Source organism: Petaurus breviceps, unplaced genomic scaffold (assembly GCF_028583685.1).
Source record: "Petaurus breviceps papuanus isolate PSGF00001 unplaced genomic scaffold, PetGlider_PUasm1.0 191, whole genome shotgun sequence".
Classification (NCBI taxonomy): Eukaryota; Metazoa; Chordata; class Mammalia; order Diprotodontia; family Petauridae; genus Petaurus; species Petaurus breviceps.
In genome coordinates, this window is record NW_027185811.1 from 2,405,252 (window position 1) to 2,469,106 (window position 63,855).

The 63,855-nt window shown below is 44.7% G+C and overlaps 3 protein-coding genes across 4 annotated transcripts in view; all 3 read right to left on the reverse strand.

The window, feature by feature from the left end:
* The window catches only part of GPD1 (glycerol-3-phosphate dehydrogenase 1), a 7,302-nt gene extending 6,922 nt beyond the window's left edge, over nt 1–380 (reverse strand). The window contains exon 1 of the mRNA XM_069092580.1: nt 266–380. Within this exon, the coding sequence (XP_068948681.1) occupies nt 266–306 (41 nt within the window). The 5' untranslated portion in view covers nt 307–380. The remainder of the gene's footprint in view (nt 1–265) is intronic.
* Nucleotides 381–3,250: 2,870 nt separating this feature from the next.
* On the reverse strand, nt 3,251–13,390 carry SMARCD1 (SWI/SNF related BAF chromatin remodeling complex subunit D1). Its single transcript, XM_069092578.1, has 13 exons — nt 13,170–13,390; nt 11,980–12,167; nt 11,645–11,687; nt 11,408–11,530; nt 10,849–10,971; nt 9,608–9,724; nt 7,854–7,955; nt 7,521–7,682; nt 7,332–7,429; nt 6,812–6,947; nt 5,947–6,069; nt 5,046–5,147; nt 3,251–4,908 (listed from the first exon to the last, which is right to left on the reverse strand). Exons 1-13 carry the CDS (start codon nt 13,344–13,346, stop codon nt 4,855–4,857), a joined length of 1,548 nt encoding a protein of 515 aa, XP_068948679.1. The 5' UTR covers nt 13,347–13,390; the 3' UTR covers nt 3,251–4,854.
* Nucleotides 13,391–15,052: 1,662 nt separating this feature from the next.
* ASIC1 (acid sensing ion channel subunit 1) lies at nt 15,053–47,826 on the reverse strand. 2 transcript variants are annotated; one of them, XM_069092582.1, is made up of 12 exons: nt 47,509–47,826; nt 46,203–46,581; nt 44,775–44,970; nt 23,146–23,296; nt 22,129–22,256; nt 21,648–21,798; nt 21,059–21,115; nt 20,000–20,153; nt 19,564–19,655; nt 18,945–19,024; nt 18,666–18,770; nt 15,053–17,325 (listed from the first exon to the last, which is right to left on the reverse strand). In XM_069092582.1, the coding sequence occupies exons 2-12, from the start codon at nt 46,562–46,564 to the stop codon at nt 17,221–17,223; spliced, it is 1,581 nt and encodes a 526-aa protein (XP_068948683.1). In that variant the 5' UTR covers nt 46,565–46,581; nt 47,509–47,826; the 3' UTR covers nt 15,053–17,220. The 2 variants fall into 2 exon arrangements, with proteins under 2 accessions (XP_068948683.1, XP_068948682.1); XM_069092581.1 differs by lacking the exons at nt 44,775–44,970; nt 46,203–46,581; nt 47,509–47,826 and adding an exon at nt 27,098–28,053.
* Between the last annotated feature and the right edge of the window lie 16,029 nt (nt 47,827–63,855).

A 63,855-nucleotide genomic window follows, 5' to 3' on the forward strand; every position in this document is an offset into this window, starting at 1 on the left:
AACTTAGTCAATCAGATACTGGTGGGAAGGAAAAGTCAAGGTGGCTTCTTTTCTTCAGGGTTATTGGTACAATTGGAAGGAAAGGGAGCAGCCCTGAAGCCCCCTCCTGCTCATGTTGTTCAGAATAAGGATTTAGGACTCTTGGGGTAGCTGTTAGGGCAAAGGCAGGGCAGGGGGTATTTCCTCCTCTCATACCCTCTACTCCGGATGGTCATATTGTTTCACTCCCTTTCTCCCCACCATAGCCCTCAACAGGGCCTCTTACCAGTTCCCTGAGCCCACGATGCAGACCTTCTTGCCAGCCATGGTTCTGCCTCCCTGCCTGGGCCAGCTCTGTACCACACTGCCCTGCTCCTCGGTCTGCTTGGAGAATTTAACTGTGACCCGCAGGGGGAAGCCAAGCTCCACCCCTAAAGCGGGGGTGGGAGTAAGGGAGAGTCCAGCAGAGACAGGGAACAGAAAGAGGGAGGTGGGGACAGGGAATCGGGACAGAGACTAATCTCAATCTCTTTCTACCCTTGGCTGGCACCTTCTGGTCTCCTGCTTCCTTAGGAGAGCTTAGTAGGTGAGGGACGAAGGCTGTAGTTTCCATCAGCGGACCTAGGAACCTTTCCAAAGCACAAGGATGCTGTCTAGCAGCGAGGGGCTAGTATCCTGCAACTTACAGACAGGGAACCCCCAAAATGAAAGGGCTCTTCCCCCATATAACCTGGCATAGAGATAGGGAGCTTGAGAATGAAAGAGGTCTGGCTCCTCAACCAACACACTAAAGACCAAATGAGTCTCCAATAAAAGTCATTCTGGGTCTCCACCTCAGGTTCCATTGACTCAGATATGTTTTCAAGGGCTGAGGATGTGTGAGGGGAAAATGTTGATCCAGGTCTCCATGTGACATAGCTCACCTTTGGAACAGACTCACTTTTGAAGGGTGGTGGAGTTTCTCTCATTTGGGGATGACAGGGTGGAAAGATTCTGAGGAAGACTGGGCAAAGAGCCAATCAATTTATAACCTCCCCCTCCCCCAAGCACAGCTCCTTCTCGAGCAGAGGAGATATCAACAAACAGGCTACCCTTCTGCAGTTTTCATGCCTGCTACAATCTCATCCCAAGCCCAGGTTGCAAGCTTTGCTGACACTACCACACTGTTCCTAGAGTGTGTATGAAAGGGTGTCAGGAGAAATGGCCAGGATACATTCTCAGGTCCAAGTCTGTGTGCTCACGGAGCTGTGTTTGGTTAAGAGAGGGCAAAGGTTCCCAAGCTGCCTTGGAGTGGGGGGTAAGAGGCCGCCTGGGCATTACTGCTGTGCACTTTGGCCTAACAGGCAGACATCACCCTAGCCTAAGGCTATCCTCCCATGCCCAAGTCCTGCTTTGGCAGTTGCTGTTAGATAAGAACTGGGCTAGAGGGGAGCCCCCATCTAACTAGGGGATAGAAGTGAGCACATGGGAGGTGAAAGTTCACAACGTATGGTAGACATGTTATTTTTAAATTCCAGAAGATGAATGGAGGAGCCTATGGAGGATAGTCCAGGTTCTATAATCCCTCCTCTGGCTAAAAACAGAACTCATTCCAGGGTGACAAAATTTCGCTGAAGCTTGGTTATTATTCCCTCTTCAGAACATAATGTTGATTCAAACTCAAGGCCAGCTTCTTTCCCACAGCTCCACCCCCATCTCCCCCCTGGCACAGAGTTGTACAGGCTGGCAAGAGCTCAAGTACCAGCTGGAAGCACTGGAGGACAGGCAAAGGCGGAGTAACTCTGTCCCTGGAATGCCTCCCTTTCCTTCACAGGGTCAGAAGACACTTGACTCAAGCACCACAGAATGTAGGTGAACCCCAACATCTGGAGCCAGCTGGTGGTCTAGCAGTAGGCAGAGCTCCGGGCCAGGAATTAGAAAGGCTGAGCTCAGACCTGGTCTCAAGACACTTTGTATGACTGTGGATGAGTCACTTAACTTCTGCTTGCCTTGGTTTTAGAACAGCTCCCACCTCACAGGGTTGTTGAGGACCAAATGAGATAGCATAAAAATACTTAGCACCCAGTGCACTATACTCATTCACTTCCCTTGATTTTATTGCCAAGATTCTCTATACATCTGATTCCTTCCTTCTTCCACCCAGCGTCATCTCAGGGAGGGTGGGGCAGGGATAAAGATAAACTGAGATTTAGAGAAAAGTCAGGACTGGCCCAGTGTCACACTCCTAGTTCTGTTAGAGCTAAGGCTCTCTAAAAAAGACCAAACTGTAAATAATTTATCTACAGCTAAGAAAATAGTATTTAGCAAGTGTAACTACTATCCAGCATACAAGACCCTACCCAGTTCCAATGTCACTGACCCCTCCCACCAAACTACCTCCCCTATTCAAAACTGATAAGGTTCTAAGGTTTGGACCAGGAACTCTATAATCTAATACCCCATTTTAACTGGATTGGCAATTTGCAGCTCTCTACTAATTCGGGGAATTGGAGAAGTAACTAAAGTTGCCTAACTTTGGGAGGTGATTATTAACAGACCCACTTGCTGTGCCTAATCCCCTTTCTCCTTCCAGTGGGGTGGGTCCTAACTCAGCAGCCTACGACCAAAGTGAATGGTGGAAGGAAAGCCTGGGATCATCTGCCAGACAAATAATTGAGCTGACTGTAGGGAATATCAATGTAGTTTAATATGCTTTGGGGACCAATCACTCCTGAGGGATCCTTCTGGCTCACTTTATAGAATAAAAAACACTAACAGCTTACTATTTCCAAACTTCATATGTGATTGTAACCTCTGGGTCTTTAAAAAGAGAACCCTTAAGACAAGGACAACTAATAGCAATGACAACCAACAATGAATGACCTGGCCAGCAGTGACAACAGCCTTGCCCCAAGCACAGCTCATTCCAGGATCCTGGGGAATCAAAGCCTTCAGGTGAAGCTAAGGAAGTTCAAGGTAGAAAGGCAAACTGTGAGGAGGGACTGGAGCAGGCACAAGCTACAGAACTTTCCTCAGGAAGATGGGGTGTGCAGGAGGGCCCCTAGGATCCAACCATAAATAACAGTAACTACACTCCTCCCAAAATGTCCTTCCACACCTGAAAACTAATCCTGGTAAGTGCTGAGTGCCTCAGCGTTATTTTAGCCTTCCTATAATACCCAGATTCCCTTTCCCTGTAGAGTGAGCCATAAAAAACGGAGGCTGTGGACATGGTAACTAGTAGTAGAGAGCATTAGATTGATGAAGTTCTCTATCAAGAAGGGGAAACCCATACTTCAGAAGATGCTTTTATTAAAACTGGGTGACATCTATAAGGGGACAGTACAAAAAAAATTTTGGTCCATGAAAAAACATAATATTCAGTTAATAAAAAGTTATCTGCAACAGGGACACTGCCTAAGTAGTGGGAGGAAGGCCGGTGTCTGAGCTTCCTTCACACGGTCCTGGCCAGGAGGGGGGCCAGGGCTCAGCTGCCCTCCCCCAACAGAGGTTTGTGAGGTGTTGTTGTAGTAGTGTAAGGGAAGCCTTTCAGGGGGACAATGGAAAGATTCCGCTGCCACGTGATGTGGAGCAGGCACGGAGGAGGGTGTGCTCGCAGGAGCCTGAGGAAGGGTGGGGAGGCAGGAGTCTGTCAGTTCTGTGGGGTTTTGGAGCTTATGCCAAACCCAACACCCCTTCTGCACCTGGCTCTCTCCCACCCTGCTGTGTTAAGTCTGCGAGCCTGAGATATGCTAACTTAAGGGAAAAATTCAACCTGGAAAAGGTATATGGGGCTTTCCTGGAAGGATGCAAAACCATCTCAGTTCCACTGGGCCAGACCCCTGGCCCTGCTGCCTACCTGAGGGGCTGAAGGATTTCATTTGGGATTGGGGTAGAGAGTCACAAACCCAACAAAGAGCCGCTCTCCAGCCCTCGGCTCTCCTTACTCCCCAATGCCCCAGGACCCACTCTGGGGTACTTAACTAAAGGGGCAAAGGGAAACAGAGATGGCCCAGGGCTTTTATCCATTGGGTTTGAGGTGTCTCTCTTTACTGGGGAAAAGGTGGGGTGGGAGGGTTGGTGGCCACATCTCCAAGCAATAGCTGGAAGGAATGGATGCCTTTGCTGGCAGTGACAACACACAAGGGAATGGATGTGGGGAAAGGCAGGGCTCCCAGCCCAAATGCCCTGGCTTAGGAGGAATCCTAAGAAAAAGCAGCAGCTATAGGGAGTGTGCCAGGTGGGAGCAGCAGTCAGGGAACAAACTCTAATACTGATGTGAACCCCTATATGGGGGACTCAGGGAAGAGCTAAACCAGCAGGCCATCCTAGGGGAACATGGCCTAGGGCTCAACTAGGTCAAGTGGTCATAAGGTTCCCTTGGGTCCCAGAACATCCCATTACGATAAGAGTTTGTACCAAACTGGTGAAAGAAAATGGGATTCTATATGGGGACAACCAAAACCAACCACCTTACAGAATGCCCTCTGGTCCAGACCCGGGAAAAGGGACTATGGCCCTCAACCCTGGGTCTCATGAGGGCAAGATGAGTTTAGTTGTTTCCCTTGAAGATCACTTGGCCTTAGGCCCAGTCCATTCAGAGCATTGATTACCACTATAAATTCTCTCACTAATACTAACTAGAGGTCCTATGTAGACCAGGAAAAGGGAGAGGCACATGGGAGTTCTGTGAGGCAAAGGGGAGTTGGAGAGACTGGGGAGGAGAATATTTGTCTCTTGAGACAGAAATGTGGGACCCTCTTCGTTGTGGTGTCATCCTTCAACCAGCAGCTTCCCCTGAGGGACCCCCAAGCGAGACTAGGGCAGGTGCTATGGAGAGGCACCAGAGCCTAAACGAAGAACTGGCGTGGCCCGGCTGAGGATGGAAGAGGGGCCTTATGTATTTCGGATGCCCAAGGCCTGCTCCAGTTCCTGCCGTCTCTGTTGCACCTGGGGGGGAAAGGAGAGGGAGGCTGGTGGCAAGCAGGCCTATAGGCTGGGACCTGACATCCCGGACTTGCACTTGGGAATAACAGGTCCAGGCCCCTTGCTCTGCCAGTTCTCTTTTGGTCTTCTCAGGTACCTACCTTGGAATAGAAGTATCTGCACACAGCCTCCTGAGCCCATGGCTGGAAGTAGAACTCAGCTCGGCGCTCCTCCTCTGGGTTACCCACTACATCAGTCATGGTCTAGAGACGCGGAGAAGAGTCGACTCATTCTTAGTCTAAGCCATTAGCCCACACCTAAATTACTGTAACAGCCTCACAGGTGTACTCTTTGACTTCAGGCTAGATTAAGTATTCTGAAGTGCTATTCGTAATGTCATTCTTTTACTCAAACATCTTTAATGGCTCTTTATTTCCAATTCTACCATCTAAAAATCTCTTCCTAATTTCAAGAGACTCCTCTATAACCTGCCCAACCTTATTTTACTTATTACCTGTTTGTAGACAGGTTAATCTCTGAACTATTCCACAATCTAACAGTGGTCATACTTGGTTCATAGTCCTTCCTCCTTAAAATGCTTGTCCACCCTCCCAATCCAAATCCTACTGATCCTGTAAGACCCAGTCCAAGTTCCATCTTTTCCACGAAGCATTCCCTGACTAACCCAGTCTTTGCTGATGTCATTCTCTTCTGAATTCTTAGAATAATTCACATTTATATAAAGCTTTCAGGTTTCCCAAGTGCTTCACTCACAATTTCTAACACACTCTTTTGTTACTGTTGCTTTGTGTGTGCTGGTCTTGCCTTTCCAATGAGGGCAAGTACCACAATGAAGACTTCTGTATCATCCACAGCACCCAGTACAGGTGTTGGTTTCATAATAGGCACCTCAATAACATCTGTTGATTGTTTGGACCTCCACATTTCCCTACCTAAAATTAAAGAGCATGGAATCTTTAGAAATCTGGCTCCCACAGTTACCTCTCCTGTTCCTATACCAGCAGAAATGAGGCAAATTTGTGACCCGTCTGAATGTGTTACCTTCAGATCCCGGCACTGGGACTGAAGCCAGTCATTGATGAAGCCTTGGGGGTCTCTTGCAAAACTCAGCATGAACTCTCTCTGGGTTTTCAGCTGGTTGATGGTCTCTATTGTCTCATGGATCTAAGGATAAGGATATGCTTAAAACAGTCTGGATTTAAGAAAACCATGGTATTTTTTCTTATGAATACCACCTTTTACTTGTATACTGCTTGACAGCTTACGAAACACTTTCATACATGGTATCTCCTTTGATATCACCACAGGCAAATGGGGCAGAAGGTATGAATCTCATTTTACAGGCTAAAGAAACTGAGGGTCAGAGATGTGAAGTGACTTCACGTTCACGTATGCAAGGCCAAACATTTAAGAAGTAGCAAAATAAGGCCTACAACCCAGATCCTTTTTTTTTTTGGAGAACAATCGGGGTTAAGTGAGTTGCCCAAGGTCACATGGCTAACTTTTATGTTAAGTGACTGAGGCTGAATTTGAACTCAGGTCCTCCTGACTCCAGGGCCGGTGCTCTATTCACTGCACCACCTAGCCGCCCCCAACCCAGATCTTCCAACCTTAGCTCAGAGTACTTTTTCCTATACTATGATTGCTCTCCTAAGGTTAAAGGCAGGTGCCCCTTCATGACTCCTTTGTGCTACTCCAAACTCTGGCAAAGTCTGCTTCAGAACATTATCCAGATACCGCTATGTACATAGTGAACCTTTAATCCACCACTCTGTTTCAAAAAAATCTTGAGGGCAGAGAAATCTGTAGAGTGAGGTCCTTGAGGTCTATGAAGAGGCAAAACTGGTCTAGCAACTTTGACTAGGAAAACCCTTGGCACCCAAACTCTCTGGGCAGAGGCTCTTACCTTGTTGTCTAAAGCAGCAATTTCCTGCTGGCTTGCAGTAGATAGCAGGAAGGAGTTCATCTGGGTCTTGAGGGTATCATCCACTTCCACATCAATGTCATAACAGGCAGTCTTCTTCTGGTCATTGGGGTCAACGCTGGGGAAGAAATCATAGGAGTGAGCTTAGAACTGTCTAGCTTCTAGTGATCCAATTCACATTGTCTGAAGAATCTTGGGTCATATGCTAGGTAATGGTACCCCAATGGGAAAGAAATAGAACAAAACACTGAAGCAATGAAACCTGGAAAATGGTCCCAGGCTCAGCTATAGAAAGAAGTTACTTTAAGGCTATGAGGCTCTAGAGATGCCTTCCTCATTCAACCTCTTCCCAAGAGTGAAAGGGAGAAATGGTGAAAGCGCCAAACTTCAGCTCCTGCCTCTTCCTTACAGGAAAAAGAAAGCTCGAATCCTCCCACCCTCCCCAGTCCCTTGCTCTTCAGCAAAGAAAGGTCTTCTTGTCTTGTTGCTACCATGCCCCCACCTGATGACGTGATTAATGATGATGGGCTCTGGTGGCATAAGCAAGGCATGGAGCCGCTGGGGGATCTCTGAGAACTTCATCCGTTGCGACTCGAATATCTACAGGAAGAAGCAATTTAAGGCTGAGGACACATAGGGCTCCCTGCCAGAACACAGTGAACTCTAACTGAAGAGCGGAACCCTCACTCACCTGCTGGAGGTATTTATCACAGATAACAAACTCCCGTTCATGGGGGTCCTGAAGCTTATGCGTCTTGATGTACTGCCACAGTGCTTGGATGATCACTGGACGTGTCTGGGTGTGGATACCCAGAAGCCGGGCCAGGCGGGGGTCCAATTTAAACTGAGGAGGCTACAGAGACACAAGGGGAAGGGGAAAGTGTGGGCACAGTAAGACAAGCCTGTCTGTATCTTCCAAGGACTTCAGAGAGATTGGTAGGGAAGAGATGACTCATAGCTTAGCCAGAACTGAGAAGAAGTAATGCGATGGGGCTATGAAAGCAAAAGTCTTCCCCCATAATACCTGGTAGTCGAGCATCAGCAAAACAGTGCAGCGGACATTTACATCTCCTGGCCGCTTCACCTGGAAGCCGTCTGTCTCCTGGGTGGTAGCAGTCCTGTGCCACTGGAGAGAGAACTATATCAGGGGCTGCTCTCCCAAAGGAAGAACAGCAGTGGTGGGAGAAACATCTTTTTACTGAAACCTGATTAAATATTTTTGGGGGGTGGTGGTGGTTTACACTACAGTCATGGCCCAGAAAACTTTTGTTAATAACGATATTCAAATCAATGTTTTTGTGCTGTTGAAAGGGAATGGTAATGGAGAGCAAGCAAAAAAAAAATACTTTTGACTGAATTTTTTTTGTAATATATTTTACTTTTAACTTGCCTGACTTATTAAAATTAGCTTAAATTCAAACAACATAAAACCTAAATAAACCAAAGTTTCATTCCTAAATAGAAAAAACAGTATCTATGAGCTGCAGATATCAAGATTTCTGCTGAGTCCATGCCTTCCTTCTTAGACAGTGAGCTTAGTGAGGGTAAGGACCACGCATGCTCTAGTTCCCAAGCTCCTGGTGCTCGGCTATGTCTCTTGCAACTTCAATTGGTCTTCACTCACTACTACAGAGCCTAAGACCCCTAATGCTGCCAGCTCTTTCTGCTCCTCATTACAGCCAAAGAAAAGGCAGCCAATCTAGGATTTGAAAGTAGAAGAGAATGGGAAGCTAACTGTGCACTGGCAAAGAACGAAGTGAAAGAGTGGAGAAAGAACTGGCATCAGTAAAGACCTGGATTTAAGTCTCCTCTTTGGCACATACCAGACATGTGATGCTGAATGAGTCATTTCACCTCTCAATGCTCCAAGCAACTTTCTAAGACTCAAAGTTTCAGAGTCTGCACTGATCTGCATTGGCAGAGTTTCCTCACCAATTCTCTACACAGCAAGGAAGTCGCAGGTCCAGTTTAAAAAAAAAGTGGTGGTAGAAGACTCCATCTGGAGCTATGGACGTGATGAGCCACCCATTCTGGTACTGACTTGGTGGATAGAACCATGGGAATAACCATGTTTCTAACTTGATCTATATAGCAACTAACAGGCATCACTTACAACTAGGCACATCATAAATGACCTTTTATAATAATTACTTATTGCCTGGAGAGTTAGAAAAACCCTCTGCGATAATACCCAGAAAGGGCCAGGGACTAATGTGCAAGGCCCAGAACTGAGAAAGATGTAACAAATAGAAAAAACTTCTACTGTGCCAGCTGACACCATGAGCTATGTCAACTCCCCCCAGGAAGCAGCATAAATGGGTTTTAAAGTGACACATGATCTCACAGGTGGCAAGCAGGATGGGGAGTTGACCCTGGACATGGGCATAATCAAGAGTCCCCAGAGAGGATTTCGGGGAGGGAGGGGGGGGTGGAGGAAGAGGAAAAGGAAGGTGGGGGAAGGGATGTAAGAAGGAGAAAGCAGAACTTTTATATACCTAAGAGGTCCTAATAGCAAAGAGGCAAAATATCAAAGGTGTCTTCTAGCCTCAGGATGAACAATCTCTCCTAGCTCGAACTAAATTAGATGGTGCCCCCTGGAGGCCAATGTATAAACTATAAAGGATAAATGTTTGGTGTGGATTTTAAGGTATACCTGGAACAATCTCTTGAATTTATCTTGGACTTACATTTCTCTCCCACTACCTTAGGTATACCAGACTTGGTTCCCAGTTCCCTCAGTCCCATCCATGTCAGAACCTAGACAAATAAACTACTCACTTCCACCAGGTGGTTGTCTGGCCCGTATAAATCTTTGTCCAGCTCAATCACCAAAGACTTAAAGAAGGAGGAGAATTTACGCTTCTGCTTGGTAGCATCATATTTAGACAGAGCTGACTGAAGAAGAGAAGAGAAAAGCCATATTAGGGAAGAAAAATTAGAAAATGCCCAAAACAAGGCCCATGGCCAAAGAACCCACAATGATACTGGGACGAATTCAAGCCAAATGGAATCAGAAATGATTTCCAAATGTTTTTATTGGGGGATGGCAGGTTGATGTCTTGGGCAACAAACCAGTCATAGTGACATTGAAACCTTAGAAAAACAATTTTTAACATATATGTGGTCATTTATTCACCCACCCCACTCCCAAGGGAAAAATACTTCTGGGAATGAGGCAAGGAATTCTAATATCCACATTTAGGAACGGAATAAATTCGAGAATAAAGCCTGACTGGAGGGAAAAGTGAATTATGAGCAATAGCAGCAAGAACAAAAACGGTTTTACCGGGACAGAATGACAACACAAGCAGATGGAATGTACTTATGTATATGGAAAGGAAGCTCTGATACAGAGCTCCAGTTCTCTGTGCAAAATTCACTCAAAATAGCTAGGCTATAAGCAGTCACCATGGCTGAAAACAGGCTAAGAGGTAAACGATGGAAGGTAATGAGGAAAAAGTAAGCTTCCCTAAGGGGCAAGTGGGGGTGGAGGTCTAGGGGCTTACAACCCCCCAGCTGGCACTCAGCATGAAATAATGAATAGCATGTCAGATAAATCTGCCTGTTCTAAATCATGATGTGTTCTCAGCAACAGCAAAGAGAAGGGAGATCACACAGTGGGAATTAAGGATCTTAAGGATTCAGACAGGAAGTCATGGCCTGAAATGCCATATGGGGGAAAAACCTGCAAACTCACTTGATAAATAAGCCCAAACCAAGGTAATCAGCAGAAACCTGGGAAACCATTAATGGCCAGAACGAGCCGAGGGGGGAAGTGAACAGCAAATCAGATCACAGGACAATAGTGTTCTCAACACGATATGGCAGTGAAGGCCAAAGCTGTGGGAGCTGCACACAAAGAGCCATTGTCTTCCAACGCAAGGAGCCGAACGTCCCTCTCCCTGCTGCTCTGGAAAGGAGTTGTGAGCACCATTCAGGGTCCCTCCAGACCAGAAAGATATTGCTCTTCTCTAGATGCCCCCACCCCCAGTCCCTACCAGTGTGAACTTCACACTCACATCCTCGAGGAGCCTTCCTTCCACTCGGAGCTCCCAGGAAGCCACAGTGCCTTCCCCATCTTCAGCATCTGATTTAGCTGGATTGAAAGTATTCGAAATGAAAATACGGAGTTTCCGTTTTTGCTGAAGGGGGTGGAAACAAAGATTAGTACAGAGCTTTGGAAACAATACTGTGCACTAACCATTTAGTTCTACCAAACCAAACTGCTGTCTGCCCAGTCCCTTGGGTGGGCAGAGATTCCAACTAGGAGAAGTGAATGGGCAATGAGCCCTGAGTGCATAAATAAGGATGCAAGACAAACAAGCATATTCACAGAGCCAAATGGGTTCCTGGGTTGAGGATGAAATTACAACAGTGGAAAGGACAAAGATTTCTGGTCAAACAGTGGGCCCTCCTCTCCTTTTTCTATTTTGGTACTTCTAATAAAATCTGCTATTAGGGAAAAGGGAAACTTAAATAACTGGGAGATCTATAGTGAGCTTTTAATTTCTTATTCTTAGACTGCTGATGGTTCCCGAATCCCTCTTTCTTGGCTCTTTGCCTAGGAGTTTCCTGTACCTTGATAGGTCGTTTCAAGGCCTCCTGAATATCTAGCCGTTTCCTCATGATGGTCTGATCCAGTTTCCTTTCAAAAGCCAAGAGATCCATATAGGCCTGGGATTCTGGTACCAGCTCACGAATCTAAGATAAGTAAGTAGTAAGATATTGTCAGGTATATAAAATTTGCTTTCAAACTCATGGGTACTAGGGGCCCTAGGGGAGACTGAGGACATGGGGAAGGCGTGCTGGACTCACCCTTTGAGGTAGAATTTTGTCAGCCATCTTCTTTTTCTTTGCACTGTTCAGAATAAACATTGGTATTAGGCTGGGATAGAACTGACCAGAACCTGAAAATGGGGAGGGCAGCATCCTCATATGAATGCATAAGAAAGAGAAAAAGGGGAGCCCAGGGACTGAAAAGCTTCTTTCAGACCAGAGAAAAATCCCCCCACCCCATGACAAACTCAGATAAAGTAGATTCATGAAAAAAGAATATGTTATACAGGTTTATAAACACACTCCCCAGTTTCTGCTGTTCTTCCCACCCTGGCTCCACAGAATACCTTTTACCCTTCCCAGAAGTATCTTACTTGTGATTTCGATTCTGGACTGCCTGCTGCTGGACCTGTTGAATCTGCTGAGGAGCTGGTCTCTTTCGGGACTGATCTATTCCTGACTGGGCCAGACCAGGTCGAACTGAAGGGTTCCCCCCATAGCCAGGAGGTCCCATAGAAGGTCCCTGAGGTGTCATACGGCTCCCTGGCAACATGCCTGGACGCTGCAGATAAGACATAACCAAGAAATGTTATAGCTGTCCGAGTTGTGGGAGGGGGATGTTAAAAAGAATATTGCGTAACCTTGGTGAAAGGTATGGGGAAAATGGGAGAACCCTAGAACCCTATAATGTGGGCCAACTGAAGCTTCCTTACCCAGGATCCCGGCTCCAGGGAAGGGTCCAAGAAAAGGCCAAGGGATGACACCAAGGTAAAAGTTTATCTGGCCTAACCCCAAAGTGCAATTTCAGGGCTCTCCTCCAGCCCCTCTAATGAATGAAGATTCTTCACTGGCAGCCTCCTGCTACCCAGGATTTCCTTGTTACTTCTTTTCTTCTTTCCTAGTTCACCTCTCTTTAAAAATCATCCCTTCACTACTTAGTTGTCAGACTACTTGGACTCCCTAGTCTTTCCCTGTATACCAGGCCTCCCTACTCAGCCTCTCCTCTATTACAGTTAAACAGAACCACAGGTTAAACAAACACCCAGAGCTGGACTGCACCTTAGGGGCCATCCTGTCCATCTCCCACATTTTAACAGTGAGGAAACTGAGGCGCCAAGGAGCTAATGGACTTATCCAGAGGCACACAGGAAACGAATCCCACGGACTAACTGGGAGTTCCACGGGGCCCCTTCACTTTACGGATGAGGAAGCTGAGGCCAGAAGGGCTAAGTAAACTTGCCCAAGATCACGCCGGCATAAAGTGGCTGGGCCGGGATTTGAACTCAGGCCCTCTGCCCCCTGTCCACCGACCCGAATCTTACCCCGTGTTCCATAACTCCCTAACCCCACAGAGGGAGATGGAGCATCTGGTCCTTCGCCCGCCATGAGGATCTCAAACCCCATCCTCCCTTCTCGCCCTGTAGGCTACCCTTTCCTCCTCCATCCTTCCGCCCTCACCTTCTCCCCGTTCGGGACCCCTCCCTTTCTGCCACTCACGCGCAGGCCCCGCCCCCGGTCCGCGCGCCCCTCCTCCTGCCCCCCCCTCTTCCCCGCCCCCCCTCACCGGATAGGCTGCTCCGGGCATCGGGGAGCGGTAGAGCCCTTGGCCGGGTGCCGGGCCCATTCGCACTGGGGGCCCCGGGGTCCCACCAGGGCCCAGAGCGGCCGCTGCGCCCGCCCCTGACGCAGCTCCGGCGCCGCCGCTCGGAGCCACTGACTGGAAACCAGCCCGGGCCGCCATCTTCCCCCGGAGCCGCTGCCGCCGCCGCACAAAGAACCGGAACCGGAACTCCCCCCTCTCTCGGCCACTCTCCCTTCCCCCTCACCGCCCCCCCTCCCCCGCCCTCCTTCCACCCGACCTCCAGAAGCTGCCGGGGATACGGAAGGGGAGGCTTCGAGCAACGAGACTGCGGGCTAGAAGGGGGTGGTAGAAGAAAGGGAGGCGGGCGGTCCCCTCCTGCTGGCTTCCTTGGCCTGGGAGGAGAAACCAGCGAGAAGGCGCTGTGGGGGAGAGAGGCTCTGAGGCTCGCCCCCTGCCGGCCGGAGGCGGCCAGGCGCGGAGCCTCCGGGCTGAGCGCAGGGGACCTTGGCGGGATGGATGGCGGGCCGGGCCGGCTCCGCGGGAACCCGGGTGATAACCGCTTATAGAACCCGGCCCCGTGGGCAGCGCTGGCAACTTTTAGAGACGCTTTGGTCTCCTCACGTTATCTGTGACGGCGTCAGGCGGGGCTCTCGGTGTCCCTTTTTGCAGATAAGGAAACTGAGGCTCGGCAGCTTTGCTCGCTAGTCTTGATGTAGCACTTTATGGTTTGAAAAGCGCTTTACAAAACATCTCAGTTCTGTATCCCCACAACAATCCTGGGGAGGTGGGTACTATTATTACTCCCGTTTTACAGTTGAGGAAACCGAGGCAGACAGGCGAAGGGAACTTGCCCAGGGTCCCACGGCTGTGACAGAATTTTAGTTAGGGTCTGCCTGACTCCAGGTCCGCGGGCTCTGCTTGGCCGAGGTCGCACGGACAGGTCTCCCCCAAGACCAAGGATTGTCACGTGAGGGGGCAGTGCTTTGGGAACCTCTCAGAGAAGGTCAGCGATTTGCCCAAGCGCACAGAGCTAAGAAACGGGAGTGTCGGCATTTGAACCAGATCCCCTTACTCCAAACTAATCGTTTGTTTGTGCAAAGACCCACTAGCTTCCAACCTTTAGGTCTGCCTCACCCCCAAGCCTTGCTGGTCCTGGACTGGTCTGGAAGACCTGAGCTGGGAATCGGACCTCAGACAGTAATTAGCTGTGCAAGTCACCTTCCTAATCTCCATTTCCTATAAAATGGGGAGATTGACACTTGCAACTTGCATTACAGAGCTACTATGATTCTCCAATAAGAAAATTCATAAAAGCTTTTTTTCTTAAAGTTTATAAAAGTCCATGTAGATAGGATTATTTAACCTAGACTCTGACTACCTTACCCATCCCGGTGGAGCCTTTCTTGGGCAATCTCCCTGTTCCACCTCCTCCCTCTCCCTGAAACTCAAGCTCAGCCTTGGTCCTATGTTAGGCAGTCCTGGCTCAATAGAACAAAGATCTTTGGTCGAAAATGGCCATCCAGGCCCTCTCAGGGCTCTTTCCCTCCTGGCACACTGGTGCCAAACCCAGCAGTGTTCTAAGCCCTGAACAGGTGGTATTTAACCATACCAGGTGGTATTTAACACATACTTGGGTTTGTTTTTTTTTTTTTGCTTTTTGGAGGGAGGAAGGCAGGGCAATCGGGGTTAAGTGACTTGCCCAAGGTCACACGACTAGTAAGTGTGTCAAAGTGTCTGAGGCTGGATTTGAACTCAGGGCCTCCTGACTCCAGGGCTGGTGCTCTATTCACTTCTCCACCTAGCCGCCCCTTACACATACTTGTTGAACCATTTAATGAACAATTAATAACAACACTGTGAGGGGAGATGGTTGAAACCCAGTTTATTAGACCAGAGGAGTGTCTCACCCACAATCCTGTTGCTGCCACCACTGCTGCTTAGAGTATATATTTCCTCCTGTTTTTCTACAGGGAGGTCTGCTCTCTGTCCAAATGACAACCAGAAACCAGGTGTTTATGGACTTCCAGCAACATCTTCCTCCCCAGTCCCTACCATTTCCCCAACAAAAGGGATAGAGAGGGGAGAACAAGTATCTCCTAGAATTATGTCAGAGGCCTTATCCTCATCACCAGAGGCTATGTTGCCTGGGGCATTCCCCCAGGGAGCTCTAAGCAAGAGGGCTTGAGGTGGAAGGGATATTTCTGGACCATCTGAGATAGAGAAAGGTTATTGGAAAGCTCAAATCTCTATTTTCACCCTATTCCTCAGGAAGAGGATGGGTAGATGGTGTAACAGCTTGAGCTCCCAACTTTTCCTCTAGGCCTATCTCATCAAGTCCAGTCTTACCTCTAAAATCAGCAATGGAGGTATAGGCTTGGACCCCAGGTAAGGTAAAAGAGGATGGGTAGTCAGTAATGGGGAGAATTTGACCCTATCCAACATAGCCTTAGGGATAAGGGCCTTAGACACTATCTCCTAGCCACCTATATATTTTTCAGTGGCTACCCTTAGAAGCTGTGGGTTGATTCCCACCCTTAAACTGTCTCTGACACCTTATCTCCATGCTCCAGGAACTCCATCATTTATAATTCTCCTTGGCTTGGGGCCAGGAGGGAATATCCATCCTCTGAGCTAAGTGCCAATTCTCTGTGTCCACCCCTTCCCCCAGGAGGAAAGTCCCAGTCAGAAGGGGGATAATAGGACTGATGGGAAGGAAGGAAGAGGCCTTAAGGCTACAGGAAGGGCAGAGAGTGCTCAAAGCATAGGAAGGTTGGGTGGAGGGGGGCAGGCCAGAAAGAGGCAGAGCTTGTGATTCACAGCTTCCTTTATGTCCAAGACAGTGAGAGAGTTACAATGCGTACGTCGTCTCCTTGTGCTTCTCAGGGGGATGTGTGTACACAGTACAGACACCGGAGGAGAGAGTCCAACACTTTATACAGGTGAAGGCATTCAGAGGGATTGGTAATAGGGTGGTCAGAGAGACAGAAGGAGATTTGGGAGGAAGTAGGGATGGGACATAGAGACACGGGGGATGGGGATGGGGATGGGCAGAGACAGACAGGGGCTTAAGGAAGGGAGTATATACAGAGTTATAGCAATATAGAGTCTGTATCATATAGAAATAGAAAATGCAGATGAAGTCATAGAAAGAAACGAATGGAATAGAGGACAAAGACTTGGGGAAGTTCCATAAGAAAATTTATGGATGTGGTCCCATGCAAGGGACCCCTGGAGGGAGGAACTGGGAGTTAGGAGAGAAATAGGTGCCAGTTCCCCTCTCCCTGAGTTGGGAATCAAGTGCCTACATTTTTTTCATGGGATGAGGATGAGGGATCCCATTTAAAAATTTCTCTGATTTTGGGGTAGGACCATGGCATGAAACCTGTGCCTCATCCTGTCCCAAGTCCCTCAGGACCATCCATTCCTTGACCTCTGAGGGGCACCCAATAAGTATAAGGGAGGGAGGGCCAGGGGCCTCAGTTCCCGTGCTTGTGATTTACAATTGGAGGGGGGGGACACTACTGAAAGGGTCTCTTAAGGCTAGGGAAGCCCTCCTCCCCCATTAGCCCTCCCTCCTAAGGTACATTCTCTGTCTGGGGCCCAATTCAAGACCCCTAAGGAGTCTTTCCACTCATGTCCTCCCTGCTGGAAGAGAGCTTCAGTGAATGGTGAAAGTAGGGTGAAGATGGATGTTCAGACATAGGTCAGGCTAGGAGCAGGGGGAGGCAGCACAGGGCATAGAGGGACAGCCTGGGGTCCCTTGCCCTTTCTCTTTGTAGTTTATTTCTGTTGTTATTTGTTTTGTTAAAAATAAAAATGAATGGATATGGAGGGCAAGGGAGTAGAGAAGGGCACTGGACTCAGAACCCCCTTCCAGCAGTTCTAGGAGGGAAAGACTTTGAAGGGAGTTGGGAGCTGCCCTTGAAGTGGGAGGGGCAGTGGTAAGCCCCAGGGCAGGTGAGCAGCTTGATCTCCCAGATTTTTCTTGCCCTCCTCTTCCCTCCCAGGCCTTTGGTATGACGGCTGGCAGGGCTCAGCAGGTAAAGTCTTCAAAGGTGCCTCGGGTCGGATGGTGAGGTAGGATGTTGGCGGCATATGTCATCCCAGCAGGATGGCCCCGGAGGCTCTCACAGGGGTTCTGAGGAGGGGGAAGAAAGAGCAGGGAAAGAATAACTATGAAACCTTTGACCCAGCAATACCACTTTTAGGGCTATATCCCAAATAGAACATAATGGGAAAAGGACCCACATGTACAAAAATATTTATAGCAGCTCCTTTTGTGGTGGCAAAAAATTGGAAATTGAGGGGATGCCCATCAATTGGGGAATAGCTGAACAAGTTGTAAGAAATGATGAACAGGCAGACTTCAGAAAAACCTGGAAAGACTTATATGAACTGGTACTGAGTGAGGGGAGCAGAACCAGGAGAACACTATACACAGTAAGAGCCACATCATGCAATGACTAACTTTGCTAGACTTGGCTCTTCTTAGCAATGCAAGATTCTAAGACAGCTCCAAAAGGCTCATGATGGAAAATGCTATCCATATCCAGAGAAAGAATCACAGAGTCTGAATACAGATCAGAACATACTATTTGCTCTCTCTCTCTTTTGTTTATTCTTTCTCATGGTTTATTACCTTGGTTGTAATTCTTTTTTTTACAACATGACTAATGTGAAAATATCTTTAATATGAATGTATGTGTAGAGCCTATAATCAGATTGCACTGTCTTGTGGAGGGAGAAGAAAGGGAGAGGGAGAAAATTTAAAACTCAAAAACTTGTTTAACTGAATGTTGTAAACTAAAAATAAATAAAATTTTAAAAAAGAATAACCAGGAAGGCAAGCAAAGGGGGTCAGGGTGAGAAATATACTAGACATGGGTTGATGAAGAGTCATGGCAAAGGAAGACAAGTAATTTGTTTACTTCCCTGTCCTTCACCCTCAATCAATATCCACCCAAACACTGAATCTTATTGATCCTTCTTTCAGAAAGTTTTTTTTGCCCATAGATTTCGATTCCCACTATCCCAGTCATAACTATTATTCTTAGATTCATTAATAATTCCTAGAATACTTAATTAACACTACCTTATTCCTTTATTACAGTTGTCCCTGAGATGGGCTCCCTGGTATTTGCCCCTTCTGATTAATTCTGCATACCCATATAGTACAAGGTCTTTGAGGGTAGACATTATTTTTAATGTTTTTGTATCCCCAACACCTACAATACCTTGCATATAGTAGGTGCTTAATAAATGTTTGCATATTGTTGAAGAGTCAAAGCAGGGAATAATTTTAGAGAAACATTGGGGATAGCATTATCTTTGGTATCACTTGGAAGGCAAAGCAGATAGACAACATTGGGATCCCAATGAGAGGAGTGGTGAATGAGAGAAGGAAAGAGAATAGAGGTGGGTTTTGGTGTGTATTAGTGGGGAGGGGGAACAGAGAGCATCTTATTCAGGGTCTCTTACATGTCGCTTGACATCATCCAGGCTGAGGGCTACACCCTTATCTGCACTGTTCCTTTTAGACTCCTTCTGGCACCTGCCCCGACGGCACAGCTTGTGCTTAATCACCTGGATGGAAGAGAGAAGACCTGCAGTGGGGATGGGGGTCCAGCCAGAACTACCCAACTTGGATCCCCAAACATATCCTCCTCTAACAAGTCCCCCTCCCAGGCTCTAGCATCCCCATGCCCATCTCGCTGCCATCTGTTTGCTCCCTTCTCCCATCTGTTGCTCCCTTCTCACCTCATAAGCATAGTCGAAGAGCTCCAGAACAGTCAGGATGCTTGCGCCAATGAACAATCCCATCTGACCCCCAATGTCACCTAAATAGGGAGGCCACCAGGCCCATAGAGTCCATGGCAAAGCAGTGGGATAAGGCACAGGGTTACTGGAGTTGGGCAGAGTGGACTGAATCAGGAGGCTATCAGTGGAATTGGAGAGGGGTCCATGGAGTTGGGAAAGGGTCAGTGGTGTCAGAGATACTCTGCTGGAGTTGGGACAGAGGCTGGCAATTAAGAGCATGCAAGTTCAAAGTAATATTCAAGTCAACTTTTGGTGTATCTGCCCCAGCAAAAAAGCTCCCAGGTAACACCTGTTTCAACTCACAAGAACAATAACTTGCCCTTACTCTACTCACAATAACCAACAATCTATATTCTACCCAACATGTTAGGAGAATAAAGGTTAGAACTACTTGTGAAAGTAGCATAATCAGTAGGGACAGGGCGATGTCACTGGTGTCCAGGAGAGGCCACTTAGGATGGACAAGATCATGAATTTGGTTTGAACTCCCTGTTTAAAGACTAGGGAATTAAACTAGCCTTGGGTGACAGGCCAGGTGGCAATTTCCCCAGTAGCTCACCCAGGAGTCCTGCAATCTCATAGGCTTTTTTTTGTTCAATGGTCTCATAGTTCAAGACTTCAAAAAAGATGTCCAGCACCAGGATGTTCTCCCTGTAGTGGGGAGTGGAGGAAGAGGAGGGACAGGAAGAAGGGAGAGAAGAAATAGCATGAATGATATCTTCCTATTTTCTTGCTCTCTCCAACCTGGCCTTCACTCCACATCATTTCAACTTTTCAACTTCCCAACTCTCATATAACTTCTCTGACCATTCCTGCGTGTGCTCAGCCTCCTCCTACAGCAGCAGACAGAGAGATCCGATATTTCAGATCCATTCTCCAAAGAAGCACACTTCTGCCTAGTGTTGGTTCAGACACTTTAAGCACACACTCTGGTCTGCCTTCACATCTGAAACCCACCTTTCAGGCCCAACTCCAGTCCCAGCCAAGACTCTCACCCAATGTACTGCTCCGACTTGTTGAACTTTTTGGCCAGGTACTTGGCTGAGGCTTTGCTGGGAATCTTGACCATGGACAGCTCCTTCCCATAGCGAGTCAGGTTACAGGGCATTTCACACACACAGTAATCCTGGTCCTTCTCCACCAGGAAATCTGGGATAGGGGTCCAGGGGACAGGAGAAAGTGGAGTTGAGCCAGGGCACTGGAGATCACAGACCCCATTCTAGGAACTGTGTTGTCCCCCAAACAAACAAAAAGATGCACAAGCTATCTGATGACTCTCTCCAAGCAAAACTGGAGCAAAATTTTTATCTTTGGTCCCTCATCATCCCCTACCCCTCATGTCTCCTCCCCTACTCTGTCACCCTAATTCTAAATCTGTCTATTCTTTCATCCTGGCATATCCATATGCAACATTTACCAGTCTTGAGTCTCATACCTTTAGGGCCCAAGCTGTCACTTGGCTACTTATATAAGTGCAGATTCACCTTCTAATAGGAGAGAGTAAAAAGGGGGGGGAGGGGCTCTCTCGGCTTAACACAGATGCATTTTCACAGAGGTCTTAAATTTATTTTCTAACTCTTCATGACCCTGATGTTTAGGATTTCAAGCCAGAAAGAAGGATGATAGAACTTAGTAGGGAGAAATTTGGAGGCAAGTGAGCTTAAAATTAGTTTTGCCTTCAAATAAGAGTAAATCTTGCTCCCCAGTTTTCTTTTTAAGATTTTTTTTTTCCTTTGGGACTTCCGTGGAGGTCCAAGATCTCTCCCAGGTCATTGTTTGAAAATGAAGGATTTGAGGGCCGCTAGGTGGTGCAGTGAGAGCACTGGCCCTGGAGTCAGGAGGACCTGGGTTCGGATCTGGCCTTAGACACTTGACACACACACACAAAAACTAGCTGTGTGACCTTGGGCAAGTCACTTAACCCCAATTGCCCTACCCTCCCCCCCTCCAAAAAGCAAAAAAAAAAAATGAAGGATTGGAAAGAAAGGGTGACTAGGGAGGGGAGAACAGAATTATAGTTCTTGGGGGAAGGGAAGGGAGTGGGAGGAGCTCACCCAGAGCAGGATCTGCACACTCCTTATATTGCTCAGGTGTGCAGTATGGGGCATCACCTACAAAGGAGAGAAATTGGGGGGTGGGGAAAGGGAAGAATAAGTCAGAGGTAAACAATAGAAGCCCTTCCTAAACAATATCAAGCGGTCCACAATCTTGTTCCCTTCCCCTTCTTTCCTTCACACTAGTCAGAATTGGAAGGGTGCAAGAGGATAGTCAAAAGGGAATGGAGAATAGATTTAGACATCCTGGGGAAGAGCCATATGGTACCTCTGTAAGGCTGCAATGGAGATTACTGGGAAAGGAAGTATAGACCATAAAGTTCAGTTAGTGGAGGAAAATACATATTAGTCAAATATGTTTGGTGAATGAGTGTACTATTGAATAAGAGAATTGAGAATATTGAGGAATTATGTTTTGGAGAGGAGACTGTAAGGAATTAGAGAGAATGTAAGGGCCAAAGGAAAGCGATGGGCCTTCAGGGAGGCGTTGGAGAAGCTGTGAGGTAGTTAGTGAATGGGGAAAAACCTTCAGGTCCTGCTAGGTGCAGTCAGAGGGTGTGGGAAGAGGGAACTGGGGCTAAGGACAGACCTGGCATGTGCACCATGCGGCAGTTGCAATTCTCTACTAGGTAACGCGTTTCACAGTCAATTCGACAGGCTGTGATGCTGTACGAGTCAAAGAAATCTGAGTCCATGGTAACAGCTTTACAAGTACCCCAGGGTGGAGGCAGGTAGATGAGCTGTAGGGAATGTGGGAAAACCAGGGTTAATGGAGGGTAGAGGGGAAATCACCCCAAAGACCCCCTAACTAATGTTGATAGGGATTCAGAAGTCAAGTATTTTCCCTCCCTTTGGTAATCTCCCTAAACCCTGGATGTTTCTTTACTAATTTTCCATGGCCTATATGACTAGCTTCCATTCTAAATGCTTGGCCCCAATTCATCCCCTTTGTCTCCTTTACTTGGTTCCTTCTTCCAACCAGACTTCTATTCTTTCCCCAGTTTCCAGTTTTAATTTCTTTCCAGGTCCCAGCTCCCAACCAGTAAACTGTTTTCTAATGTACGGCTTACCCGTTGCTCCTGGCAAGCCACAAAGGTCTGGAACCCAGGAGCCACACCAAAGCCTAGTTGGTCAATGAAAGGAGGCTCATCCTGACTGTGAATCTGCACCTTGATCCCAGCCTCAAAGGAAGTTTCATCTGCAACAGTAATGTCGGGAAGAGTGCTTACAAAAGGGAGAGTTCTTCTGGCATGACTGACTTCCTGATATAATTTGCCCCAACCCTTCTGTATCCTAGAAATCATTACAGCTAATACTTTGGAATTGAGAGTACTGGGGCTAGAATGCTTATAAGGGAAGAGAGGTGGAGGGAAAATGTGGCTACTTGTATGTAGTGAGGGTTAACACCCCCAAGCTTCTCCTAGAGTCAAAGATCACCCTCATCTTCTTTTACTAATTCTCTCTCTCTGTCTCTCTGTCTCTCTCTCTCTGTCTCTCTCTCTCTCTCTGTCTCTGTCTCTGTCTCTCTGTCTCTCTCTCTCTCTCTCTCTCTCTCTCTCTCTGTCTCTCTCTCTCTGTCTCTCTCTCTCTCTCTGTCTCTCTCTCTGTCTCTCTCTCTGTCTCTCTCTCTGTCTCTCTCTCTGTCTCTCTCTCTCTCTCTTTTCCTGCCTATCTGTCCCAAGGCCCCTGAGAGCAGATGGCAGGCAGCCTGAGAGAAGATAGAGTTATTTATAGAGCTGAGTGGCGGTTCCTGATAGAAAATGATGGCTGGTTACCTTGGAGAGGAACTGAGCCAGGATGGAGAGAGAAAGAGAGGAAAGAAAGAAGGGACAGATAGGCAGGCAGACAGACACTGTATGTCAAAGAGACAAAGATACAGAAAGATATACAAAGTGAAAAGGAAGTTCCCTACTCTGAATGCTATAGTCCCAATAGGGAGAGGGAACTTAGGAGATGTCCCTTGGTATGGTGACCTGGGAAGGCATAATGTACAGGGCTTAGGTTTTGGGGAGTAAGTGCTATGATGAAGGATGTCTGGGAAGATGGTACCCTGAGTAGTGATGGTAGTAGCAGTTGAGTGCCCATACCCGTCTCTCCCCAGACTGGCAGGTACTCATCCTGTTGGATGTCCAGCATTATCTCTAGCCCGTTGCCTGTCCCACCCTTCATAGTCTTGAGCAGTGGCCGCCCATCCTGGCCTGCGTTGAATGTGTAGCATTTTCCATAGCGTGTAAAGACCTGGTGGGAGGCAGAGAGAAAAAGCCTGAGCCTGAGACCCTTACCCCCTAGAACTTTCTTGTCCCCCAATACTGAGACAAATTACCCTGACCTTGGCCAGATTCCTGACCCCTAGAACTATTTTATCCTCCTGGAACTAGCCTTCCTACCTAGATCTTGAACCCTCTTGCCACACAGCACAAAATATCCCTTGCCCCACAATGTGACACTGCCATTCCCTCTGGAATAGGGCTCCCCTCAAGTCCTAATCCTTTAGCCTCAGAATGTGTCCCTCCCATAAACTCACAACACTGTGTTTCTTGGGCAATAGCTAAACTTTCTGCTCTTCTCCCATTATCAGCTCCTTAATTTATTTCATTATCAATTATAGCATAAACCAGGTTTATCACCTAGTCCTTCCCCATCTCTGTCCCTTGGGCACTAGAGGCCCAATCAGCAGGCACACTCACTAGGTCCTATATCAATATGCCATTTACAACCTATTGATAACCAAAGCTATCAATGCCTTTGGTCCAAATCCTTGACCTCTGAGGTGGAGAGAGTAACTCCCCTTGTTTTTTATGCTTCTCTCATTACAAAAAGAGGTTGGGACAGAAACAGAATCAATACGCTATGCTTGGTATAGGTTTATCTGAATACCCATTTTAATAATTGGTACTTCAGCCCTCATGGGGTACTAAGTACCACTAACCAAGGAACACTTGAAAAGCCATTTCCACAGAGGGCCCGCAAGAAATCTCTGCTAACAGACACAAAGGCACTCGACCTATAGTCTGGTGGATACAGTACTAGAGGGAGTATCATTGGATTTAGAGTCCTAAACAGCTGGTTCAAACCCCACCTCTGATGTTTACTAGCTACGTGACCATGGGCAAATCAAAATCTCCCTATGTCCCAGTTTCCTTATGTGTAAATATATAATACCCCTAGTATTTAAGTCATAAGGTTGTTCTGAGGATCAAACGAGATAATGGAAAATATTTTACAAACTTTAAGCATCTTATAAATGTCCACAATTAATAAACCAATGTTCCCACAACACTAATTAAGAATAACACTTTTCCACAAACTAGGGATGTGTGGTTGTAGCCAGGGATACTGTTACCTTTGAACAATGTAGAGTGTCAAAGGATATTTATTATAAAATTAGCATAGACCAAGGGTTCTTAATGTGTGTGTGTGTGATCCACCCTTCTGTCAGTCTAGTGAAACCTACAGATTCCTCAGAATAATGTTTTTAAATGCATAAAACAAAATACACAGGATTATAAAAGAAAGCAATTAATACTAAAAAAACCTTATCAAATTACATATATTTTTTAAAGTTCATAGACCCCAGATTAAGAACCCCATGAGATTAAGAACCCCAGAGAGAGCTCAGGAGAAAAAGAGAAACAATGAGTATTGGTAGCATCAGGGATAAGAGGAGGAAGGACACCATTTCTTTCTGATTCCTAATCCCCACCCTCAGAAGAGTCCAGGGTCTCAGAGTATAGTGAGCCATAAGACACACCTGCTGAGCCTCCCCACAACTAGGAAATATACTCTTTTCCCTCATTTTGTGGACAAAGTCCAGCTAGCATAATCGTAGGATCCGAGATTCTTAAATTCTCCCCTCTTAACCCCAAAACAAAGCCCATTGACTTCCCAGCCAGACCCAGAGAGAGCATGGTAGTAAACTGAAGTCTCTTTGAGGGGATTCAGACCACTGTCAAGACCATTAGGTATTGCTAAGGCATTGTAATTAGCATCTTAGAGAAAGCAACGGAAGACTTGAGTTCAACTCTGAGCTCTGTCATTTACTTGTGTGACCTTGAACATGACATTCCTCCTCCCTAGGCCCCAGTTTCTTCATTTATAGAATTGGGGGTGGGGCAGGGAGAGGACAAGGAAATCAAAGTCAGAAGTCAAGGTCCCATATGTACCAAAACATTCACACAAGTACTTTTTGTGGTAGCAAGGAACTAGAAACAAATGGGTTGTCCATCAACTGGGAAATGCCCGAAAAAACATGGTATATACATATGTAAAAATAATGCCCTCATGTTGTAAGAAATGACAGCTATGAAGAAGTCAGAGAAATACGGAAATTGGTATGAACTGAAGTAGTGAAAAGTGAACAGAACCAAGAGATTAATATATGTAACAACTGTAATCATGTAAAGATTGCTAAAAGAAGTTGAACTCTGAGTAATGGAAAAACCAGTGAAGTTCCCAGAGAAGAGATAATAATTCCTCCCTTACAGTTGATGGGTGGGAACTACCAAGACAGAATATTATATACAGTCTCTGTACCAGACTGTCTCTGTATTGTGTTTTTGCTTAATTGTTTTTCTTTGTGACAAGGGAGCATTCATTCCAGAAAGAGTGATGAGAAATAATCTGATATGAAGACAAAAGGCATTAATAAAACATTTTAAAAATAAAAAATAAGAATTAGATGATTTCTAAGAATGTTTCCATTTTTACTATTTTATGATTCTGGTAAAAGTGTCTTATTTACTCAATTTTTTCCATTAATTCATTTATTCAATATTTGAATATCTAATGTGTCCTACAGAGGATTTCAAGGAAGCAGAAGATTCAGTTATCTGTCACTAGTTGAGGAAATAAAGGGACTAAGTGGGGGTGGGGGATGGGGGGAAGGGCCTAAACTTCAGGCCATCACGCTATGAGATACTGCTGCCACCTGGTGGTTCTAGATGAGAAGCACCAGTTTATCCCTGGGTAATTTCTCTAGGATCTTTTGCTAATTCTTATGGGCTTGGGAGCTCAATGGTTACACTTCTACCAGGTCTCCATTCTTTCTGATGTGACATAGTCTGTCCATCCCCTTTTCCTCCTGCCAAGGTTTTGAACCCAGACTTTAGAGAAAGGGAAGAGAAAATATTTTGACAAGTCAAATAATTGGTGTCTTAGAGAGAGGACAGGTGGCATGGTGACTTCTGATCACACAAACTGTACAGACTTTGGAACTCTTAGACAAGATTGGGGCTGGGATTCCTCCTGAGAGTGAGACCCCAGTAACCCAAATGATGCCCAGTACCTAATACTAACTACCTTTCCCCAAGGATTCAGAATAGCTGCAGATGGAGGGAAGCCAGCCATGGGAAGATCATATTCCATTACTGCTCACATATACTCTTGACCTTGTGAGACACAGGAATGCACACGCATGTGCGCACGCATGCACACACACACACACACACCCCAGAGGGGAACGGAAGATAGAGGTTTGGAGAAGGGCTATGGCAGAAAGGGAAGAATATATCTCTGTATAGGCCATGAGTGTCCAGAAAACCTTTGTCTCTGGTCTTGATGCCATGGAGGAGGGAGGCAACTAATTGTCTGCTCACTCCCTCTCCCCGGCTCTACCTTGTAATAGACCCTGGCAGAAGTTCCTGACTCCTCTTCCTTCCTGTACCTCTGTCTGCCAGATTCCTGGGTACTAACTAAACTTCAGAGGATTCCAACCTCAGATCTCTTCTTCTTTCTTTCTTTTAAGTCCCCCTCTGTTTCCTTCTCAGATCCCTACTTCCAATCTCTGTTCTAAAGCCCCTGAAACAGACTTATCATTTAGAGATGGACTGAAGGTGGAGTTAAAGCTTGCAAAAGCCTTTTTATAGCAACTAACCCCTCTTTTGGGGGGAGGACATTGTGGAGGGGAGTTTTGTTAGACCCAGACCAGATGCCACCTGGAGTAGAAGACATTGGGATGATGCTGATACCCCAGAGGTAATGGGAAGGCAGGCCCCATGTTCTCTGGGTTGTTGGGGATGAAGGGGGATGACCCTGACTCACCACAGAAAAGTTGTGGGGGCCACAGGGGCCCCCTCGATAGGAGCAGTAGAGCAGCATGTCCTCCAGCCGGTGGCAGGAGCGATTGTAGAAACGGTGCAAGTTGAAGGGCTCCCCAGAAAAGGCATCAGGGCCTGGTGGAGCAAGGGGCACACCAGGGTCTTCCCCATCCTCCAGCCCGAGCAGCGGGGCCAGGTAGAGCAGGTCAGGATAGCTGAGCTGAGACAGCCGTACAGCATTGGTGTTGCAAAAGGTAACGGCTGGAAAGGCCAGCTCAGAAGTGGACACTTCATCCAACAGTGTCACATGTGGGTAGCTTCGGTAATAGGTCACCCGATCCCCCACCTGGTACAAAAAGGTGCCCAGTGCCAGGGCAAAGGCCACAGCCCATAACGCCTGGCGGGGCCCTAAGCCTCCTGACACAAAAACATGGCTGGCTCCATGGAGGGTACAGCTGTTGGCAAAGGCCACCAAGTCCATAGCTAAGCCTTCCTCTTCCTCCTTTGCATCTTTCTCTTCCTCCTCCTCCTCTTCCTCCTCTTCTGACTCAGATTCAGACCCCTCTTGCTGCTGTTGATTGGAGCCCCAGCTGTTTCTTACAGCCCTGGGGTCCTCACCCGAGGAGAAGGACAGAGAGCAGAAAATCTGGATGGGCATCTTTAGGAGATCAAGGGAGGGAGATGGAGGGATGATGTCTCTGGGACTGAAAGGATGGAAGGAGGAAAGGGGAGGAGCAAGAAGAGAAGTGGGTAAGATGCCCAGACCTGGGGGGGGGCCGGCAATGCCAGCCAGCCGTGTCCCAAAGCAGTCCAGCTGTCTGTGCCTGAGCCCTTAGTGAGGAGTGTAGAGGGAGAAGAGGGAGGGAACGTGGGGCGGAGCTGGGGAAGAGGCAGAGCTGTTCAGTCATCTACGCTGCTGAATAATTGATGGCCTATAAGAAGGGGGAGGTAGTGAGGAATGGAAAAGGAAAGCCCCCACCCCCACCCCCGACCTACCAGCTTCAGCTAAGGGATGAGGAATGGGATATAAGAAGGCCACTTACAACTCCAATCCACCCACACAGACAAGGAATACTGTGGATTCCAATTGCTTAAATTAATGACCAATGCTCCTTGTTTCTACTTCCCCCATGAAATATAGAGGGTAGGGCCTGGTCCAATAATCACCTATATCTTTGATCTAGCTACAAGAACTGACTCAGCAAATCCTCCCTCCCCTTCCCCTTTCCCCTCCCCCCCCAAATATCTATACCCCAGGTTCTCATTTAAATCACTCTCCAAACCCACAGCAATCATTTCCTAAATCCTCCGCCTGATTTTGTCTCTCCTCTGAGCCTATGGTCTCCAATTCCATTTAAATCACAGCAATTAACTAACCTCTTCCTGTAGCTAGGAAGCTAACCTAGCTCTCTTCCTATAACTCCCCTCCTATTTTTCTAATCCCTCTAGTCCCTTCTACTGGACTCTTACTCCTCTCCTCACCCATCCCACAACAAATCCAATAGGTGCCTCCTCCTTTCTCCCCGCCCCTTTCCCTCTGTGGCTTTTAGGGCAGCCCAAAGATCCATTAGCAGAAGTCTTTCAGTGACCACAGACTCATTTGTAGCTATTTCCCGGCATGGGGTGGGTGGGGGTGGCGGGTATAACCCCTTCAATCACCTAAGAAGTTTCCTGGCTGCTCTCCCACCTCTCTTTGCCTCCACCATCTTCTCCCCCCTCAACACCTCCCGCCCCCTTCCCCCACTGTCATCCTCCTACTGTCTTTCAGACACCAGTTCTAGAAATCTTATCCTAAACTGTGGGGCCAAGGTCAGGCTGGGAGATCTGAGAAGCAAGGCTGAGTTCTACTCAGGGTTCCTGTTTGCTGGCCTTCTCTCCCATCCGTTAGCCCCTTCCTCATTCTCTTGGTCTTTAGCTCTGAGAATTCATTCTCTCAGGCCCCTAGACAACATATCCAGCTCTCCCCTTCTGGGGGCCCATAGGTCCAATCAACCCTCATAGCCCTCTTGGCCCCCCAGTCCCTCAAGGGCGCTCTGGTTACTTCAGCCCAGTGGGGAGGCACTTAAGCTGCCAAACCTAGTCTCTGTGGCTGGGACAGTGATGAGGGGTGGGAGGGGAAATAGAAAGGGAAGTAGGGTTAACTCTTGTTCTGCTGTGTCGAAGTAAGTAGAGGCAGATGCTAAAAGCATCGCCGGTTCTGTCCTGCCTGAGGAGAAGTCCTGTTGTCCAGACCACAGCGCCAGTCCAGGTTCTTCCCTTCCCTCTGCTCCTTCCCCCTTCCTTTGGAACCCTGTATTTCTTCCATTTGCATTCAGAGTTTTGTAAGGATGCTGAAGGGATGATAGGGAGGTTGGGAGGGATGGGAACCAACCTCTGTGCTGGATGATAGCTGGGATCCAGGATACCTGGGTTCTATCATAGAAAATATGAACCTCTTCGCTTTAGTTTCCTTGCTGAGAAGGGAAGACATAATGGAGGAGAAAACAAGAATATCAAAGCAGAGATGCAGCAAGAAATGCAGAGATGTGGAAAGATACACAGAAAGGCAAAAAGAGAAACAGGGAAACTGGCACATGGAGACGGGACTGGAAAGATATACAAGGAGCTAGGGTCTGAAACATGGGGAATCGCAGACATCAAAAGGCACAAAGAGCTAACAGAAGTAGAAACAAAAAAGAGACAGTGAGAAATTCCTGGGGGAAGAAAGAGAGACCCCATTCAGATATTCTATAAACCATCACCACTGGGGGACTTGGGTTGTTCTTCCCAAATATAGAAATGATATTGTGCAACAATTAGTAAATGGTACAGAGATTCTCCAGTCATTCTCAGGGTGTGTTATGTTTTCTCAACTAGACTATAAGTTCTTTGGGAACAGCCGTGTAGTCTTTTGCCTTTTGTCTCCCCAACTCTCCAATTCTGGTGCTCTACATACCAAAAGTTCAATACCCATGTAGAGCTGGGGGCAAATGCTTGTGTCCTCTGTGGTCAGTAGAGGGCACTGTGCCCCACCCCAGTCACTCCTACCTACTGGGTTTACAGAGTGGAGTTTGGGGAATTTGGCACTGGGATTTTATTGTTATGAGTCAGGGCTAAATGAATATACATATACCATGGAGGTGGGGAAGCTGGATTCTTGTACACACACACGCACACACCCCTCGTAAACATCACTCACAATAAATGCTCGTGGTCTTGGGCATTCAGGCACTCGGTCTTTCTCCTTACTTTTATTCTGCCTGTCCATGGCAACCTTTTTCTCCCAGCCAGACATACAGCCTTCTTCCTACATCCCTCCAACATCTGTGTGCAGAGACTCACAGAGCATGCACATGCACACAGAACACAAGCATATAGAGTACAGAGACACTGCACCCCTCAGACAACCGTTACCACGACGCACCCTGCTTTTCGCCTTTTCTCCCTCTTTTCTCTTGCGGCCCTCTCCATTCTGTGATGGATCCCTTCCTCCCAGACCCATCTCCTTCTGCTTGTGGTGGCTCTGACCTTCTCTAGCCCAACAGCTCTGAACTTTTGGGGGCTCACCAGCCATTCCCATCTTCCCCCAGCTCCTCAGCAATACAGGCTTCTGAGGCTTGGGGTTGGATGGATGGGCAAATGATGAAGGGAGAGCTGCACACACTCACTTGAATAAATGTCCACAGACCCACGCACACACAAAGACATACTGATAGTACATGCAGAGAGAAACACTCATGAAGACACACGCTGAACTTCAATAATGCTCGTTATCACAGACTCAATGCAATCCCCTTTCCAAGCCTGGGAGTCTTGTCACCCTAGGTGACTCTCCACCCAGAGCTTATCTCTCTAGAGCTGCCTGTCTTTCAAATGTCTCTGCTGCTTTTCATCTTTCTGTTTTTGAGCCATCAAATATAGGCAAGCTCTGGGCCTAGGATAAATGTCCATTGACACATATGTACATACACTTGCCTTCTCACAGTGACATACAAAGAGGAGCTCCCACCTCCTCAATACCTCCTGACACATACACACAGTTATAAGAGTGCAGCCCATGTTTGAAATGTCTAAAGTGAAGCAATTCTTTCTATAGAAATAGCTTCTTTATAATAGAATTGGGGTTATAAAGGACCTTTAGGGTCATTTTAGTTTAATATTCTGTCCCATGAACTAATTGCCCTTACAAAATTCCCCAAAAGGGGTCTTCTAGCCCTAACTAATGATTTTTACTAAAGAACTCACAATCTTAATTCTATTTTCAGATACCTAAGTTATCAGATACCTTACATTAGGAAATTCTTCCTTACATTAAGCTGAAATCTTGCCCCATCGTGCATATACCTCCACAATTACACACACAAGCATACCAAGTTACATACACACTCTCACACATTCTCTAAGTTACATGCAAATAGATAGTTATTTTAAAATGTATATGGTTATACACATAAAAGTGTGCATACACAATATTTCTACTACTACTACTACTACAATATACACATAGAGTTTTGTGCATGGTATTGAAAAAAGAGTCCTGCTTTTGGAGACAGAAAATATAACTGAAAGATTGTTCGTGTGTATATTTGTGAATGGAGGTATGTTACAATGAATGCTCACTATACGGACATAGATTTCATCCAAATAAACCTCAGTTCAAATTCCAGTTCTGCCACTTACAAACTTGTGTAACTCCAGGCAAGTCATTTAACCTCTCTGGGCCTCAGTTTCCCCATTTGTAAAATAAGTGGGTTGGACTAGATGGCCTGTGAGGTCTCTTCCAGCCATAGATCCTACGAGCCTTCTTCATGCACATACATACACACATATTCCCAGTGACACACACAGACATACATATAAATGTTCATATACTCTTCCGTAGTTATATACACATGCACAAGTTTCCCTTGTCATATATGCAGAGGTTCATGCATACATAGTCCCTCCTCAAGACTGGGCACATGTGTATCCACACATAATCGGTCACACACATCCTGGTGATGATTACCAAGAAGCTGTACAAAACCCTGTGCGGGCCAGACTGTGCTATAGATGGTAGCAACATGACCCCTAACTTGGCAAGATTGCTTCCAAATCTGATCCCTTGGCAGTCAAAACATATTAAGGGCACATGGATAGGTACATGGTCACTCACCAGGTACCACGTTTATCTGGCTACAAGGCTCCCTTCTCATGCCAGAAAGTATACACCAATAGTTTGGAAAACAATTACGTTTAAAGGCCTTGGTGGATCTTGAGGAAATGAGTCACACTTCTTAACCCATTCCCTAGAGAGCAGCCTTAAACGATGAAAAGAGAATCTGGGGAGGAGCTTGTGGGATGGTGTGGATATGATGAGCCCTATTCACACACCCTGTTGGTCTTTCAAGGGGACTCTTCTTTGAGACTTTCGTGCTTAAAAGGCATGGCAATTTGGGGCATGTTAGGAAATGATAAGATGGAGTTTAGTTTGGTACGTATCTTCAGGACTTGGGGATGACTGGCTTTCTACTGATGAACCTCCTAGGACTTAGCTAGGCTGGTCTTCTGATGATAGTCTGCCAGGCCTATATTCAAGGCCTTTCTAGCTTAGAAGCCTCTCCCAGGTCTTCTGCTCTGTGGGCATGGTTCTGAAGGACTCAGCATCACCTCCCTGGCCCTGGAAGACTTAGTGGGAGTCTGTGATAAGGGGAAAAGAGCCAAGTAGCAGGGAGAAGGGCCTAAATCTTGGGAATGGATGAAGGCCATAAGACATGAATTCAAACACCACATTTACATCCCATACATCTTTACAAAGACACCCAGATGTGCAGAGGCAGGCACCCTGTACACACTGATGGGTGTTTCTTGCTGGCTCCTCTCTCTTCTGCCAGTGGCTCCAGCAGCTGAGTGAGGGCTGGACCTTGGCAATGAATATTGAAAGAGGAATCCAACTAGGAAGTAGGTGAGATCAGAGCAAGAAATACTGGAGGAGAACAGAGAAGGGAGATAAGACATGAAAAGCAGAGGGGGGAGAGGTCAGCAGCAGAGAATGGAACCCAGCTTCATCCTCTATTCATCCCTGAATTCAACGTGTATTAAAACTACTTCCCCAACCTTATCAATTGTTTAGGGCAACTCACCCGAGAGTCCTGGTCCAAAGGAACTGGAAAATCTCCAGAATCAGGAGAGAGGCAACTACAATGTGTCAGGCAATGTTCTTAAGTTCTTTACAAATATTATCTCGTTTGATCTATTTGTTATATGCACATATACACACATGTGTATGCATGTATATGTATATATACACACATATTATATATATACCATATACACACATACATCTATATACACCATATACATCTATATACCATATATATATATATATATTTTTTTTTTATTCCATTCTCAACTCATATCAGGGAGAAGAAAGGCAGGGGTATAGGGACCTCAGGGATCCTGAGAATTCTATACTGAAGAGATGAAATAAGATGAAGTAGCAGGTTCCGGGGGTGTTGGAACAAAATTAGAGGTAACTGAAATAAAGCACCTTGACATCACTAGATGTTTGTGTCCCTCATTCCCAAGATTCAGATGCCTTTCCTGCTATTTCACCTTGGTCTCTACACTTCGGCCTATCCCCATTCTCAGGATTTACATCCTTTCACTCAGACTTGGTGATTAGCTCTCTTCTCCCCATCTCCATCCCTAATGCTTAGCATACAATTCCGCTCTCCCAGAGTCACAGACATTTGAAAATGTTTTCCTTAGAGTCATTTCAGGAGACTTAGTAGCAATCTCTATCCACATGTAGAAAATCCCTGGGCACTCCATTAGGTTCCATCCCTCTTCCCCCCTCTAAGCCCTTAGCCCATAGCCGTAATCTTGAACATATAAGTCACATCCTTCAAGGATAGATAACCCTGGACCTAGGCTAAGACAGCAGAAGAGGTCCAAGACCCAAAGCTGCTCCCCCCCTAGCTCTTTCCTGGCTCCTGCCCCCAGAGGCACTTAGTTACTTATATCAATTCCCTATTACTTTAGCCAACAGTCTGGCAATCAATTAGCTTAGAGCCACTTAGCAGACTGCAGCCTGGGAAGTCGGAAACTAGAAAGAGAAGGAAAAAATATCCTTCCCTAAGGATCTTCTTGCTTCCCACTAATTCTGCTCCTCTGGCCCAGACCCTCCCTTCTCCCACATCAGGGAAGGATAGATAGCTCAGGATCCTGAACGCAGATCCCTTGTCCTTTCCAGACAGTGAAGTTCAGGTACTCCTGGCAGTCTCTATGGGGAGCTGGGTTGCAAGCTCCACTGTTCCAATGTGGCCACATGCATTTTTCCTCCTCACTGCAACCTGGGCTCCAGATAGGGACTTGCTTTTGTATCCTGCAGCTGTTTGGAATACTGTTTCTTCTTCTCTGTCTCCCTCAACCCATCCAAGTTCTCCTGGAGGGCAACAGATCCCTACTCTGAGCCCCATAGTTCAGGCATTCACCACGGCAGGCCAGACACTTGAGACAAGCCCAGTTTGAGTTCTTGAAATGGGCGTTGGGAAAGGGTGGGACAAGATCCTCCAGGGAGAGAAGAGGGCAGTGGGTGTGGGGTGTGTAGGGATAGGGAATTAATAAAAGATGGTGGAGGTAAGGGTGGGGCTGTCCCATAGGTCATAGCACCGTATAAATCTTGGCTAACCCTGAGCTACTCTATCCCACCTCATTCTTCACTGACCTTGAAGGCTTTATCTTTTTTTTTCCTTTTACCCCCTTTTCTCTCTGCTCCAGTTCTTCCCCCTCACAATTATTTCTCTGTCCTTCTGCCCCTTTCTGGCCCAAGGTTCCTATAAGGGTCCCTATTCTCCCCCTGCCATTCCTCTGGTGAAAGGTTCTGAACCCAGCTTCAGTAGATAAGGGGTGGAGGCTGGGGGGAAGGGCAGGGCATCTGTACAAACTGGGCACTTATTTATGATCCCACCCCCCATTCCTGTGTTGTTCAGCATTCTATCCACATCAGCTTCTCTCACTGCCAGGGACAAATAAGGTACAGCTGGGCGCTGAGGCCCTGGCTGCAGCTGCTCCCGCTCCCCTGCCACACCCCCTCCCCCCAGCACCAGCATGCAGCTGCTGTTCCACAACAACTCTGTGCCCCTTCTCTGCCCAAGGCCCCTCATCCAGGGTAAGGGCAGCCTGGGATGCAGGGAGCACAGACCCTGTTGCTCTGGTAACTGATACCCAGGCTATAAGGAAAGGAGGTCAAGAGAATTAGGGGACTTGGGAGTTAGGATTTTGAGTTCGCCTTTGGGAGAACTGGGAGGGAAAGTTGAGAATTATAGCAGTGAGATTTGGGGGCATTTGCAGGGAGGAGGGGCTCACTGGACCCTTTCCTTTACCTTACTCCTAACCTTGACTGCCCCTTAGGATCTCCCAGTCCATGATTTCTCCCTAGATCTGCTGAGGTTTTTTGCATTCATCCACTCTCCCAAGATGGTTCAGCCTCTGCCAGGGATGATCACAGACAAAGAGGGGGCACCCAAGTGTCCTGGGGCCCACAAATCATTTCTTCAAAAGCAGGGGAGCAGGGAATTCCATCTGGAATTCTACAGCTTCCATCCCCTGGCTGAATTAGAGCAAAAGTGTCAGGACAGCTCCAGGAAGTTGGGGTGTCCATTCCTAGTTGGGGGCTTTGAGAGGTATAGAAGTAGACAGAACACAGGACTTGGAGTCGGGAAGACCTGTGTTTAAATAGAACCTCAGACACTCCCTTGCTGTGTGACCCTGGGTAAGTCATGTCGCTGCTGTTTGTCTCAATTTTCCCATTTCTAAAATGGGGGTAATAATACCACCTACCTCCCGGGTTGTATAAAATAATTATACAATATATAGAAAATAACATAAAGCGCTTAGTGCAGTGCTTGGTACATAGTAAATCAACACTTTATAAATGCAAGTTATTTTCCATTATTTATGATAGCCCTAGGGCAGTTAGATGGTGTGATGAATAGAGTGCTAGATCTGGAATCAGGAAAACCTGAGTTCAAACCTGACCTCAGACACTTATAAATTATCTAATCCAAGCAAGTCACTTAACTTCTGTCTGCCTCAGTGTCTTCAACTGTAAAATGAGGATAAGAATAGCACCTACTCTGAAGGGTTATTGGGCAAGTCACTTAACCCTGCTTACCTCAGTTTCCTCATCTGTAAAATGAACTGGAGAAGGAAATGACAAACCACTCCAGCATTTTTGCCGAGAAGAGTTGAACACAACTGAAAAATGACTGAACTGAAAATAATCCTGTGTGCCAGTAAAAGGTCAGAAGGAGCCAAGAAAGCGAGGAAGAGCCATTTGTATGGGAGGGGATAGCATGGAGTCATGCTTCTGGAGAATGTATGTATGTATGTATGTATGTATAGTGTGTGTGTGTCTGTGTGTGTGTATAAGCTAGGGAATTAGAGGATGCAACATTAGGCTAGCCTGTTTCAGAGTTCCAAGGCACAGGTTGCCAAGAAGGGAACTTCTGGCGATATACTTTCTATTTTGTGCATTTGAGACAATCCAAAATGAATGAAGAAAAGATGCTGAAAGTCCCAAGCCAGATTAGAATGCAGGCCACAGTTTCAATTCGGTATTGGGAGTCAAGCAAACCTTAACTTTCCATGAGTTAAGGAAACTAGGAAGCACTGCTGTCTGCTCCATTTCATCCCTGGAGGCCTTCTTTGGGTCTGCACTGTGAATCTCTTCACCCTCTTTGTGCCCCTGGAGTCAGAGCTAGCCTCTTGTTGCAAAGAAAGAAGCTCTGAGCAACCCTGAACATTTATATTTTGTCATCACTGATCAGAATTTTCTTCAGACAATATGAACTCATTATGCTGCAGCATTCCCACTGTCACGGACCAATTATTTCTCAGTATCACCATTGAGAAACCTCATTTGGACCAACTGAAACTCGTCACTTATATGTTTTTGCATCTCATCTTTATGCTTTAATACTCATCCAGATAATACCAACCCATCATCCCTTCAAATCCTTTATAAACAAGTAGAAGGTCATGACCTTTTTCTCTGGAACCTTTGGTCTGTAGCTGTCCAAGGGTGACTCTCTCTTTGCCCCAAATACCCAATGGCTCAATCCTGAGAATACAGTCAGGGAGAAGAGTTTCAATGATATTTGTTCCCTTTGGATGATGGAAAGAAAACTGGACTTGGAGTCAGAAGACCTATATTCAAGCTCTCACATCATCATTTACTAGCTGTACATCTTGTGCAAATCACTCACTTCCTCTGAGTCTGTCTTCTCATTTGCAAAAATGGAGGCGATGATAGTTGTACAGCCTGCCTCACAGGAGTATTGTGAGAATAAAGGAAGTTATATATGTAAAGCACTTTACAAATTTATATAAGTGCTACATTGGTTTTGGTTTTGGTTCAGATCTGTGATTTCATCGGGGAGGGGGGGGGCGCTCCCTCCACAAAAGATTGGCAACCCAGCTAAATCTCATAGTTCTGGGGAGTTTCCTGGGACTCTGAGAAATTAAGTGACTTGCCTAGCTGGGGTAACACAGTCATGTATCTCAGAAGCAGAATTTGAATTTGGCAGGTGATGCCAAAGCTAACTCTAACCACTAGGACACTCTGCCTCACATATGCAAGTTATTGCTTTTAGGTTGAGGTAAAGGACGTCCAAGAAAGAGACAGGGAAGTTGAGTCTTGGACAAATTCCAAGATCCTCACAAATATGGTTAGGGAGAGAGCATACATCTTTGTTACATATCACTGGAAAGAGCTTTGAGGGATTGGCAATGCTCCATACAAATCACTAAGATTGGGATTAGGAGGAAGGAAGAGAAAGATATTTCTAGTCTGCTAGCTACTTGCAAAACAAAAACAAAAATAAAACCAAAAAAATCCATTTCCACTGTATGTCTCATTACTTACAGAAGTTCTTCAGACATGATAGGTCAGGCAGGAAGAAGAACACAGCCTAAGAGAGTTGATGGTAGGGCAGAAGAGCCAGAGAAGAGGCAGGAGAGGATCCAAGAAGGTTTGAGTCAACAAGGGTATCCCAGTACAAACTTGATTTTAGAAAAATATTTCCCCCAACTAGGAGTGGAGTCAATTAACATCAACATTATGGTCCAGTGAACAGGGCAGAGGGCTGGGAGTCAAATGATCAAGATCCTAATCCTGGATTTTACCATTAGTTGGATGTCTGACCTCAGGCAATTTGGAGTCATTTTCAAATCCTCCTCCCTGGAAATAGTTGGCTGCAATAGAGAGAGCACTGGACTCAGAGTCCAGGAAGACCTGAGTTTTAATCCTGTCTCAGACACTTACAATTCTGTAATCTTTGGTAAGTCACTGAACCTTTCTCAGTTTCTGTAAAATGTGGGCAATAATAGCACCTGCCTCCCAGGGTTGTTGCAGAGATAAAGTGAGATAATATATGCAAAGCACTTTTGCTTTAAGCACTATATACGTGTTTTTCCACCCCCCCATACAATTAGTTGCCAAGTCTTATCAATTACCAATATCTCTTGCATCCATCCCCTTCTCACCATTGTCATGGCCACCATTTTAATTCAGGTCCTCATCATCTCTCCCCTAGACTACTGAAATAGCCTACTAATTGATCTCCCTGCTTTCATTCTCTCCTCTCTTCAATCCATGCTCCATAGAGTTGTCAAAACAATCTTTCTAAGACCATGTAATTCTGAACATGCAATTCCCCTCCTCAAGAATCCTCAATGGTTCCCTATTTCTCCTGGGATAAAATACAAACTCTGAAGCTTGGTATTTAAAGACTTCCCTTTACACACTCTACACGTTCCAGTCAGTTAAAAGGACTGCTTGATTTTCTTCAAACTTGACATTCTACCTCCCACCCCATGGTTTTGCAGAGTTTCCTATGCCTCTCCCTTCACCATTGCCTCTTAGGCTCCTAAATTTCCTTTTTGGGTTCAGCTTGTGCTTTTTGCTATGAGATGCCTTTTTTTGACCCTCCCTACTAGTTACAAATAATATTCATTAGTAGATTTCTCTTCTCAAGTTCTTGTCTGTGTACAGGTCATAGCCCTGGTACAATGTAAGCTGCTTGAGGGCAGGGACTATTTTCCATTTTTGTCTTTCTATTCCCAGTGCCCATCATATTAACGTGTGCCTAGCAGGTGCTCAACCCAAAAGCTTGTTGAATGAAATTGAATTGAATGTCCTTGTGTTTTAGTTTCTGCATGTGTATCAGAAATAATATTATTTGTCCCATCTACTTCATAGGATTGTCAGAAGGATTCAGTTACATGGTAGATGGGGAGGTGCTTTGTATTAGTAATAATTATTAATACCCAAATCAAATACAGAACTGGGATTCCCAAACACTCCCAAGGGGCATTGGCCTTGAGGTGGATGTCTCTAGCTTAACACTTTAGTGTTACGAAAACAATGCTGAAATGGAAGTCAGGAGAACTTGGTTCATATCCTGGCTCTGAAACTTACTGGCTATGTATATTTAGACAAATCATGTCACCTCTCCGTAGCATAGCTCCTTATCTCTAAAATGGGAATAGTAACTGAATTATAAGGTGATTGATCCTAGTAAGGAACTCCTCTCCCTTTAATGCCTGATTAGGCAGCTAAGAAGTGAAGTAGCTAGAACAATGGGCTTGGAGTCAGGAATATTTGAGTTCAAATATTGCCTCAGATACTTCCTAGTTGTACGACCCTTGTCCAGCCATTTCACTTTTGTCTGCCTCAGTTTCCCCATATGTAAAATGGAGATAATAATAGCAGCCATGTCCCGGAGTTGTTGCTGTGAGGATCAGATAGGATAATAATTGTGAAACACTTAGCACGGTATGTGGCACATATAAGTGTAGATTCAGAGCTACTCTACTTTTATTTTGGAGGGGAGAAGGCAGGGCAATTGGAGTTAAGTGACTTGCCCAAGGTCACACAGCTAGTAAGTGTCAATTGTCTGAGGTCAGATTTGAATTCAGGTCCTCCTGACTCCAGAGCTGCCCCAGAGTTACTCTACTTTGAGAACTACTCCATTTTGTTCACAAAAATCTATTAATTGCTAAGCTTTTACTTCCCGAGTTGTATTTCAACTATTTCAACTTAGGTAACTTAGCTACTAATTCAATTAAACAATTAAATTCTGTTGAATCATTTCAAACTATCAATATGTTTGGAAACTACATGCATCAGGGAAACCTGAGTTAAAATCCAGTCCCAGAAACTTACTAACTGTGTGACCCTGAGTAAGTCATTTCATTTCTGTCTCAGTTTCCTTATCCTTATGGTATAACAACAGTACCTTTCTCCCAGGGTTATTGTAAGAATCAAATGACATTATTGCTAAGTGATTGGCACAATGTCTGGCACATAGTAAGTACTATATAAATGTTGGTAATTATTACTATTTACTCTATACTGGTTTTTTTATTTCAATCAGTAGATATTAGAATATTGGTATTATATATATATTATATATTAGTATGTTGGTATATATTAGAATAGAATGTCAAATTGATACATGGTGATTTCTATATAAGAGGACTCAGAAATGCATTCAACTGAATTGATGTTATTTGACTGGGAAAAAAAAAGTTTTGTATTTTATTTTTAAAATCCATTGATACTGTTTATGTTATTGTTGAGCTTCTAATTTTTCTTGTATTGTGATTTTGAGGACATCATTGTATGAGACAAGCTATTACTTTAAGAAAAATAACATCTGGAGAGTAATTCAATTGTAACATTAGAAATAGGGCAGCTAAGTGGCATGGTAGATAGAGTATCAGGCCTGGAGTCAGGAAGACTTTTCTTCCTGAGTTCAAATCCGACCTCAGATACTTGCTAACTGTGTGACCCTGAGCAAGACAGTTAATCCTATTTGCTGCAGTTTCCTCATCTGTAAAATGAGCCGGAGAAGGAAACGGCAAACACTCCAGTATCTTTGCCAAGAAAACCCCAAAATGGGGTCACAAAGAGTCAGACATGACTGAAACGAATAAACAAAAAAAAATTAGAAAAATTAACTTCTCTTTTAATCTAGATGGTGTTAGATTATGAAGGGAGCAGGTGAAGAATGTGGTCACAAAGTTTAAAATTCTTAAGTAATTAATTGGGTGTATTTTGCTTTAAAATGGATAATAATAATAATAACTTCCATTTTGGAAAAATAGTACTACAGACTTCTTAGGATGTCCTTGTCTGTGAAGTTCCTTGAGACTCTCTATTTGGGGAGAGTCATAAGATCTTATCAATTCTGTGAGAGAAGCTGAAAAAATGCTGAAGTGGTTTGATGGGGACTAAGATCACCCCTAGCCAAAGTGAGAGGACTTGCAAGTTTGTTTAAAGATGGAGTTTTATCTGAAAGATTGTTTTTCCATCACTTACAATGCCTATCTGGAGTAGCTAGATGGCACAGTGGATAAAGCACTGGGCTTGGAATCAGGAAGACTTCTCTCCATGAGTTCAAATTTGGTCTCAGATGCTTAAACTGTGTGACCCTGGGCAAGTCACTTAACCCTGTTTGCATCAGTTCCTCATCTGTAAAATGAGCTGGAGAAGGAAATGGCAAACCACTCCAGGATTTTTGCCAAGAAAACACAAATAGGGTCATGACAAGTCAGATATAACTAAAACAACCAAACATCCTGCTAATAAATAGTACTACTTAAATTACATTTTTGAGCCCATTTATCAATTATAGACCTTAGATTCAAAGATTTTATTTTTCCTTAGGGGTTAATAGGCAATATGAATTTATGCTCAACTCCATATCCTAAGCAACTAGGTGAATGAGTTCTTTGGCTTGACATCCCTTTGCCAACCTTAAAGTATCTCATTCTTTCAGGTTGATATGAAGATTTGATCCATACATACATTCACAAATATTTATATGTGTATGTGTATGAGTGTGCATACCTTGTCAATATCCACCTTTGGGGGGAGAGAGAGAGAGAGAGAGAGAGAGAGAGAGAGAGAGAGAGAGAGACAGAGAGAGAGAGAGACAGAGAGACAGAGAGACAGAGAGAGAGAGAGAAGAGAGAGAGATAATCCTCAAAAGAGGGGGATAAGATAAAGATGTAAAAATTTTGAATTTTTGATGAAGTAATAAACTTTGAGAAAGCAACAAAATTAGAATATTTCCTCTAAGAACTAGGATATATATAAATATATTATATATATATATTACATATATATAATATATATATGATTGGCTTCCAAATGTTTCAAATGGAGTACATGGGCTTTGATTATGTTTTTGTATGTTCTCAAAATTGGATTAAGGATTTTACATGTAAAATTGCATTAATAATTGTAAAGAAATTTAAAAATCATGCTCTTTTCCAGTTTTGAAGTCACTCTTTGATAATATTAAGAGACAGACAGAAGGGTACATTTTCCAAGTCAGGCCCTCACGGATCCTTATTAAGATTCTTCCAACAGTCTATTGGTGACATTGCCCATTTCTGATACAGGGTTCAGGTAAAGATAGTAAGAGCAAATCATATGTAAAAACTGAATTTCTCTGAACTATGGGGTTACAATTTGATGTTCTATAGTACTATTGTTAATAGGATTAGCTCCATAAGGTTTGGACTGGTTTTCACTCTTTGCACTAGTTATTAGAAAACCAAATTTAGGAGGCTATATTAAATTGTATTGAGTATCATTACTGGAAGATTTTAGCAGTATTATATAGGAGACATCTGCAAGTAACCTGGAACCAGGGGAGAGTCCCCTCCAGAGCTGCCACAAGAATGAGGCCTATTACAGAATTTCCAGAGATGTTTCCAGAGACCTGGATGACTGCATGGAATAGTGGGGACTCAAAAAATAGCTTTTAACCACATGGATTTTGGGAGTGGGTTACCAAGAACAAGGTGACTTGGTTTATTTAATAGCAATGATGATTATTGTATTACTTTGGCTTTTACGTTTTATGATATTTATGTTTGCCTACAAGAAGGGCATGCCTAAATCACTTTTTTTTTTTTTCCTATTTGGGAATCAGGGCCATTCCTCCTGCAACTTTTGTTGAGCTGAAAGTTTCTCTTCTGTTTATATCAACCTCACCTGACCAAAACTTGACTTATGGAAATGTCATCTGACATTCCTCAGGTAGAGACCAAAGGGAAGTTTGAACTTCCTAAAATGATTTAGTTATTTGTCAGCTACCCAGCTAACCGGTGATATGTAAATGTCCCCTCTCAATCACTCTATTGTGAACCCTCTAATTTAGTAGTTTAATCTGTAACCTGACTTAATTTACCTATAGAATCTGTTTCATGAGGTTTGTCTTTTCAAGGGACAAATGAGATTATGATTCTAAGTCTGTCCAACTTTCATGACATTAAAGGAAGTATAGGACTACAATTTTTTTTTTGTGATACACATGGCCATAGTGTACTTGTATCCTAGTGTGAGTTTATGTCTCTTGACTTATAACCAAGTTTTTTGTGCTCTCCTCAGGATGGATGGCTGATGCTGCCTTTGGATTACTGACTACCCTGTGAGTGTCAAATCCTTGGAAACCCTAACCTCTAAGGGCACCTCTGACCCTCTCACACTTACAAGAATTCGATCCATGACCCCTTTTAGTCAGGTTGTTGTGTCTGTATAGCACAAAAGAGCAAAAGGAAGGATCCAGAGCTACTCCATTTTGAGAATTACTCCATTTTGTTTACACATAGATGTCTGTACTCTCCCATTCACACAAGTAACCTGAAATAGTATCTGCCATGGTACCCTGTTGTACAACCTATTTTGAGAAGCAGCCTAGCCCCTTACATCCTGTTACACAGAAACCCCTAACCATGAAACTGGGTAAAGGGCTAATTATACTACATTAGCCTCAAACCCTAGCAACAGAGACCTTGACTAATCAACTTTTGCCCCATCCCTACTCCTTTCTAACCCTATAAAAGACATTGTTTCTTCCCTGAAAGATGTGACTCTACCTGAGCTAGAAAAACACCTTCGCTCCCAAGCTCAATAAACCTTGCTTTGGTTTATAAATTTCTGGTCCAGTTTACCTGGTTTTTCCCATTCTTCCACATAAGTGCTATATAAATGTTAGCTATCATTATTATTGATTCAGGCTTAACAAAAAAAGTTGGCAGAACCAAAACCTCCATCTGGACTGTGCTCCAGAGGCCTTACTCATGCCCTTTAATCTCTTAACCCTCACCTTCATCCCTGGCTCTATGGCAGCCAAGGAAATAACTCGGTTGGAGGGTGAGAGAGGTTCCCTGCCTGACTATTGTTCCTTCCCTCCCCTGTTTGCTCTATCCCTGGTAGAGAGAACCACCCTGGTACCAAGCTGATACTGGTGAGCCCCTACTCTGACATTTCTGTGCCACAGCAATGGGAGAGAGGGGTTGGTCTGGGACATAGTCAGGGTTGGGCAGGGCCATGGCAGCATGAGGGGGGTGGAGAGGGGTGCGTGGGACTGGCAAGCTCCTAGAGTCAAGAAATGTAAAAGCTGAAGGGGCTAGGGACACCCCACTCATCCTGAGATACCAATCTCTAAGTGCTAAGCAACACTGCCCTCCCACTCTGAACACTGAGCAAACACTGTGCTCCCAAAAGCAGCTGAGAAACATCCCTCCCCACTCTAAGCGAATCACTTCCACGATGACTCCGAAGTCTAGCCCTTCCCACAACTAAAGTAACCCACCTGACTGACTCCCACACACTCCCAAGCAAACACCACTTCCCTCACCACTTTGAAGTCATCAGCACTGCAGACTTCACCCCGAAAGTGGCAGGACAGCAACATGTCATGTATGTCATGTCCAGCTCGGTCATAGAACTCCAGCATGTTGAAGGGTTTGGGCTTAAAGTTTCGGAAGTTGGCCTTGTCCTGTAGCATTTCCAACTGTTTTTCATCTGCCATCTGTGTGTCTGGGATCTCATACCTGGGCCAAAGAGAGGGGTTGCAGCTGAGTCTAGGAATCACTCCAGCCTTGTCCCTCTTTTTTCTTTCCATGACTGGAAAAAAGGTGAGCCAGACTATGGAGACAGAAGGCTGGGAAGCAACAGGTAAAAGGGGGGTGGGGGTGGGATATGATCATGATGACTGGGGCAGAAGACATATTGTGGTGAGGTCCCATTCAGACCTCAGGCTTTATGGGGGATTGGGATGAAAATGGGGAGCTAGAAATCCTAGGACCATACACTTGGAGTTGTAAGGGACATCTAGTCGTCTAGTTCACCCCTCATCTTAGATATGAGGGCCAGAAAAGTTAAGAGATTTGCCCATGGCCACACAGGTTATAAGCAACAGAGCAAGGATCCATGGCAGGGCCATTTAACTCAAAATACAGAACTCTTTCCCCTTGTACCCAGAATTCTCCCTAACCATTTGGAAACAGAATGAAAAATTATATTCTTGGGTTTAGTCAATTGCTCAGCAACTGTGCCCAGGGTAGCACTTGTGACTGCTGGGTGAGTTGAGAGCTCTCAAAGTGAGGTGCATAAAAAATCTCCCTGGAGGGCCCGGCACACAACTTCAGGGGACAGTGCCAAGAAAGAAACAAGCAGGAAGGCTGAAGAGGAGGGACATGACCTATGTTGTTAACTTCTACTCTTTGTCCCCATGGATGTGGGATTATGGACACACTGGCCCCAGCCTTATTGGGTGCTTCATCGTTCTTAAAGATTCCAAAAACAAAGGGTCTGGGCTCCATCCAAAGGAATAGAGGTTATAATTGGGCTCCATAAGCCAGAGACACAGAGTACCAACTGTCATTGTGTGTGTGTGTGTGTGTGTGTGTGCGCGCGCGAGTGCGTGTGCACAGGAAGGGGAGGGGAGGGGGTAACATGGTGGTCCAGAGTCAGAGGTAGCCCGAGTTGGGAGGAGAGAAAAGCAACACCAAAGGGAATTTAGCATTTGGAGGGAGACTCAATGAGAAGTAAACACTACTAAGAGTGGTGCTATCCAAGCTGAATCAGGAAGATATAGGGAAGTGGTGATGAGGGTACTCAGCTGTACCCAGAGCTAAGGATACAAATCCTAAGGTGAGGGAGCAGGCCCTGGAGAGATGGAAGATCTGGGGGGGGATAGAGAAGTACATCCATAGGAGTGCCTGGAGGAAGAGGAGGACTTAGTGACTGGGACCAGGCCAGGGAGGGATTGGAGGGTGCCCACCTGTTGTTGAGCAGGGCCAGCAGCTCACCAGCATGGTACAGGTCATTCTTGGAGACTCGGCTGAAGCGAAATTCGTTAAGGTTGCACAGGGTGATGGCAGGGAAAGTGAGGTGTGAGGCTGCCACTTCGTCCAGCTTGGTGACATGGTGGTAATGGAAGTAAAACTGTACACGTTCCGTACACACACACAGAAGCACGGCCAAGGAACCCAGGAAGCACAGGGCCCACAGGGCCCGTTTCAGGGACAGCCGCTCGTAGGAGAAGATATGGGCCAGGCCGTGTAAGGTGGAACTGCTGGCAAAGGCCTGAATGCTGACAGGCTGGACACCACCCACCTCTTCCTCATCTGCCTTCAGCTCCATCCTGCCCAGGGAATGTCCTGGGGAGTGGAGAAAAGGGTTTGTCTTCCTATATGGAGGATGGGGGTGGGGAGGAGATGGAGAATGTGGATGGGAAGAGGAGAGGGCTAAGAAGTATTCTTCCTACCACCCTTGGAAACTCCCTCCAGTCCAACAGACTCCAGTACAGGGAATCCCCCAGACCTGCTTAACCTAATGCTTGGAGTCTCTCTGCCCAGAATGAGGGTTCCTCCAAATGTGGAGTAGCCTGGGACAGAGCCTCTCCTCATGTGGTCAGCTTAGGACAAGGAATCTCTCTATAAATGTGCTGACCCCAGAATAGGAGATCCCCAAGATGAAGCAATATGGGGCAGGAGAGATGTCTCAAATATATTCCCAGGGCATAGGAGTTCTTTCCTGTCACTCAGTGACAGCTCCCCCCCCCACCTCCCTCCCCCCTTTCCTAGTAAAAAGCTTCCCCCATCCCCCAGGTGCTGACCCTAATGCTGGGGTGCTTTTTAATATGGGTGTCACATGGACCAGTTCTCTCCCGTGGATGAATTCAGGGTCAGGGCATCCTTACAGGCTGGGGGAAGGGGGCTGTTTTCTTACCTGCAAGTCCCTGTACCTTTCTATGATTGTGTGTGTGTGTGTGTGTGTGTGTGTGTGTGTGTGTGTGTGTGTGTGTGTGTGTGTGTGTGTGTAAGAATGAGATTGGAGGGCAGCCCGGGTGGGGGGGCAGGGGGGGGGGGGGGAGGCGGTTCCCTCTGACAGAGGGCTTTCCCTGCCCCAGAACCCCCACTCCATAGATTCTCGCCGCAGCGAGGTCTTCTGCCTGCCCCACACCCCCCACGCTATCTCCTCAGCCACCGCACCACCCTAGGAGCCCAGGAGGAGAGGGAGGGAGAGCCCCTGCTTCTGGGTGATGAGGCTACCCAGGGCGTACGACACGCGCGTTGGGGACCAACCTGGGGTAGTTCCGGGAGCCCAGCGGTCGGCGGCGGGTCCTGGATAGCTGGGACCAGACGCCTGCTCAGCGCCGAACCACCGAGGGGCTCATGGCTGAGAGCGGGAGAGCCCCCGGCCGCTGCGCCGCGCCTCGCAGAGCCCTGCAGGGAGCGGCCCGCCCGGTCCGGCTCAGCCCGCCCGCCCGATCAGCTCGCTTCAGCTCTGTCCGGCTTGGCTCGGCGCGCTGTGCTTTCAGCCTAGGGATCTGCAGGGATCCATCGTCCGGCCAGGGAGGCTGGGAGGCGGGGAGGCGGGGAGGCAGGGAGGCAAGAAGGCGGGCGGTCGGGTGGGGGGCGCGTGCGCGTGCGTGCTTGAGTGTGTGTGAGTGTGTCTCTGTGCCGTGTGCTCCGGTGCGCGGGGTACCCTAGATCTGGGAAAGAGGGGACAACAGAACTCAGTCTGACTCTGCCATCCTCCCTCCCCTTTCCTATCCGTCTTTCACAGACGTCTCTGTTTCTCTGATGCCTCTCTCTGAGGTCAGATGGCTAAGTGTTAGACAGGGCTGGAGCGCAGAGGTTGTGCATCAAGGGGTCTGGGAGTGAGCTTATGTGTGTGAGAGTGTCGGCACCCCAGCGTCCGCTTGCCAGAGCTGTCTCGGATCGATGGTCCTGCTCCTTGCTGCTGCTTCCTCTGGTGGCTGCAGCTGTACATACACACGCATACGCGGTTAGAGACACATTCAGAGAGACACACACAAGCACACAGTCACATTGAACAAAGACAAAAATACAGCCACACATCAACATAAACAAGCGCCTATGCATTCACAACGCACATGCAAGCACACAGAGACACAATAACATATACGGGCACACATTTGTATACATGAACACAGGCACTAACAGAAACTTACCACACAAACACAATTTAAGTCACATTCCCATTGTATCTCTGCACACCTGAAGGTCCTCATCCAGACACTATGCAATGAGACTTACAGATACATTCATTCACCCATTCTTACACATTTGCACACAGACACAGGGCATGCACAAACATACAATGTCCTACATTCTCTGACCCTATTTTATAGTCCTAACCCTGCTTTAAGAGGCTAGCCCTGTTCTAACTGAAGCAAAATAGGGGAGAAGGGGACAGGTCCCTGAATCTCAAATTTCTAGAAGGCTGGAGAAAAAAGAGGGGTAGATGATTGAAGTTGAGATGGAAGGAAAGAACAAGTAAAGGGAGGGAAGAGAGGATAGAAAGGAGGAAAAATAAGAGGTTAGAGGAGGAACAAGAGGGTGGAGGAGGGTCAGAAGACAGAATTGGAAAGAAGATGGGGTAGTGGGTTTTGTGGAGGAACTCAGGGCTACTTCACGGGGGCAGTTAAAGGTGAAGTATACTCACTGTGGGGTCTGTCCTTCACAATCCTCCCTTCATCAGATACCTTGCTGGGCTCTCCCCATCTAATTAACAGGAAAGGAGCAATCATGGCAAAGGTGTTAATTTGCTGATGCTCATTAGGAGCTCTTAGCACCGAGGCTGCTGAGGTCCTGATGTTTTTAAATGATTGGGAAAGAAGGTGGTGATGGGCAGAGAGAGGAGGTTAGAGTTTGGGAAGGTGGAGGAGAGCCAGTATGCATCCTAGAGGTGGAATTCAGTTTCTAGATTTCCATACAAAAGCCTAGAGCTGGAACATGGGAGAGGATGGAAAAGGGGGGTGGGGGGTGGCACATGGGGAAGGAAAGAGAGAGCAGAGACGTGTGAAGATTGGAATCAGAAGGATGACAATCATTTAGGGAAAGAAGCCAGGTTAGAGGAAGTGGGGGTGAGAGGTGGAGGGTGGAAAGAAAGCACCCATGCTTTCAGTGTTCAGGAACACTGAAAGGAAAGAGGTAAGGTACTATAGTGGGAAGGGAGTAAGAGGCCAGAGAGTGCAGGGGCCAGGTGGAGAAATCTTGAGCTAGATCATACCTCCTTGGGAGATGTCCAAAAACACCTAGAAGCTCTTTGGTAGGTGAGGCCTCTTGGTAGTTAGGGTCTATGGGCAGCCACTGGATGGCAGCAACTACCAGGAGACTTAGAAATCCAATGAGGCATTACTGGGTTAGAATTCTGCAGGATGAGGTCTTTTAGAAGGTGCCTAAATCTGGATGCCTAGATCTTAAAGTTTCTTGGAGACAGGACGTGTCTCAGAGCATCTGTAATTTCCCCTAAGACCCAACCCCAGCAGAGCTGAGTGGTCTGTGAAATTCCCTTCCAGCGACTTCCAACGAGTTGCAAATTGTTTTAATCAAATGAATATTATCTAGGAAACAATAATGGGAGGAAGGTAGGGTGAAGTGAGGGTGTGTAAGGAGGCCAGATCAATACTGAGGCACTTAGCAACATTAGTATGAATCCCAATAGGACCACCTCTAACCCATTCTAGCAAGGTAAAAGTCTCTTCCAGAGATCTCTAGGGCAGAACCTAGGGCTTCCTTTTGTGGCAGATTTTCAATTTCATAACCTCAGCTTTTAGGAAGACTTTTTATGTCTTAAATCCCTCATACAGCATTTTAAAGGCAGTTTCTTGTTCAGTCCTCACCGAAATGAATCCTGCCCTGACTTTTATAGCACAAAAACCAACTAAAACTACTCAAGACCTCTTCCTCCTCCCTCCCTCCCCTTCTACCCTAGGTCTTCTCTCTTCCAGGCTGAAGGATCCCCATTTTCTTCAGCTTCCTTAATTGCTACTATTCCACGTGCCCCCCCCCCCCCTCAATTTGAATTCATTCCCTTGAATTTGATGTTCCCATTTCAGACCAACCCCCTTGTGGGTAGGGGATGAACCCAGAGGTTCAATCAATCGATAAACATTTATTAAATGCCTACTATGTTCCATCTATTGTGCTAGGTGCTGTGGACATAAAGGTAAAAAGACAGTCCCTGCTCGCGGTGTGGAGGGAGACAACATGCTTGCAAATCCATACAGATCAGCTGTGTACAGGATAAAGTGGGAGGGATCAGCAGAAGGGGAGGAGCTTGAACGCAGGGAAATCAGGAAGGTTTATCGTAGGTGGGATTATAGTCAGGACTTGAAGCCCTTCCTCATAAGGTTCTATTTAGTGAAATAAATCATGACCTAAACGCACTCTAGCACTATTATTGTTCCCGTTTCTCAATAGCTCATCTAGGACTCCTTCTACTTTAGACCCAGGAGTTACCCTAACACTTCCCAGAAGTTAGACAGATAGGGACTCAGTCAGGGAGAAAGGGAAACAGAGGTTCTCCAGGGATAGGAGAGGACCCCTGGTCCTGATTTCTAATTCTTCTCCTTCTCTTCTTTCATCAATGGTCCCGCTCCCCCCAAGCGTGAAATCACAGGCTCCCCAATCTGTCTGCATTGACTTAATCTGCCAGCTCAGCAAATGAAGAGACTATTAAGGAGTTAATTAGTAGGCTGGTAGGAGGGGGCTGCAGGATCAAGGAACAGCATTAGTTATGATGGGCGCACCAGTTCTGCCTCAGTCATCCCACATATACCACCTTCTAGTGACAAAGGGTAGTAGAAACAGGGTTATGGGTATGGGAAGAAGCCTCTGCCATTTTCCTCAAGCACTGGGTGAACTAAAACCAGATTAATCCTATGCCTATGACCCTTCTCTCCCTCTTCTCTCACATTCATCCTTTTCTTTTCTACAGTTCCCCATTCAGGATCTCTGATTTAGAAAAACCTCTCTACCCTTTAACTCCACTCTTAACCTTTTCCTATCTCCCCTCATTCCTCTCTTTGCTCCTCTTCCTCTCTCCCTCTTCTGCATTCTGTTCTTTTCTCTCTCCCTTCTCATTCCTCATCCCCTGCCCCAGCTCAGCTCCTGCCTCAGCTCTCTCAAACTCTGCTTTTCTCTATCCTACCTTACTTCTCTCTTTCCTTCAGATTCCATACGCCTTTCCCCTCTCTGCCTTTTCTCTTCCATTTAGCACCCCCTCTTAAAGTCTCTTTTCTTTCTCCCTAATCTCCTACATCCTCCCACACCTCCCTACCTCTAATTTTGGTCTCAGTAAATTTGCTTTGCAAATTGGTCAACAAGTGTGTGACTGTGTATAGATACTGATGCATGTATTAGAGCAGTGTTATGTCCATGTTCTCTGTACATCTAATTGTGTTATGGAGGCTCTTTGTACGTATTTACATATGTTTCCATTGGTTGCTGTGTCTCTGTATAGTTGCTTTTCACTGTATCTCTCTCTTTTCCGGGCTGCTGATTTCAATGTCTCTATTTCTTTATGTATCTCTCTGTCTCTCTCGATTTTTTCAGGGTCTATCCATGGCAATCGTGTCCTCTTCCACAACCACCAAGTGGAGACAGATGGTTATCGTTTTCATGCCACATTCTCTGATTTGTGGCCTCAACATGTCATCTGTATTACAACAGCTTTTGGGATAGGGTAGAGGGAAGGGGGGGGGATGGAACAGTGAAGAAGGGAAAATAAAGAGATTATAATATAGAAACAGAGGCCAAAAGAGATAGAGACAAAACAGAAGAGGTGGAAAAATAGTCTGAGAATAAGAGACAGAGAAATAGACTGAAAAAAAAAACCCCAGAAAATAAACGGGGTGGGGGAAGAGATGAGATACAGGGGAAAATGAAAGACATACAAGGTAAGAGTTGGGGGAGAGGGATGGGGCAAGAAACACAGAGAAACAGAGAATTTGGATCAGTCTTTACTCTAGGAAGTCTTCCCTGACTACTATTTTTTCCCCTCTTTCCCCTGACGTTACCCTTCACAGTCACCACTCCCTTTTCCATTCATGGCTCAGGTACCTACAGCTTTATCCACAGCACCTAATTCTCTTTTCTCTGTTGGTCTTCATCTTTCTTGGAAATATATTTCATCTCCTCTACAGAACTGAATACCTTCCCATTGTAGAGACTGTGTCTCTCTGAAAAAGAGATAGGGTGAGGGTAGAGGTGACAGTGTAAAGGGGGAAAGGACTAAAATCGATTGGATTAGCTCTGCATAGGCCCTTGAACATCCTAGGTACTAAGTAAATATTTGGTGATGATAACAAGGATTCCCAGATGATGTGGTTGGTCTGGGAACCCTTTAGGCCTGAGAATTCTGCTTTCTTCCCATACTCACTGTCCCTAAGACATACAGACACATTATTTCACACACCAAACCCAAACCCTTATCTACCTGTCTTTTGCCTAGGCATATTAAACCTATTCCATTAGCTAGATCTCCTCCAGCCAACACATACGTAAAGGTGAACCCTCTGAGAAGCCTGCTGGTCTTTCACCAGTTTTCACCCCATCCCGACCCCCTACCTTCCCTCTTTTGAAGGCAAGCAATCTCGGTGCCCTCGGCCAGGCTCCAGAGCCAGAGGAGGCTGCATCCAGTGAATAATTCATGGGGCTGGGAGGCCTGTTATCTCCTCTGCTGAGTCCCACACAGGGCCCCTGGGCTAGGCTGCCGTTCCCTCCTCGCCTCCCTCGGCTCCATGCTTTATCTCCGAGCCCAGCTTGTAATGCAGCCCGCCATATCACAGGCAGTTGGGGAGATTAATTTTCTGGTTTTGCATGGGATGGGGGTGGGGGGATGAAGTAAGGAGAAGGGAGCAATGGGGAGGTAGTGGGATGCAGAAACTGGGATCTTTCTGATTTCAGACTTCAGCTGCTTAATCCTTTCCCAGGTTTACAGAAAGGAGAGGATGAGAGTGCTTAAAGCCAAATTCCGGTCAACGGAAGCCCCAACAGAGGAAGGGAGATGAGGGCTGAACAGACAAGAGAGGCTGTTCAGATGGTTTTGTGTAGGGGAGATGCACTTGAATATAGGGCTATCCTCTAAACTCAAGCCTAGGATCATGTATGCCATCTCTGGGACTGAATCCATGCGTAATCATGAACACTATTGTTCATCCCTACACACTTGTCTGTGCATATTTACACACATGAACATGCATGCATTTTACCCATACCAAGAAGAGATGACTAGAATCTTTTAGTCACCAATTATGCCCTACATATTCAGAGAGCGAGCCATGTTTCCACACACAACAGTGCATCTGTGTGTACATAATAATTGCCATGATTTACGTAGTGATCTCTAATTCTGTTTGCGTATTCTGTCAGGTGATTATCTTTCTCACATCACATTCTATGATTTTTGTAGACACATTTCATTTGGGCTTGAGTAGTTTTTGTGGGGTAGGGGTGAGGTGAGAGCATGAAGAAGTGGAGAAAGGGAAATATCAAGACTAAAATACAAGAGACAGAAACTAGAACTCTTCCAAGGTCATGAAGCTAGTAACTCTCAGGACCAGGATTTAAGCCCCAAGAGTCCTGACTCAAGTCTGAGACTCTTTGGGATATACCACAATGGCTTCTACAGCAAGTGGGTTACTCAGATCCAGGAGTGGGAGACACCTGACTCCATGGAGGGCTTTTGCTAGGTGGGATACCAAACACAAACAAAACAGGGGAACATAATCTCTGCACAAATTACAGGGCACTTTTCTGGCAAATCTGGTAATGTGAAAGGTCTTAGATAAGTCTTATCTCCTTTGAGAAACACCAGCAAAGATAGGAAAGTGTACCAGATGAACCAAGGATTTAATGGCCCCAGATCTGGGTTTCAGCTCCTCATTCCAGGCTAGTATGATGAAAGAAGGAAGGAAAGAGGACCAGAGCCTGAGCACCTCCACCTAGAACTATGGCAGGACAACAGCAACATTATTCTGACTGCAATGAGGACAGGAGACATGTCTAGCCTCCCCACCCAAGAGTGTGGGGGAGGACAGAGCCTGCTTCTAGCTCAAAGTCCCGATTGAGGAAATGAGAGAAAAGACATGAGTAAAAAAGAAAATTCCTAATACAATGCAGAAGTACTAGGGGGTAAGAGAAGAACGAAAGTTAAATCTAGAAGAGAGCATTTCCACAATTAGTACAAGCTGTCTGGCCTCCATTCTTCAAGTGACTTGGAATGAAGAGACAAGCTTGGCTACAGAGTGCCAGGGGTCTCTGGGCTTGGAAAATTACTCTTCTGTACCCAGAAGTAAAGAGCCCTTATTTTTCCCCATGGCAGTTGGAATTCCACCTTTTTCTTTTTATCCAAAAAGATTGTTAATATTTTTCAGATGATTCTACCAATTTCATTTTCTCTTCCTCTTTTCCCATAACTCCACACTCTAAGAACAGGCAGGAGAGGCAAAAAGCAATTTTTGGAAATGCATAAAATTAAGATCTAGTCTGCGTGTTTTGTTACTGCAGAAAAATATAGGAGTAAAAACAAAGCCCCCAAAATGGGAAAAAATTATTCTCTAATATTGCAGGTTCCAGTCAAATCTTCCAACTCAGTCATTGTACCTAAGTAGCCATTTTTTTCCTGGAGTTTCCCTGCTTTTCTCCCCTCTTTAGAGTAGAATGAAATTGTCCTGCAGAGGTTATTGGGGATGGAGCACATAGTTGTGTTTGGGGGTGGGGTGGGGAGGAAGGGTATGTTTAGGTAGGCATGTTTAGAGATGGGAAAACCAGTAACTGAAAAAGTTCAGTAGCCAAAGTCGATTTTGGTTACAAAAAAAGAAATTTTTTTCCCCCACTACCCCAATCTTGATACTGATTGGGATACTAAAGTATTGTGCCTCTGTTTCTCTCCTATCTTTATCTCTTCCCCGTAAATCCTATGATTTAATTAAAAAAAAAAAAACAACTTCTTATTTTCCCTCTCCTCACATATCCAATCAGTTGCTAAATCTTGTTATTTCTGCCTCCCCAACATCTTGGGCATATGAGCCATTCTCTCTACTTACACAGCCGTCACATCAGTTCAAACTTTTATCAGTTCTCTACTGGACTATTGCAAGACTATCTACTTAACCATAAGGACTCCAAGAGTAAGCATCTACTGTGTGACACGCTTTGTGCAAGGTTTATATCAGGGTTACAAAGACAAAGGGAAGACAGGGAGAGACAGAGAGACAGACAGACAGAGAAAGACAGAGAGAGAGAGAGAGGAAGAGAGACAGGAAGAGAGAAAGAGAGACAGAGACAGAGAGAGGAAGGGGGGGGAGAGAGATGAAAGAAAATCACTGACATCCTCTTGGGAGAGATAACATGTATGTGTGTATGCATACATAGAATGAATATATCCAGAATAAATACAAAATTATTATGAGATAGTTAATTACAAATTAGTCAGGGAGGAAAGGCATAAGCAACTGCAAAGACCAATTTCTTCAGGAAAGTTTTCATGTAGAAGGAGGCACTTGAGCTGAATCTCATTGTAAGAGAAGGACAAGAAGGACTACTGGGCAGAGATGAGGAGAGACTGAATTCCAGGCAGAGGAGATGGCCAGTGCAAAGGCATGGAGATAGGAGATGGAATGATTTGTGTGAGGAAACACTTATAGCAGCTCTTTTTGTGGTGGCAAAGAATTGGAAGTTAAGGGAATGCCCATCAACTGGGGAATGGCTAAACAAGTTGTGGTATATGAATGTAATGTAATACTATTGTCCTATAAGAAATGAGGAACAGACAGACTTCATAATAACATGGAGAGACTTATATAAACTGATGCTGGGTGAGGGGAGCAGAACCAGGAGAACATTGTACACAATTACATACACATCGTATCTGTGATGACTAACTTTGATAGACTGGACTCCTCTCAGCAATGCAAAGCTATGAGACAACTCCAAAAGACTCATGATGGAAAGGGTTATCCACATGCAGAGAAAGAATTACAGAGTCTGAATGAAGATTGAAACAAACTGCTTGCTCTCTCTCTTTTTTGTTTTGTTTTGTTTCTTCTTTCTCATTGTTCATCCCATTGGTTACAATTCTTTACAACTTGACTAATGTTTAATGTGAAGGTATGTATGAAGAACCTATATCGGATTACATACCATGGCAGGGAGGGGGTGGGGAGTGGAGGGGAGGGAGGGGGGGAGAGGGAGTGGGAGAAAATTTGGAATTCATAAGCTTGTGGAACTGAATGTTGCAAACTAAAAGTTAATTAATTAATTTTTTAAAATGTTTCAAGTCAATAATAAAGAGAAATGCAAATCAAAACAATCCTGAAATTTCACCTCACACCTAACAAATTGGTGTGACAAAAACCAAGAATAGGCAATGTTGTGGAAAAGCAGGCTTGGTTGGTGGACTTGCAAATAAGTATAGCCATTCCAGGAAATACTTTGGAACTATGTGAATAAAGTGTATAAAATGCCCAAACCCTTTGACCCAAAGATTCCACAGCTAAACATATATTCCAAGGAAGCTATTGATAAAAATAAAGGTCCTACATGCACCAAAATATTTATAGCAGCACTTTTTGTGGTGGCAAAGAATTGGAAAGTAGCTGGCCATCAACTAGGGAATAACTAAACAAATTATGCGCATAAATGAAATGGAATATTACTATCTTGTAAGAAACAATGAATATAGAGAAACATGGAATCACTTACGTGAACTGATACAAAGTGAAGTAGAGCCAAGAAAACAATATATACAATAACTATAACAATGCAAACGGAAAGATCACCACAAAGCAACTGAAAATAAATGCTACAAAATTGTAAAGAAGAGATTTGAGAAGGTTCAAAGTTGAGATATAATAAGACACTTTTCTAAACTTCTTTGCAGAAGTGGGGGAGGGGGAAAGGGTTATATCCTTAAATATGGAATAGTGCTTATATTGTGTCAGATTTGAGGAGGTATTTTTGCTGATGTTTTCCTCTCCTTTTGCTTTTAAAAAATTCTTTGTTATATGAGATGACTTTCTGGAAGGAAGATAGAGAAGAATGCAGGAGGAAATTTAGGTGATATAAAGACAAATGACATCAACAAAATTAATCTTTTTTAAATGACCTGGAAATTTAAATCCAGCCTCAGACACTTAACACAAAAACTAGCCATGTGACTTTGGGCAAGTCACTTAATACCAATTGCCCTCCAAAAAGCAATAATAACAATAATAACCTGGAAAACAGAATGAGAAGAGATAATTTAAGATCAGTTAGACTCCTTGAAAAGCATGACCAAACAAAAAACCTGGATGTCATGTCTCCCCTTTCATGTATTGTCTTCTGCCACCAGAATATAAGCCCCTTAAAACCAAAACTTTCTTTTTTTGCTTTTATTTATATCCCCCCATGCTTAGCACATGCTTAGCACAATACCTGATACACTGCAAAAGCTTAATAAATGTCTGAGGTTGATTTAACTATTAAAACCAGGAAGCAAAGTGAAAATAAAAGAACACACTGGTCATATCCTGAGAGAAACTCCAAATTGAAAACACTTACAAATGTCATAGTCAAAATCCAAAGTTTTCAGGTAGAAGAAAAAATGCTGTAAGCATCCAGGAAGAAAAGGTTCAAATACCCATAATGAAAATCAATAAATCAGTTAACAAGTATTTATCTTCTATGTGCTGGAAATTGTACAAAAAGAAATAAAGAATGAAAGGAAGAAAAGTAATTATTCTTAAGGAGTTTCTATTCTATTCAAATGAATAACAAATACATACATAAGTACATATAGGCTAAATACAAATTGGTTAATTATGACAGTTAAATAGAAAGTAGACCATTGGTAGTTGGGGAAAAGGCTTCATATATAAGATCCTCTTGGAGCTGTGTCTGAAGGAAATACCAAATTCTATGAAGTGAAGGTCAAGTTGGTGTGGAAAATGGATCTTTAACAGAATAGAACTTTTGAGCATTCCTCAGAGAAAGACGAGCTGATTAGAACCTAAGAAGATAAATACTTTTGAGCAATGCAAAGGGAATGCAAAAACAATTGAGTGCTTAAGGTTGGTTGCTCTTTGTTATCAGATAGAACCAAAATGGCAATGCTATGTTGGGATAAAGGTATGGTGTGTCTGACTGAGATTGATCAGACCGATATGAGATCCCATGGCTCTGCTACAGGTTGGGCACAAATAGTCCACATGAACATTTGCAGTGGAGATGTCTAAATTTGTGCATCTCACATTTCTTTTGGGCTAATACAATTCTACTTTGCTCATAAAGCACAGCGTCTTCTTTGATGCAGGCACATCATTCTGGGTGGTCCTTTGCCAGTGTTTTCTCTGTCTCACAATTGATTCCAAAGTTCTTCAGAAAAACTTTGAAAGTGTCTTTCTATCACTTCTTTTGACCTCCATGTGAGCACTTGCCTTGTGTAAGTTCTACATAGAATAGTCTTCTAGGCAAACAGACTTTTGACGTTTTGAATGATGTGGCCAGCCTATTTGAGCTGCACTCTCTGTTAGTAGAGTTTGAATGGTTGGCAGTTGAGCCTAAGAAAGGACATTAGTACCTTATCTTGTCGAGTGATTTTCAGAATTTTTCCAAGACAATTCAAATGAAAGTGATTCAACTTCCTGGCATGGTTCTGGTATACTATCTAGGCTTTATAGGCATATAACAATGCAATGGCCCTGTAGCCCTTCAATTTGGTAAGCAGTCTAATACCTCTTTTCTCCTATACTTTCCTCTGGAGGCTCCCAAACAATGAGCTAGCTCTGGCAATGAATGTGTCAGCCTCATCATCTATGCATACATCCCTGGAATGTATACTACCAAGATAAGTGAACTTATTCACAGCATTCAACATTTCTACAGTTGTAATCAGTGGTTCCACATGAAGAATCTTAGTGTTAATTATTAGGCCAAAATTAGCACAAGCAGCAGAGAATCAATCCATATTTTGTTGTATTTCATCTTCAGAGGCTACATTGTGTGCACGATCAGATGCAAAAAAAAAGTCATGCACCAACTCTCCCTCCACTTTAGTCTTGGCTTGTAGCCTTTTCAAGTTAAACAATTTATCTTCAGTGTGGTAGCTGACTTCGATGCCATTTTCATCCTTGGTGATGGTGTCCAACAACATCACAGAAAACATCATGCTAAAAGGCATGGAGGCAAGCACACAGTCTTGATTCATTCCACTGGTGACTGGGAAAGCATAAGAGCATTGTTCATTATCCAGAACCTAGGGAAGCATGCTGTCATGAAACTGATGTAGAATACTGATAAACTTCTCCAGGAAACTGAGTGCTTCTATTCTAATAGGAGAGGAAGAGACGATTATCTCTTCCTAATCCCACTGTTTTCAGGTATGACAGAGAGATTAAAAGAAGAGAAATGCAGGGCCTAGGTATAATTTTGTTCTGTCTTATTGGTTTTAAAAGAGAAATGAAAAAAGAAAAGAAAAAGAATGCATTAGAAAAAAATGAGGAAGATAATGGAGTAACTGTCTCTCAATTGGAAAAGAATAGAAGAGCATACAAATATACACAATGAATTTAGTAAAGAATGACATTAATCAACAGAGAAGTATGTGGAGTCAGGGAAAGAAAAGACATGAGTCTAAAAAGAAGGGTAAATTTGGGTAAAGAATAGTCACAAGGAAAACAAGCTTCATCTCAGGAGAGCTGACCATAATGAAGAAATTAAAAGGAGAAAAAGAAAGTGTGAGAATGAGTTATTTGGTTTTGTTGGTGGGCAAAGAGAGGAAGACTAAAGAAGTAGAATCAGACAACTCGAATTATAGATTATTACTTACTGTGGATCCCAATCCCTTTCTTTCATCGACTTCTTTTTATTTGCAAAGAGGAGGAAAAGAAAGAGAAAATTACAGTAGGATATTATGGACCACATATATTATTAAACCAAAATTAATAAATGAAACCATGAAAAAGAGCAATATTAAAATAATCCATACAATGTAGGATAGCATAATGTACTAAAAAGCAGAATCTAACAATATGCTGTTTGTAAGAAATATAAAAGAAATATATAACGATTCAGATTGTTAAAAATGAGGGGGTGGAACAGAATTTATTATGCCTCAGGTGAATTTACAAAAAAAAGCAGAGGTAACAATCATGATCTATGAAAAGGCAACGATAAAAATATACATGGTAAAAAGTTAAGCCAGGAAACTACATTATGCTTAAAGGCACCATGGATGATGAAATAATGTCAATACTTAATACATATGCACCATATGGCATTTCATCTAAGTACTTAAAGGAAAAGCTAATCAAACTACAGGGAGAAATGGACCACAGAACTATAACAGCTCCTCTTTTCAAATATAACCTAACCTTAAAAAAAATAAACAAAAAGAAACTAAAGACCTCAATGTCATTTTAGAAAAATTAAATATAATCAATTTCTGGCAGTTACTTAATGGAAATTCAAAAGAGTATATGTATTAGCTTTGCTTGACTTCTATACAAAAAAAGATAGGAAAAGTGTCAAATATACTACCCAACCAGCAGAACTCTCCAGTATGGCCTGAACCAGATTAAAATATGATTAGGAAATTCTTATAAAATAAATAAAAATACAATAGAACATAGATAATGTTAATGCATGATTTTCTAAGTCAATATACAGGGTTAGGTGAGGTTTAGTGAGTTTCTATTTGAGTTTGGCACTATTGTTCTAGGGCATATAATAGAAACATAAACAAATACACAAAAGTAGAAAAATTAAGCACATTCTTATCTGACCACAAGGCAACAAAAATTATAATCAATAATTTCTTCTTTGAAGAAAGGATTGAAACTTAAATGGAAACTAAAAAATTTTAATACTAAATAATTGGTGGGATAAAGAACAAATTAAAGAAGTAATAGATAATCTTATTTTTTTTTAACATCAAAAAGAAATATGCCAAAACCTTTCGGATACCATCAGCCCTTAGAAAAAAGTGAGTGTATTCATACATATTTATGTATACATGAATGTATATACACACATATATGCATTATAAATATATATATATAAGTATAAATACTTTCACCAGCAAGAGAGACAAAGAACAGAAGAAATGGACACACAACAACAACAAAAACAAAAAAACCTTTAAAAAGCAACACATTAAAAAACAACATGTATATACAAAAAATAGAAATTTTGAAACTCAAAGAATAGATAAAAATTGAAAACAAAAAACTGTATTGATCAATAAAACTAGGAGATTAAGAAAACTAATAAAATGGGCAAATAAAATTAAATGATCTCATTTAATTTTTTAAAAAAGAAATCAGGGTTAAGTAACTTGCTCAAGGTTACACGGCCAGTTATTTCTGGGTGTGGTGTTAAGTATATGAGCCCAGATTTGATCCCCAGGTCATCCCGACACTGAGCCGGTGCTCTTTACTCACTGAGCCACCTGGCTGCCCCTCATTTAAGTTTTTTTAAAGAAAGGAAAACCACATTACAAAAATAAAAAATGAAAATGGAGGACATACAGAGGAAGAGGAAATAAAGGAAATTGTTAGAAATCATTTTGCCCAATTATATACTAACAAAACTGATACTTTAAATGAATTGGGTTCATCCTTATGAATATATAAATTACCTAGGATAACAGAACAAAAATCAGATAATTTAAGTAACCTGGTCTCTGGGAAAGAAAAAAAAAGATTGAACAAGCTACAAATAAACTCCCAAAGAAAACAACCTGACAACCAGACGAATTGTGCCATACATTCAAAAATAACTCACCCCAATATTACATAAGCTTTTATTGTTTTTGAAGTCTCATGGAGTCATTAGCTTTCATTTGCCCAATTCTAATTTTTAAGGAATTGTTTTCTTCAGTGAGTTTTTGTACCTCTTTTTCCATTTGGCCTATTTTATTTTAAAAGTTCTTTTCTTTAGTGAATTTTTTTGCATCATTTATCATTAGACCAATTCTGTTTTTTAAGGTGTTATTTTCTTTAGTATTTTTTTGTGCCACTCTTACCACACTGTTAATTCTTTTCATAATTTTCTTGTATCACTCTCACTTTCCCCCATTTTTCTCAACTGCTCTTATCTCTTTATTTAATGGTTCCAGAAATTCTTGCTAGCCTTGGACCCAATCAGTATTTTTCTTTTAGGCTTTGCTTATATCTGTTTTCACATTGTTGTCATTTTCTTGCCTGTCACAGTAGTAGGTTTGCTCATTTTCCCAATCTATTTCTTCACTTTTAACTTTGTGTTAAAGTTGGACTCTGTTCCCCCATGGGTAGGGAAGCATAGAGCCAAGCTTCATGTTTTTTCAAGTTTTTACTCCTTCTAAGATGTGGTGTTATCCTGGTAAAGGTGTAGTCACTGCTCTCCCAGTTTGTGCTCTGGTCTTTACCCAAGAAGGACCTCTGCTCCCCTGCAACTAGAAATAATAATGCTCCTGTTGGCCCTTGAACTGAGACCAGGTCCCCTGCTCCCTTGTGACCAAGAATAAGTGCTCCTTTCCACCCTGGAACTGCAACCCAGAACTGTGTATGGGTAATGGAGTTGCCAATCAGTGCAGCTATATGCAGTGTTAGCAAAGGGTCCTCAGTAATCTCTTTCTGACCTCTTGTCTGACCACCTTACTGTCTCTGGGTTGACAGTTCCTGAAGTTGCTGCTACTGCCACTGCCTCCAAGACCCACCTTGCTCCTCCCTTGTTCTGTGAACTTGCTCACTTATTTTATGGTAGGTGGAAGAACCTGGCCAAGAAAAAGAGAGAGGATGAATGAAGACAATGACCCAAATCACAGGAAAAGAGGAGGATAGAGTGTCCAGAAGAGGTAGGCATCTATCACGTTGACTGTTTGCAAGTTTTGTAAATATGTCCACTTTACTTCCCTCTTCATTCTCTCACTACCTACCTTGCCATGCTTACAGGTTTATGGGAGGTCGGGAAGAAAGAGAGATTAGAGAAAACATAATATCTTCAGGGAGCTCCCAATATGAGATTGACATGCAATGGAGATGACATAGAATGTCATATGGAGAGGACATAGAAATAGCAAAAAAGAAATAGAGAGAGAAAAGCATTTATATTACAAACAAGGCAGAGGTGAATGGATTACCTCCCCTGAGTTTCTTCCCTACTTTGGAAATACCTTAACCCCAGTAGGAAAGGTGGGACCATTCAAAGGAGAAAGTTGCCCATAGATAATTATGGGCTCAAGTATGAACCCTTTGGATGTCCTTTGCTGTGTGTAACAGATATTGTTCATGCCCTGTTGGTTTGGTTCTGGCGAGGAACCAAAATGGGCTAAGACAAGAACCTTCAGTGGAGCTCTGAAGTCTCTCAGATTGAAACTGGCACATCTATCCTCAGTGGAGATATGGATTATACTCAGAAAGTGTATGATTGGGGGAGCAGGACAAGACACTATGTCTCTTCACACTTTGGGGGTGTTTTCTCACCTCTCACCACACCGTATGATCCACACTAATAGGTGAAGGAAACAATATTGGCACTGGTGTAAGGAAGAAGTAAGGAAACATGGTGAAGAGGAAGGAAGTAGAAATAGTTCCTTTGTGTCATGGTAACCTGTAGCAGCAAGCACCCCAAGCGTCCTCAGGGTTTGCAGCTACCACA

Coding starts and splice junctions, on each gene's coding strand:
- SMARCD1 (XM_069092578.1), bottom strand. CDS start 13,346: ATGGCGGCCCGGGCTGGTTTCCAGTCAGTGGCTCCGAGCGGCGGCGCC. Junction 6,948..7,331: donor ATCATTAATCACGTCATCAG/GTGGGGGCATGG, acceptor TTTCTTCCCCAG/CGTTGACCCCAATGACCAGA. Junction 4,909..5,045: donor GCAGATACTTCTATTCCAAG/GTAGGTACCTGA, acceptor TTTCCCCCCCAG/GTGCAACAGAGACGGCAGGA.
- ASIC1 (XM_069092581.1), bottom strand. CDS start 27,751: ATGCCCATCCAGATTTTCTGCTCTCTGTCCTTCTCCTCGGGTGAGGAC. Junction 23,297..27,097: donor GCCCCCACAACTTTTCTGTG/GTGAGTCAGGGT, acceptor GCCTCCCACCAG/GTCTTTACACGCTATGGAAA. Junction 21,116..21,647: donor CCGCATGGTGCACATGCCAG/GTCTGTCCTTAG, acceptor TCTCCTTTGTAG/GTGATGCCCCATACTGCACA.